The sequence below is a fragment of the Hordeum vulgare genome, chromosome 6H, assembly GCF_904849725.1.
Source record: "Hordeum vulgare subsp. vulgare chromosome 6H, MorexV3_pseudomolecules_assembly, whole genome shotgun sequence".
Lineage (NCBI taxonomy): Eukaryota > Viridiplantae > Streptophyta > Magnoliopsida > Poales > Poaceae > Hordeum > Hordeum vulgare.
The window spans coordinates 547,208,193-547,279,624 of NC_058523.1; the positions used below are offsets into that span (position 1 = coordinate 547,208,193).

At 45.7% G+C, this 71,432-nt stretch overlaps 3 protein-coding genes, 1 long non-coding RNA gene and 1 pseudogene across 9 annotated transcripts; 2 read left to right on the plus strand and 3 right to left on the minus strand.

Moving 5' to 3' along the window:
- The first annotated feature begins 16,314 nt into the window (after positions 1 to 16,314).
- On the plus strand, positions 16,315 to 17,625 carry LOC123404454 (phosphoenolpyruvate carboxylase kinase 2-like). The gene is made up of 2 exons (XM_045098387.1): positions 16,315 to 17,122; positions 17,252 to 17,625. The coding sequence occupies exons 1-2, from the start codon at positions 16,315 to 16,317 to the stop codon at positions 17,296 to 17,298; spliced, it is 855 nt and encodes a 284-aa protein (XP_044954322.1). The 3' UTR covers positions 17,299 to 17,625.
- An 8,618-nt stretch (positions 17,626 to 26,243) lies between these two features.
- On the plus strand, positions 26,244 to 37,794 carry LOC123404298. 5 transcript variants are annotated; one of them, XR_006611722.1, is made up of 13 exons: positions 26,244 to 26,480; positions 26,581 to 26,742; positions 26,851 to 26,917; positions 27,091 to 27,400; positions 27,492 to 27,559; positions 27,636 to 27,731; positions 27,854 to 27,924; positions 28,016 to 28,172; positions 28,704 to 28,844; positions 28,942 to 29,084; positions 31,944 to 32,146; positions 36,398 to 36,501; positions 37,106 to 37,794. It is a non-coding gene; the product is annotated as an uncharacterized LOC123404298 (long non-coding RNA). The 5 variants fall into 5 exon arrangements; XR_006611721.1 differs by lacking the exon at positions 31,944 to 32,146 and having other exon boundaries at positions 26,245 to 26,480; XR_006611723.1 differs by lacking the exons at positions 28,704 to 28,844; positions 28,942 to 29,084 and having other exon boundaries at positions 31,831 to 32,146.
- LOC123404296 (wall-associated receptor kinase 1-like) lies at positions 28,179 to 31,824 on the minus strand. Of its 2 annotated transcripts, XM_045098222.1 has the most exons (3): positions 30,157 to 31,824; positions 29,906 to 30,073; positions 28,179 to 29,806 (listed from the first exon to the last, which is right to left on the minus strand). In XM_045098222.1, the coding sequence occupies exons 1-3, from the start codon at positions 31,088 to 31,090 to the stop codon at positions 28,611 to 28,613; spliced, it is 2,298 nt and encodes a 765-aa protein (XP_044954157.1). In that variant the 5' UTR covers positions 31,091 to 31,824; the 3' UTR covers positions 28,179 to 28,610. The 2 variants fall into 2 exon arrangements, with proteins under 2 accessions (XP_044954157.1, XP_044954156.1); XM_045098221.1 differs by having other exon boundaries at positions 28,179 to 30,073.
- On the minus strand, positions 32,146 to 36,317 carry LOC123404297 (annotated as a pseudogene).
- Positions 37,795 to 42,751: 4,957 nt separating the features above from the next.
- LOC123405837 (laccase-19-like) lies at positions 42,752 to 45,075 on the minus strand. The gene is made up of 4 exons (XM_045099376.1): positions 44,965 to 45,075; positions 44,719 to 44,870; positions 44,218 to 44,585; positions 42,752 to 44,102 (listed from the first exon to the last, which is right to left on the minus strand). Exons 1-4 carry the CDS (start codon positions 45,073 to 45,075, stop codon positions 42,922 to 42,924), a joined length of 1,812 nt encoding a protein of 603 aa, XP_044955311.1. The 3' UTR covers positions 42,752 to 42,921.
- Between the last annotated feature and the right edge of the window lie 26,357 nt (positions 45,076 to 71,432).

The following is a 71,432-nucleotide window of genomic DNA, read 5'->3' on the forward strand; positions in this document are numbered from 1 at the left end:
ACCAAAGTTGTCGTTTTTTAAAGTTTGGGGATGTGATGCTTATGTCAAAAAGCTTCAGCCTGAAAAGCTGGAACCCAAAGCGGAAAAATGCGTCTTCATAGGTTACCCAAAAGAGACAGTTGGGTACACCTTCTATCTCAAATCCGAGGGCAAAGTGTTTGTTGCTAAAAACGGAGCTTTTCTCGAGAAGGAGTTTCTCTCGAGGGAATTGAGTGGGAGGAAGATAGAACTTGACGAGGTTGTCGAACCTTTCATCCCTCTGGATGGTGGCGCAGGGCAAGGGGAAACCTCTGTCGTTGCAACGCCGGTTGAGGAGGAAGTTAATGATGATGATCATGAAACTTCAGTTCAAGTTTCTGTTGAACCACGCAGGTCGACGAGATCACGCGCTGCTCCAGAGTGGTACGGTAATCCCGTCTTATCAATCATGTTGTTAGACAGCAATGAACCTGCAAATTATGAAGAAGCAATGGTGGGCCCAGATTCCAACAAATGGCTAGAAGCCATGAAATCCGAGATAGGATCCATGTATGAGAACAAAGTGTGGACTTTGGAGATACTACCTGAGGGCCGCAAGGCTATTCAGAACAAATGGATCTTTAAGAAGAAGACGGACGCTGACGGTAATGTGACCGTTTATAAAGCTCGACTTGTGGCAAAGGGTTTTTCACAAGTTCCAGGAGTTGACTACGATGAGACCTTCTCACCCGTAGCGATGCTTAAGTCCGTCAGAATCATGTTAGCAATAGCTGCATTTTTTCGATTATGAAATCTGGCAGATGGATGTCAAAACGGCGTTCCTTAACGGTTTCCTTAAGGAAGAGTTGTATATGATGCAACCCGAAGGTTTTGTCGATCCTAAAAATGCTGACAAGGTGTGCAAGCTCCAGCGATCCATTTATGGACTGGTGCAAGCATCTCGGAGTTGGAACAAGCGCTTTGATGAGGTGATCAAAGCATTTGGGTTTATACAAGTGGTTGGAGAATCTTGTATTTACAAGAAAGTGAGTGGGAGCTCTCTGGCATTTCTAATATTATATGTGGATGACATATTACTGATTGGGAACAACGTAGAGCTTTTGGAGAGCATAAAAGGTTACTTGAATAAAAGTTTCTCTATGAAGGACCTAGGAGAAGCTGCTTACATTCTAGGCATTAAGATCTATAGGGATAGATCAAAACGCCTGATAGGACTTTCACAAAGCACATACCTTGATAAAGTTTTGAAGAGGTTCAAAATGGAACAGTCCAAGAAAGGGTTCTTGCCAGTGTTACAAGGTACGAGATTGAGTAAGACTCAGTGCCCAGCAACTGATGAAGATAGAGAGCATATGCGCTCCGTCCCCTATGCTTCAGCCATATGCTCTATCATGTATGCAATGCTGTGCACTAGACCGGATGTTAGCCTGGCCATAAGTATGGCAGGTAGGTTCCAGAGTAATCCAGGAGTGGATCACTGGACGGCGGTCAAGAATATCCTGAAGTACCTGAAAAGGACTAAGGAGATGTTTCTCGTGTATGGAGGTGACGAAGAGCTCGCCGTAAAAGGTTACGTCGATGCAAGCTTTGACACAGATCCGGACGACTCTAAGTCGCAAACCGGATACGTATTTATTCTTAATGGGGGTGCAGTAAGCTGGTGCAGTTCCAAGCAAAGCGTCGTAGCAGATTCTACATGTGAAGCAGAGTACATGGCTGCCTCGGAGGCGGCTAAGGAGGGTGTCTGGATGAAGCAGTTCGTGACGGATCTTGGAGTGGTGCCAAGTGCACTGGATCCAATAACCTTGTTCTGTGACAACACTGGTGCCATTGCCTTAGCAAAGGAACCAAGGTTTCACAAGAAGACCACACACATCAAACGACGCTTCAACCTCATCCGCGACTACGTCGAGGAGGAGGACGTAAATATATGCAAAGTGCACACGGATCTGAATGTAGCAGACCCGCTGACTAAACCTCTTCCACGGCCAAAACATGATCGACACCAGAACTGTATGGGTGCTAGATTTATTACAATGTAATTCACATGGTGATGTGAGGGCTAGATTATTGACTCTAGTGCAAGTGGGAGACTGTTGGAATTATGCCCTAGAGGCAATAATAAATGTATAGTTATTATTATAATTCCTGTATCAAGATAATAGTTTATTATCCATGCTATAATTGTATTGAATGAAGACTCATTTACATGTGTGGATACATAGACAAAACACCGTCCCTAGCATGCCTCTAGTTGGCTAGCTAGTTGATCGATGATAGTCAGTGTCTTCTGATTATGAACAAGGTGTTGTTGCTTGATAACTGGATCACGTCATTGGGAGAATCACGTGATGGACTAGACCCAAACTAATAGACGTAGCATGTTGATCGTGTCATTTTGTTGCTACTGTTTTCTGCGTGTCAAGTATTTATTTTGTTGCTACTGTTTTTCGCCGGTGACACGGCCCCTCCGAGGGCTCCTCGAGCTCCCTCGCCTCCAAGCTGAATGGATAAGCCATGGTACCCGGTGGTGATTGCCAAGGGGGTATACATAAAAACAAAACTTTTTTTAACTTAAAAAGAACTGCAGGCTGAATATTGAAAAAACGAAGGACTTTTGTGTAAAATTACCCACGACGTACGGGCAGAAGTTATTCGTGCTTTATTATTAGATAGATAAAAAACCTAAACTATGAGACAACGCGTTGCCCTAGGCGTCCTCGTCATCGACGTCGGGGCCGATGAGGTCGATCAGCGTCGGCGTAGGGCCGGCCAAAGGGAACGCAGTGTTCGAGACGACATTGATGACGGGGGTGGGCTATGCCGCCGCTGCATGTGCCTCTGTCGTCTGTCCCATTGATGCGGGTTGTGCTGGTGACGGCGGCACTGCAGGACGGGCGCGCTCCTCCTACTCCCTCTCCAGCCGTTCCTCCTCGGCTTCCGCTCCAGCTCCATTTGTCGTGCGCCGCCGGCACGCTCTGTTGGAATTATGCCCTAGAGGCAATAATAAATGTATAGTTATTATTAAAATTCCTGTATCAAGATAATAGTTTATTATCCATGCTATAATTGTATTGAATGAAGACTCATTTACATGTGTGGATACATAGACAAAACACCGTCCCTAGCATGCGTCTAGTTGGCTAGCCAGTTGATCGATGATAGTCAGTGTCTTCTGATTATGAACAAGGTGTTGTTGCTTGATAACTGGATCACGTCATTGGGAGAATCACGTGATGGACTAGACCCAAACTAATAGACGTAGCATGTTGATCGTGTCATTTTGTTGCTACTGTTTTCTGCGTGTCAAGTATTTATTCCTATGACCATGAGATCATATAACTCACTGACACCGGAGGAATGCTTTGTGTGTATCAAACGTCGCAACGTAAGTGGGTGACTATAAAGATGCTCTACAGGTATCTCCGAAGGTGTTAGTTGAGTTAGTATGGATCAAGACTGGGATTTGTCACTCCGTGTGACGGAGAGGTATCTCGGGGCCCACTCGGTAATACAACATCACACACAAGCCTTGCAAGCAATGTAACTTAGTGTAAGTTGCGGGATCTTGTATTACGGAACGAGTAAAGAGACTTGCCGGTAAACGAGATTGAAATAGGTATACGGATACTGACGATCGAATCTCGGGCAAGTAACATACCGAAGGACAAAGGGAATGACATACGGGATTATACGAATCCTTGGCACTGAGGTTCAAACGATAAGATCTTCATAGAATATGTGGGATCCAATATGGGCATCCAGGTCCCGCTATTGGATATTGACCGAGGAGTCTCTCGGGTCATGTCTACATAGTTCTCGAACCCGCAGGGTCTGCACACTTAAGGTTCGACGTTGTTTTATGCGTATTTGAGTTATATGGTTGGTTACCGAATATTGTTCGGAGTCCCGGATGAGATCACGGACGTCACGAGGGTTTCCGGAATGGTCCGGAAACGAAGATTGATATATAGGATGACCTCATTTGATTACCGGAAGGTTTTCGGAGTTACCGGGAATGTACCGGGAATGACGAATGGGTTCCGGGAGTTCACCGGGGGGGGGGGGGGCAACCCACCCCGGGGAAGCCCATAGGATTTGGGGAGACACACCAGCCCTTAGTGGGCTGGTGGGACAGCCCCAAGGGAGCCTATGCGCCAAGATAAGAAAATCAAAGGAAAAGAAAAAAAAAGAGGGAGAAGTGGGAAGGGAGGGGGACTCCTCCCACCAAACCAAGTCCAACTCGGTTTGGGGGGGGGAGTCCTCCCCCCCTTGGCTCGGCCGACCCCTTGGGAGTCCCTTGGACCCCAAGGCAAGGTCCCCCTCCCTCCTCCTATATATATGGGGCTTTTAGGGCAGATTTGAGACGACTTTCTCACGGCTGCCCGACCACATACCTCCATAGTTTTTCCTCTAGATCGTGTTTCTGCGGAGCTCGGGCGGAGCCCTGCTGAGACAAGATCATCACCAACCTCCGGAGCGCCGTCACGCTGCCGGAGAACTCTTCTACCTCTCCGTCTCTCTTGCTGGATCAAGAAGGCCGAGATCATCGTCGAGCTGTACGTGTGCTGAACGCGGAGGTGCCGTCCGTTCGGTACTAGATCGTGGGACTGATCGCGGGATTGTTCGCGGGGCGGATCGAGGGACGTGAGGACGTTCCACTACATCAACCGCGTTCTTTAACGCTTCTGCTGTACGATCTACAAGGGTACGTAGATCACTCATCCCCTCTCGTAGATGGACATCACCATGATAGGTCTTCGTGCGCGTAGGAAATTTTTTGTTTCCCATGCGACGTTCCCCTACACGCTCCACCGCCACGCGTCGTGCCCTCCATTGCTAGAGGTAGGCGACCTCCTGCCGTGGTGTCGCGTCCAACCAGATGGGCGGCGCGCTGACCACACACAAAGGCAACCGATCCAGCGGTAGACCTCCGGCTGCGGCTTCAAGAGCTCGACCTTTGGCGGAGGGGGCACGACGCAGTCGCCAACGGCGGACAGTGCGTTGGCCTCCGTGAGCCGCGCCTCGTACGCCACGTCCTTCTCTTCAGCCTTGCGCTGCTCTTCCTTCTCGCACTCGCGGATTGATGCTGCCAGCACCGCCTCGTAGGCGGCCTCCGTCTCCTGATCCTCGTCGCGAACAATGGGCGGGGACGGTGGAGGGCTTGGTTGCACGTCGCGCACGCCGCGCCGGCGCTGCTCCTAGTGCTCGAGCGTGAATCAGACCTCCCGGTCGGGAAAGTCAGACACGTAGATAGGGTTGAGCCGTTGCTCCGGCGTCAGTTGCCGCCGCCGGCGACTCGCTGCATCCGCATGCGCCCGCGTCGACCGTGGCACGACCGGCATCGAGATCCTCTCCGGATTCAGATGCGAGTCGTGCGGGATAATCACGTCCAGGTAGGGCAGCGTGATGCGGTGCTCCCAGCGCCACTACGCTTGGTGCACCGGGACGCTGATCCCGAGGAAACCCAAAGCCAAGACGATTGGAACACCTTCATGGCCGCCCCTTTGTCCATGGTGGCACGGCCGACCCCTTCGTATATGCAAGGTCAAGATGGCATGGGCACCTTCCCCGCCGACCACGAGTTTCCGGAGGACTACGTCCTAGAAGAAGAAGATGAAGTGGACATCTACTAGGCGCCTTTATTCGAAGAGAAGCCTTCCAACCAAACCCAAGCAAGTAAGAAGCGACAAAGCAAGCAGACCAATGCATACACGAAGAATGAGGACAAACTCATTTGTGAGTGTTATGGTGACATTTCACAAGACCCCAAGATCCGTGCCGAGCCAAAGTCATCTATCTTTTGGCTTCGTGTCCATCATGAATTTCAAGAACACAAGAAGTTTACGTCCTACAAATAAAGAGCAAGCGCGGGTGGGTGTCCATCTCAAAGCATTAGAAGGTGGTTCAAGAAGAGTGCAACAAGTTTTACGCGAGCATCTGGACCAGGATTGACCTCGACATCAAAGATATGGTAAAACCAATGTAAAAAATAGCATGCTATGATAAAATAGCGTGACCCTTAAAATACGATATTAGCATGCTATTTCGCGTTATAGCGTGCTATTAACGAGATATTGTATGCGGATTCATTTTGCGAGGCATTGCCCAAAATGCGATAGCGCGTTATTTTTTACATTTGGTAAAACATGCGTCCATCTTAGTTTTTATTGTGCTTGCATGTTCATTTTGTCCATGTGCTTGCATGATATACGTTTGTAGGCATTTCAAGATTTGAAGGCTTTTAAGGCCCAACATGAGAAGTCCTTCACCTCGTCCATTGTTGGATGGTGATCAACTTGGACGAGAAGTTCAGGACGCAATATGCCGCCACCAAGACGCGTGGAGGGATTGAAGCCGTCGAAGAGGATGATGGGGAAAGACACCTCGATCGCGCGGGAAGACCAACACGAAGAAAGAGGACAAGCATGTTGATGCTGGCACAATTACCTTGCATGCCACTTTGGAAGGCATGGTGAGCAAGAAGAACACACGGGAGGAGAAGCGTCGGCAAGACAAAGAAGAGCAAATAAACGCTTTCTTGGAGATTCAAAGGAAAAGGACTGAGCTCGATGCAGAGAAGCAAGCGAAGAGGTTCGAGATTGAGGCGGAGAAGCAAGCGAAGATGCTCGAGATCGAGGCCACCAATGCGAAGACCAAGACAATAAAAATGGCACTCGTTAGCATGATAACGGGCTTGGAGACCATTAAGGTGGACTTGATTATGGTGTCCTCGAGGAAACGGACTTGGTTCGAGAAGATGCAGATCAACATGTCCAAGTTCGACGACGAGTGATCTATGTTGATGGAGAACGCCATACTTTTTTTGTATGTCGGCAAGTGTGCTTGCCGGCATGACCACGACCGAGATGGCGTGGTCGAACTTCCGACTCTTTTTGTGAGTTGTCAAGTATGCCAGTTGTTAACAAGTGTGTCAATATGAACTATGTGATGATATTTTCTGTGTGATGACATGTATGTCGGCCGCTGACATGACGTCGACATGAACTCTGGACGACTGCATGGCCGTCAGTACGGACTCTGGACGTTGATACGATCGTTAGTATTGATCTATGACTACGGAACTTTTTATTGTTATATGCGGACAATTTTTGGATCCGAGTGTTCGACTCGCGGCCGACCGAATCGCAAATAGGGGCGGACGAACGAACCTAAACGGATAAAAAGCAAAGGAGGCGTAACATGTTTGGATCGGTTTATTGGAATTGCTCTTACTAAACCATTGTGATGGAGTCCATCCGCCCACACGCCCGCCGGCAGAGACCGGCTCACTCGGCGGTCTCTTTGGAATTCATGCATGCACCCGGTCGACGTACGGACTCTCGTTGCCAGTACGTGTGGAAAACGTACGTACGCAAGTGCCTCTCCCACCGTACGTAGAAGAATTGGTAGCAGGCGTCCAGGTACGTACGTGCCAGCTGAACCGCTGAAGCGTGCCGCCCACCACAATCAACAGGCACACCGGCAACGTGCGGAAATGACGTGCCGTCGCCGGTCTGGTGCTCGACTGAGGCCCTGCTTGCTTTAGCGTTTCTTCTCGTGTTCGGCCCGGTTTCAGGTGCACGCCTCGACACGCCATTTTATTTTCAGACAGAAGTCAGTGTACCGGCAGGCATATTCTCTTGTGTCGGGAGCGCATCTGGATATCCTGGAATCTCCGTCTCTGGGCGCCGGCCTGGTCGAGAAACCGGTGAGAGCGACGGCAAATCGTAACCTAGTTTAACAACAGCGAAAGCTGTGATGGGCCGTGCAGAAATATAATACGAGTAAGAAGATAGACCTATCTTTCTTCTGTCTTAAAGAAAAGAAGATTTGTGAGTATGACACTTGGACTGGTCCGCCCTTGCTTTGGTGGCTTGACACTTGACACGACCGGCCAGGAGAAGAAAACACTATTTTTTGTTCCTATATTTTTCTTTAACACACCTTTTGTTCCTATCCTGCGGTGGAAAAATGGGTCCACCTGCACTCGTCGCAGGTTACACCCGCCGTGACTTGTTTTTCTGTTTGCTGCGTGCATATGATTGTGTCCTTCCTTAGCTCGGTGATGGACATGTCGCACCGAACGCGAATGTATGATTGCACTACTTTAGGCCGCTGCCCGAACAGGATATACATTAGCTTATGTGTACCGTCAAGAATTATTAACATTTTCCGGCGCTCGTAATGGAAGCAAACTCCAACGGGGCATCTGCGTCTGTATCTGTAACGTGCTGCCAAGATTAGCTAGCTGCTCCCGCATGCTCGATGAGGTGAGCAACCTGATTTTCGTTATTCTACTGGGGCCTTGGGGCGGACCTGGAGGGCGCCAAACTAGTGTACAACCTAAATCTTCTGTCCTTGGCTTTGTTGAGGATTTCTTTGCTACGTCCAACTACAATACAAGCGTTTGTGGTTGTTGTTGTGTTATGTATGTTTGTTAAGTTAATCATGGTGTTTTTAACAAGTACTTCCTCCGTTTTTAAATATATATTTTTTAAAAATTTTATTAAAAAACTATATACGAATAAGTATAGACATATTTTGAAGTGTAGATTTATTCAATTTATTTCGTATACAGTCATTAATTGAAATTTTTAGAAAGAGGAACGAAGGAAGTAGTCCGCATGTGATCAATATGAACGGTTTTTATCCGTTTTTTGTTAATTAACTGGATAATTCACTTGTTCTTAATTAATCCATCAGGTAAAACTTTCACCTCAGTTTTTTCTTAAAAATAAATTCATGGAATGGACTGGGTACATACGTTGGGAGTTCAGACCAGTTTACACAGCAACAAGATGCCGCGATGGGTTGTCACGGTCAAACGGTGATGTACCATCACACATGCGTGCTACGGTGCATGCTAGCCAAGTGATAGGCTTGCTACCGCCCGCGTGCCCGATGAGGTGAGCACCCTGCACCCAGAGTTAACTATACGATGGATGGTTAGGCTCGACGCTGGTTAGTAGTGTAATTTTATCCTGGAGCACACCCGGATTTAACTTCAGTGTTTTATAATTTGCATCGATGGACCGGACTGCATTGCACCAAGTCAGTAAGACTAGACCAACTAGTGCAAATTCCAGAGTTTTAAATCTATGTTGTCACGACCAAGGTTGCGAGCCATCTCGACCGGTCAGGACTGGGGTGGGGCAGCAGCCATTGGTCGTGAACGAAGGTGTGTACTCCCTCCGTTCGTAAATATAAGTCTTTTTAAAAATTTCACTAGAGGGCTACATAGGAAGCAAAATGAGTGAATCTATACTCTAAAGCATGTCTATATACATTCAGATGTAGTTTTTTAGTAAAAACACTAAAAAGACTTATATTTAGGAACGGAGGGAGTAGCTAGCTGAGCGCTCAGGAGCACGCCTGTCGTAATCTGAACCGAACATCCCGCGTTGTGGGGGCCGGGCACGCATGGTGCATGCATGCATGCCGTGCAGTGGCAAGGTTTTCTTTGGATTCCTCGTAAGAGCATCTTTAACAGGCGTTAAATAATTCGATTTAAACACCGGACAGCTCCAAAACACAGTAAACAGTACTTGCGTTAAAAACTTTTGATCACGCGTTGAAAAACGATATCGCGCGTAGTATATTTTGTACGCCGAATTGCACGTGCTTCATAGTTTACACTGCACGTTATTTAGACGCGCGTTTTTAAACATATGCTAAAGCAATGTAGCTTCCGACGCATTAAAGTTGTTGGACAGACGCAATAAAACTTTCTTAGGGCACGAAATTTTTGTGCGCTTGCTGAAGATGCTTTAAAGATTGTTGGTGATTTACTAAACCAATTGTGATGGAGCTGTCGTGCATGGCCGGAGAAAGGACGGTCATCGGGTCAGGCCAGCTCCAAGGTCAGAGTCAGACACCGGCCAACGCACGTACGCAAGTGGCTTTTGCACCGTAGAACGGTAGTAGTACGCGTCCAGATACGTGCTGCCAGCTGAAGCGACAACGTGCGGAAATGACGTGACGTCGCCGGCTAGGTGTTTCACTGACCAGCCCACACGGCCGGGACGGGGGCGTCGCTAGCTGCGCTGCACGCATGCATGCATGGTCGCCCGCCCAGTTGGAAGAGACCGTACGTGCGGCGTGGTCGCGGCCGGTTTCACGCCGGCGACGACGACTCCCGGCCGTGCCGTGGAATCCAGCATGCATGCATGCAAACACATGAGCCGAATGACCCGTGACAACAGCTCTATTAAATCAAGTGCTGGAGATCGCTAGCTAGAAGAGCGCATGGAAACTCCGGAGATGGAAGCGTTAGTTCACGTACGGCGTGTCATTTTCATGATTCACTAGATCATGGGTGGCAGGCGTTGCCGCTTCCATCTAATTTAACAATAAAATGGTTGGAATTTATGTAAATATATAGATGCAAGAAATGTTATAGTTAAATTTGTATATACCGGTAGATATTTGTTAGCGATGGAAGAGGTCAAGTTTGACTACTTTTTTATATATATCAAATTACAAGAGGCTGGTGTACCATCCAGCAAGAGATGTGTCTGAAAAATATGAACAAATATTGTTGTTAGTAGCCCGAAAACAATATTTGGTAATCAAATTCACAATCAGCACCTAAAATCGGCTACCAGAACGGAATTGTACCTTAGCTCAAAAGTAAGCATTCTATTATGCAAATAATGTTAGCTTAAGGAAAGATTTTGTACCTGCAGCCTTTTAACATTTCTTAGAAAATGATAAACGTGACTACTGTTCCAAACATACAGCACAAATCTCATATAGCAGCTAGCGGTGGCCAAACAGGAAAGGAGAGAGGTCCGAACATATTTGCGAGCAAAGTGGACAGGCTTGATCTGCGAGGATCACCAGCAGGAGAGGTTGGGGGCGACACGTAGGGTTCGCAACATCGGATCCTCACGCGCGTCATGTCATGTCGATCATGGCTGGATGCATCGCCTCCGGTCGATCCCCTCCTGCGCCGGAATCCCTCGCGAACCTGGTCTAATCCTCACCCGCACCTCAGCTGGATGGAGGCAGACTGAAATATCACTAAAACATCATAATGTAAGTTATAATGAATGATAACATAGGAACACACATTCGGCCGTTCACTGTAATTAAAAGGGGTCATCTGAGATGCCCCTGCTCAGAAGTTGTGCATCTAAATTGATCACTGGTAAAGGATTGATGAATGTTTTACAGGATATATCCGTAAGAGAGAAATGTCAAAGTACCTTCAGATGCGAGATATGAACAGAGGCGATTTCATAGCCTATCTTGCATTCCTGTAATGCCCGACTTAACATGCATAGCAAGTGTGGAAGAAACATTAAAGCCAATAGATAATATTCAAAGTGCGAACTGCCAAGTATGAATGATGCCCTCTATTACCATGATCTACGCTATTCATTAGTATGTTGCAGCTGCACAGTCCAGAATCAAGTCTGATTAGTGTCATCTATTATCTATGTATCATCCTTGTAAACTACCATTCCTTATCTTGAAGCTGGGTGCTCCCGCAGCATTGATAACTCTTGTACCAGTACCATGATTGTAAACCATCATTCCTTCTCTTGCAATTGCATGGATACCCAGTACTATAATCCAAACGGAATGATCTCACATATATTCCTAATATTCAAAGATGGAAAGATTTCCGTACATGTTTTTTAGAACGGTTTTCTTCTTATTTGTTGTTGTTAATATATTACTTCTAGGAATCGAATCATATTATCAGTAGCCAGTCACTCCAGCTCTGCTCAGCGAAAGCAAGGAATGAACATTATATGGCTGCACAGCATACGTACTGCAACTCATTCTGCATATAAGCATTACAAAGTGGCAATACTTATATTGTGAAGAAAAGTTTTCTCTTCACAAGGCTGGAGCAACAAACACCAAGGTCGTGATTGGGATCTAACCGACATTTAGTAAAATTCCCATCTTGTGTATTGTATCTCTGATAAAAACAACAATAGTTTTTCAAGCCCTCGCCAAGTTGAGATAAATAAAATAACCGGCCAACTGGGTAATATATACCTACACATGAAGACAGGAAGCATTTTTGGCAATCGACATAAATAATGATGTTGAAAGAGATTGGTGAGAACAAATATAACCTTCGACTGAACAATTCACGTAGAACAGTGTTAAATGCTTGAGAGAATTCTTCGCTATTAATTCATCCAGACAAAAAATTATACAATGTTATCAGGAGTTCAGGACACTAATTTTTATCTCAGGCCTTGAGAGAGCAGCAACATGAGTAAGCAACATTAATTAGATAAGGGTTATTGATAAGTCGAGAATATCATACCTTTCTGGGGCTTACCCACCATGAAGACTATCTTCCTGATCAGGTAGTGTTACGTCAAAAGCCCACTTCAGACGACCATGAGAGGGGCATAAACACCACCGCTCGAGGTCGAGGTCAGGGGAGCTGGTCGAGGTCAGGGGAGCCGAACGCATGCATGATGAGGTGGAAAGAATTGGCTACCAGCAAGCGTCTATTCCCAAACTGCTCTGAACCTGACTGTCTGGACCCAAAACCTTTGGCTATCAAGGTAGGGGAACTGCCAGCCTCAGCCTAGAATAGATGTATTCGATGGAGCCTTAGAGATGTAACTTCACGGAATGCACCTAAAGTGAACTACATACTACTTCCTCCGTCCCAAAATAACTGTCTCAACTTTATACTAGCTCTAGTACAAAGTTATACTAAGCTTAAGACATTTATTTTGGGACGGAGGGAGTACAAAACCATGAGAAAGTGGATACCTTTAGCCTACCCCAGCTATAACGCTGATTAATAAGCTACTCAGCCTTGTTAATGCTCATATGAGTTCCAAATAATTCCACTCGACGAGTCATGACATTTGAAGGAACATCTACGCGCATATTTGCTCCGCAAAGAAAAGTATGATCTCTACCTAGTACGCTAGTGGTTAAAAGTATGCAATTTTTTTGGTCCAATCGACATTTTGGGGTTCATTTGCAAGCTTTGGGCAAATTATTCAATAAATAATCTGTTGAATTAGGGACAGACTCACTGCTGTCCGCAATAGCTAGAAAATTTACTCCCTATGTTCACTTGTTGATTGTTAGTTTTGGAACTGAAAGTATCTGCAGAGTATGTGATGCTGCTGCTTCTCCTTTGCTAAATAATGTTAGACAGACATGATTTTGAAGGCAGAGCGAGGTCAGGCATTATTGTGCTACCGTGTGGTACTGGAAAGTCCTTGGTCAATGTATCTGCAGCATGTCATATTAAAAAGAGTTGTCTATGCTTGGCACAAACATTGTGTCTGTTGATCAATGGGCATTCCAGTTCAAGCTCACGTCAACTATAAGAGTTGAAACCTGTCCATATGTTCAGAAAGGTCATCAGCATTACCAAGTCTTGGATATAGAGTGGTGGGGTGTTGTAGAGATTAAACCTGCACGTTGCCGTCCGCAGGCGGTCGGTTGGCGTCCTCCCCGGCGTCGTTCGCATCCATGCCCGCGTCAAGCACCTCGAGCTTTCTCTTGTGGTCACCGTCGGCCTTTGCCGAGGGCGCCTCTTTTCTTCCTGCGCGTGGGCGGTGGCGGCAGGCTCGGATAAACCGTCTCCCTGCACGATAGTGACGCACGAGTGATCAGCCTCTCTATTCCTCTCCGATTTGACCATCTATGACACCAGATCGAATAAACAACTCGTAAAAAACAGGGATGCACAGGAGAAGGAGAGGTATACACATACCTGTTGATGATGGAAGAAGTGACTCTGGCCGCCCCCATCGCCATCATCCATGTTTTCCGTGCGAGATTTGGAGACTCGATCTAGAAGGGCAGAGAACCCACAAGCAGCAGTTAGTCTTACAAAAGCGCACATCAAGTTTCATCGCCATGATTTCGCCGCCGCATATCCCGAGACAGGTTGATCAATGAGGAATCATGACGGCAGAGCCGGTGCAGCAGGCCATCGAAGCAACTGGCATCACCCCATCACTGTCGCTCAAGGGCTTCGCCTCCCTCCCGCGTCGGATACCCTCGCGAGCGTCGCCTCTTCTTGTTCCCCAACCGCACCACGCCGCCGCATCCTGCCTGCATCGACTACCTCGTCTGGATCCCTAGAGCGAGTCGTTTTTTTATGACTGAAGCGAGTCAGCGACAGATCGCTCTGTAAATGGGCTTGTCGTACCAGCCGAAGCCCAATCAACCACAGCGTTTAGAAAAAATCACGAGAGTAGCGGCCCCTTAGGACAGGAGGACCCCATCGCGGAAACTTGCCATGTAACGGTGATCTCACGGCCAGGAACGATTTCAAAGCAAAATTTGACGGTCGATATCACTCAGTACGTGAGAAAGCTCGGTTTGGGTGCAGTTTTACTATCCTAAATAAATGCCGACCAAACGACAACGTACAAAATGACAAGATCGATAGTGTGTACAAGCGTACTTGATTCAAAACTAACTCACCTTTTGCACTAGCTTTAGGCCCCTCTTGGATGGTGGTTTCGCTGCCCAAACCACCTGTCTATGGAAAAAACGGATGGGTTTCGTACAGATGATTGGATTATCGTTTTGAGCTGTAAATCTTACACCGATTTTTTGATTTACGCCTGTAACAGGCATGTAACAGGCCGGTATCCGATACAGACCCGAACTGATCGTTTCTATTTCCCCAACCCTCTCGGTCACTCCGCAAAACCTAGGAAAGACGAGGCTGAGGGCTGCGCTGCGCCGCCGCAGCCAGAAAGGACGGGAGGTGTTGGCACCGGTGTTCGCGAGGGGCGACGTAGTCCGGCGATGGCGGCCACAACAGGTTAGGCGCCGTGGTACGACCTGGCCACGGGCGCGCCGTTCCTCTTCTCCCTCACCGACGCCGTCGAGAGTGACAACTTCGACTTCCGCCTCCGCGACGTGTGCGCGGCCACCTGCGCGGGAGGCTCGGCCGCCGCGCGCTCCGTGGACGGCCGCACGGCAATCGCCGCAACGTCCGGCGATGTGGCAACCATGGACAACCCCGCTGCGGCAGCCATCACACACGTCCTCCACAACAAGCAGGGGTCCCCCCTCATCGCCGGCGTCGACGATCTCCTGGTCGTCTCCATCGGCTCCGGGTCCTCCTTCGGGGGCACCGCCTCGGGCTCCGCCACCCTGTCCGCCGGCTAGTGCACGTCGATCCCCGTCCCCCGCCGAGATGGTCCGGCTCATCGCCGAGGGCGTCACCGACATGGTCGATCAGGACGTGGCCATGGCGTTCGGCCACACCTGCGGGTGCAACTACGTCCACATCCAGGTCAGCCAAACCACCAAGAATTCCATCTCACCCTTACCTCACCAACGTTGACTCGCTCCTCCTTCTTCTCACATGTTTTTGACATTTTACAAGCGGATTGCAACCCCCCCCCCCCTCCCCCCCGCCGCCAAACGCGGCTTTACACCCGAAATCAAATACAACTCGCTGACATGTATTCAATTGATGATCGGTAAGTTACAGATGTTGAAAAAATCCAGCAATCCAAGCGAATCCTTAATACAAACTTGAATCATTTTTAAATCATTTATTTTGAGACTGAGGGAGTACTCATCAAGGTATCTAGTAGGCGACGCGAAACCATAGTTTAACAACAGCGAAAGGTGTAATGGGCTTTGGATGCATGATTATCTTCTGGCAGTGAAAGTAGAGCCGTAGACGCTGGAAATGGATTCTGACTTTAGACACTTGGGCAGGTCTTCCTTTCTGCGGGTCCGCTTGCTTGGTGGCTTGACGCTTCGCAAGACCGGCCAGGAGCAGGAAACACTGTTTTTCTGATCCTATGATTGCATGCCGTGGAAAAAGGGCCCACATGAACTCGTCGGAGTTTATACTGGCCGAACAAAAAACATAACTCTTATGTAAGAGCATTTACGCCCACAAACCCGCCTTAAACTTTTATACGGATGGCCTGATCACAAATGGTCACGAAAATTCTATGCAGACGGACGATACAAACGGGTCTCAAACGTCTCACATCATCTTTTATATCATGTCTAAATATATAATGAATATAAAATGACTAGGTGCATTCACTGTGTCAGACCCGACAGCGTGACGGAGTATTATGGAACCGAGGGAGTATGAGAGTATCAATTTATTTCCTTGTTAATCAACCGATTAACTACAAACTAACAACGCCTTCCCAAAATTAGCAGCATGATTTTTGTTACTCCAGGCAGCCAAAAGAGGCAGCGCCCAGAATATTCTCTTTCGCCTTTATAAGCACCATCGCCGCCCGCTTGACGGAGACCAGCACCGCACACCCAACAGCCAAGCCCCGACAACAGAGCCCAGAGCACACCAACAACAGCGAAGCCCCCAACAATAGAGGCCAGACCATGGTTCACGGCGGCGAGGAGGCGCTGATGCGGCAGTACGCCATCGGCGACGAGATCGGGCGCGGCCGCTTCGGCACGGTGCGCCGCTGCATCTCCAACGCCACGGGGGAGGCGCTGGCCCTGAAGACGACGCCCAAGGCGCCGCTGCGTGACCCGCTCGACCTGGCGCTCGCGGAGCAGGAGCCCAAGCTGCACCTCCTCGCCTCCTCCCCGCCATGCAGCCCGCACCTGGTCGCGCTCCACGCCGCCTTCGACGACGCGGACGCCGTGCACCTCGTCGTCGACCTCTGCGCCGGCGGGGACCTCTTTACCCTCCTCTCCGCCCGCGGAGGCCGTCTGCCAGAGCGCGAGGCGGCTGGGCTAGCAGCGCAGCTGGCGTCCGCGCTCGCGGCCTGCCACCGCCGCGGGGTCGCGCACCGCGACGTCAAGCCCGATAACCTGCTCTTCGACGCCGCCACGGGCGCGCTCAAGCTCGCCGACTTCGGCTCCGCGGAGTGGTTCGGGGACGGGCGCCGCATGTCGGGCCTCGTCGGCACGCCATACTACGTGGCGCCCGAGGTGGTGGCCGGGAGGGAGTACGGCGAGAAGGTGGACGTGTGGAGCGCCGGGGTGGTGCTCTACGTGATGCTCTCCGGCACCGTGCCCTTCTACGGCGCCACCGTCCCGGAGATCTTTGAGGCCGTGCTCCGCGGCAACCTGCGCTTCCCGCCGCGCGCCTTCGCCGGCGTCTCGCCGGAGGCCAAGGACCTGATGCGCCGCATGCTCTGCAAGGACGTCTCCCGCAGGCTCTCCGCCGAACAAGTCCTGAGTAAGCACCAACACCCGTCCAACCGACCGACCGACCTCCATCTCCGATCCCCTGAACCGAAAACTGCTAGCCCATTCCTCGGACTTCTTCGCTGACGTTTCTGCATCGATCGGGTGATGATTTCCGCAGGGCATCCGTGGATCGCGAGCTGCGGGAGTGATGCGGTGGCGGGCTGAAGAAATCGATCGACCGAAATGGTGCAACTCATCATGCTCTAGATAGAAGGTTTTCTGCACAGACGTATGAGGCGGGCCTCACTTTCTGCCTGGTTAATCTCCGGCAAATCGGCGACGGACAGAAGCAGCGGTGGTGCCAGAGTTGAGTCCAGTCAGTAGAACTAGCGGCCTCTGGTAGCGATCTTCGGTGCTTGCACAAAACTCTTACTAGTTCGTCACCAGATGAACACCAACTAACATGTTAATTCTGTTGAAATTTGGATGTGGGCCTTAGGCCCATTAGAGAATTTCAAAAAATCTACAAGGGCCCATGTAGGTGGTGGCATGGCAAGGTGAAGGGAGTTTAGTCCCACCCCGTTAGTGGAGGAGAGTTTGGACCCCTTTATAAGGGTCTCTCTTCCACATGTTATTGGAGAGTGAGAAGAGAAGGTGCCTTCGCGCACTCCTCCTCCGCCGCCCGCCTCGCCACGCCTCGCCGCGGGAATGAGCCGTCTCTCCACCCTCCGGTTCCTGTACCGGGAGATACTGTCAGTCACAACTTGCAAACTCTGTATGTGTTTTTTTTTGAAATGTCGGCAATGGATTGCCGAATTAATTGATCAGGGGAGAAAGTAAGACATACACAGCTATTCCGAAGGTGGCAGCAAGCCCCCACCCAAATAAAAAGAAGAAGAAAAACAAGGGAAGAAAAATAGAAAAAGGTGTGGAGACACCTCCATCTCAGCCCGGGTCAAAGGGGATTCCTGCACCTGCCATATTCCAGTGATGAATTTCATCAACTACCTTCTTTAGGAAAACATTAATCTGCTGACTATCGAGGCTAAAGATGCGACGGTTCCTCTCCAGCCATATTTCCCAGAAAACCAAATGCATCACTGTTAGGACTTTCTTCCTATTGTCTGCCTGAGCTAGCCTGAATCTCATATTCATCCAGGTTTTGAGGTCGGATGCGTCGTTCCATGTTGCCAATTCCAGAGAAGGCAGTTTAGACATTGTGGCAATGGCATCCCAAACCGATCTGGACCATGGGCAGTCCACCAGAAGATGATAGGTGGTTTCCAGATTCCTCATACACAATGGGAAGAAGTAATTATTCGGCCACTCCCGCCGTAGCAAGACATCAGCAGTAAGTATTTTGCTCAAGATAGCAGTCCAGACGAAGAACCTGCATTTACCAGTGGACCAGGCGCCCCAGATGAGGTGCTGGCAATCAAACTTGATTGCCCCCTCAAATTGTAGTATGTATGCAGACCTGGCTGAGTAGCTTCCTTTCTGCGAGAATCGCCATACAATACTGTCATGTTGGTCAGGCTGCAACTACACATCATCCAACCGAGCAGCCAGGTTTGTGAGCTCGTCTGTCATTTGTTCTGTTAGTCCATTTCGAAGGTCCATAAGCCATGTGTCATGCGCTAGCGCCTCTTTGACCGATCTGTTTTTGCGCATTGATATGCTGTATAGGGCTGGCGCAAGGAGCTTCGGGCATTGCCCCTGCAGCCAAGCATCATTCCAAAAACTGGCTTTAGCGCCATCTCCCAAGGTAATTTTGGTTGCCATGGAGAAGAGCTCCTTTTCCTTGATACTGCATGGCAGCGGCCCTTGCGCCCATGGCCTCTGGTCGTCTTTCCAAGCGAGCCACAGCCATCTAAGCTTTAACGCAATTCCAAACTTATCAAAATCAAGAACTCCAAGTCCACCAAGGCTTTTTGGCCTGCAAACAATGCTCCAAGCCACCCTGCATTGACCTCCATTGCACGCACTCTGTCCATTCCACAGCCATGCACGACAGAGTTTTGTAATTTGTTGTAGTACCCCCGCCGGAATGCAATGCACAGTCATCAGATAGACCGCAAGGGCTGCTAGATTGCACTTCAGTAGCACTAGTCTTCCGCTTTTTGCCATTAATCACCCTTTCCAACCAGACAATCTGCTCCCAAATTTGAGAACTAAGGGCACTAGGTCCACCTTAGTTAGGCATCTTAGGGATAGAGGCATTCCCAGATATGTTGTTGGAAACTGCTTGACCGGAATTCCTAGAGGAGCAAGAATTTCTGACAGACTAAAGTTTGCACATCGGATTGGCAAGGCCATACTCTTGGAAGCGTTCATGCAGAGCCCGGAGATAGATGCAAAACTGTCTAGCAGTAGCTTTACCATGCGCGCATCTCGCTCAATCGGGTTGATGAACATCACAACATCATCCGCGTAGAAGGAGCAACGCATGAGGTTCCTTCTCCCTGGTAGCCTCGAGAGGACTTTCTCTTCCGTAGCCAGGCTCATCATGCGTTGAAGAGGGTCCATAGCAAGTATAAACAGAAAAGGAGAAATTGGGTCTCCTTGCCTCAGGCCTTTCCTGTGAATTATGTGCTCGAACTGTTGGCCATTAACGAGCACTCGTGAAGAGGAGGAGCTCAAAAGCATTGCGATCCAGTCGCGCCAACGCTGGCTGAAACCACGCGCACGAAGCATGTCCAGAATGTACTCCCAAGAGAGAGAGAGTCGAAGGCCTTCGCAATATCAAGCTTCAACAGAATAGACGGCTTCTTTGACTTATGCAAATATCTAGCTGTGTTCTGCACATAGACATAGTTCTCCTGTATGCTGCGGTTCTTGATGAAAGCACTCTGGCAGTGATCTATCAAATCAGCAGGTTTTGGGGTCAAGCGCCGCGCTAGAAGTTTAGTGAAAATCTTGATAATGCTGTGCACAAGAGATATTGGACGGAAATCCAATAGGCTGTCCGCGCCCTGCCTTTTTGGGATGAGCACAATGAGCGCTCTATTAACTTGGGCCATCCCCCTATTGTCAAGCCGATGTAATTGATTAATAGCTGCTAGCATATCTTGTTTGACAGTCTCCCAACATCTTTTGTAGAAACCCCCAGGGAACCCGTCCGGCCCCGGCGCCTTGTCCGCAGGCATTTCATCAATTGCTAGTTTGATCTCCTGAAGAGTGAATTCACCATCGATGTCGGACAGATCGACCCAATTTAGGTCTAGCTCGTTCCAGTTTAAAACTGCTGTTGTGTTGGTAGACTGGCCGAAAATGCTGACAAAATATTTTCTGGCTAGCTCTGTCATTTTCGAATTGTTAGAAACCATCCCATCTGGGCCATGCAGGACATGGATCATGCTGCGGTTGTGCCTAGCGTTTTCTTTCCTTTGAAAAAATCTTGGACAAGGGTAGGGTATGTGTGAATCTCGTGGTTTGATTTGTTTGTCCCGAACTTTCTGCAGCCTGTTATGCTAGCAGTACCAATCGGGTTTTGCAGTCACATGATGGATGGTAGTGAAGTTTATTTTAAACCTTAAACTCATATAGCTCGTCGGAATCGAACCCCGACCTCCGAATCCTTGAAATCGATACCTTAACTTTTCTGATCCCGATCAATATCAACCCTAGACCTGTTTGGTGCACGGGGAAAAAGATCCATCCCGGCCTGCTCGGGCTCTATCCCAATCCCTTTCCATATCTCTCCTGAAATAATCCATGGTGGTCCGCTCCATACAGGAGACGATGTGGCCGACACCAGCATTTTGAAAGCAAACTAGCAACACAAACACTAGGTTGTTCAAGTTCAAGGGCGTCGTTCCCTCGTTGGTGACAGTGTCGGTGCTCTCCACGGAACTTTTGGGACTCACAATATAGACACCAACAGACATGTAACTATATATTATTGTTTCTCACATATGTTACTATGGCAATGAACTTTTGCTTGAGCCGCCGCTAGAGTATGTTTCAACAAACATTAAAGTATGCTTCAAACAATGTTGTGTTGCTTATCTTAGTAAATTGTACTGACATTTTGATTCTTTTAAATATTTTTATTTTTTGACCTATGTTGGTGTGTACTTTTGCTTGTTAGTTTCTCATACAATCAGGATGATGTTGCTATGAATATGAGTGGTGGCTAAATTGTTGATGATGGACTCGACAAGACATAAAAGTGAAACATTCTATCGTAATATTATTTTTGTTGTTTTTGTCTAAAGAATTATAAATTATTGTTCACATCGGCTGAATTTTGTTTTGATGCTTCGTGCTTCTCTTTGTGCTCCGAGTGAACGTGATCAAACTTGTGTACTCTTCTGTATTTCACACGGTCTCACCGAATGCATCGGGTGCCCCGTGATAAATTTTCTAACATCCATTCGGTCTGTCCGAAGTAACTCTACAACTTCTATCTCTGACCTTGTTTTGGCTCTACAGGTCGTATACGACCTCGGATTAAGACGATTTTTATATCAAAATCAACCGTTTCGAAGAGACAAAGATTTTCTATGTTGATAACTTTTTCATTTGAGGCCATCTTAATCACGTTTTGTGCCCCTGACATTCTTCGGCCTCCTGGAGGCCGATGGACCCTCTTCGACCAACCGCAGACCGACAGGTGGCTCTTCGGCCTCCCACAGGCTGACAGGTCCTCCGTCGGTCCACCAGAAACTGACGGGGTGCTAGTTTTGACATTTTTAAAAAAACACGTGTGTTTTTTGAATTTATTATAAAATACATAGTAGTTTTGAAAAGAAATCTCACGAGAGACCTCTCAACCTAGCACTAGTTCTTACTTCTTACCGACTCAACTCCAAAGCATATACACTGCCTCTGTCCATCACCATTTTGCAGAAAACCACAAAGATTGGGCCCTGATCCACAGACAATACCTATCCGCGGTACGTAGGATGGAGCACATCCAGTATGAATCTTGGTCGAGCAGTTTTAGCCTGCCACTGTAACACCACCTGTGGAAAGCACCACCCGGTTCACAAATGTGAGCGGACACCTCGAGGGACGACGGCGAGCATTTTCGTTTCAGGGTATCAAATTGATCGGTTCGTCAGGGTTGGCGGTTGAAGGAGGGATCAATCCGATCTCTTCAGCAATACCCAACTTCCTCTTTGGGTAATCATGCTACGTATTGGGTTTCGTAACCTGAAAGTATAGTAAATTTAGCTTCCACATCAACAAAATGATTTTGGACGCGTGTGCTCTAAACAAAACCCAGAAAGAATGAAGGCACATGATGAGGCCGGTCCTAAGATTTCAGGGCCCTGGGCGAAAACAAAAGCAGGGGCCCTTTATGCATCATGCATGTTTTGATATTTTTAAACACGGGTTTCTCTTAACTTTTACCGATGGAGTGGAAAACCAGCATATCAGGTTAGTTTTATGATTTAATTGGTCATGAGTATATTAATTATATCTTACTTTAAATTTAGCCAAGGAAGTTGCATATACAGTTTGCCACACACACAAAAATTGAACGGCTAAAATTAATTTGGCCACCTAAATAAATTAAATCCACCATGCATCCTCTAATTAATACTTTTCAGAATTTCAGCTATTAGTATATAATTAATCCATGAATCCTAGTAGTCATTCTATCCCATTGTCTTTCATCAAAAACCAACACAGCCAGATTCATTAGTCAGAAAGCCGGACTACTACAACCTACTCTTCTTCGCTAATTCACTAGCTACTCCTAATTGTGCCCCTAAGGGCATCTACAGTGGCAGTTGCTTGTGCATGCCCTAATGAAGATAAAACAAAGATTGAAAAAGTAAAAAGTCATCTAAGCACCTTGACTTGCAACGGCAGATGCTAATTGTATGGGCTAAGTAAACATCCCGGACGCTTACTGCAGGAAGGAAAAGCCTCTGGCGCTCGATGCGCACTTTTGCGTCTGACGCCTCACCAGGAGTCAACAAAGCAACCGCTAATTTTGCGGGGATTTTGACCCTAACGCAATTCTTTAAGCGCTGCATTAGACATGCCCTAACTAGCAACGTATCTAACAGAACCTAGATAGTTCTTGGGTGATGAATCAAGGAGATGCTTACCTGTTCAGTTGCTCAAAACTGGGGTATTGTTACTCCTGTTCGACGAACATGAAATCACCCGAGTCACGCGGTGTTGCGCCGATAGGTCTCCGCGGGAGGACGTTGTGGCGGTGGGAGTCATTCGTGATATGTGTTTGAGGGATTGATTTGCGGCTAGGTCGATCGCTGATATTGTTGTATGTGGGTCTACATGTGGGAAACGGAAAGTCCACTAATTCAGAAAATCGCTGATTTACTTTCCCACTACTGCACCTTCACGGTTACACCTAGATTAGCGCAGGATCATTTTTATGGGCCTAATACACAAAGCACACATACGTGGGGGCCCCTACGTTTCGGGGGCCCGGGGCGGCCGCCCCCCCTGCCCCCCCTCAGGGCCGGGCGTCATCTAACAACTTGGCAAGGAAAAAGAATCCACTCGCAATATTTCTAACGGTGTCCTTGATCAACTTATGAACATCATGGCCTTCGCCTTCCTGTGCCTACAAGCAAACGGAAATTGCTGTGGTGCGAAGAAACATTACCAGTTAGGCTTTGATCTCAACAATGCGATCCAAGTGAGGCTTATACTGGACAACCAACATATGAAAGATTTAGCTGCACGTTTATAATTTTTTTTGTGTGGGTGGGGGGGGGGGGGGGGGGGGGGGCAGAGAGCAGAACCAAAAAGCGCTAGACTGTTGAAGTAACAACAGATGTGCTAAGAAAGGCAACCTACACGAGCTTTCGCACCAGCATCCAAGGTGATTCTCCGGTATATTTGGTTCAAACTCAGCCCTGCATGCAAAAGATGAACACGATATTGCTTTTGCTGTGGACCTGCCTCAACACATCCTTGAAATCCACCTAAGCGGTGTTCAGAAAGACCAATGTCTTTGTCATTAAGCATGTAATGGCATCTACAGTCAGACCCTCAAATGATCTCTCGTACACCCGCACACACGTCCGGCCAGTAAGAAAAGAAAAAAAATGACCCAACCGAAACCCTCATATTATCCCTATATTCATCTCATATCCATCTTAAATATGGAAATGATATAACGGCTCACGGGCGCGTCAGGACGCGTCCGGTCAGTCTGCCACATAGGACGTGACCCCGTCCCGGATCACCTTTTTCTTTTCTTTATTCATTCATATGAAGAAAAAAAATGAGAAGTGTGCTGCGTAAATGGACAAGTAGGAAACATACCCGATCACTGACCGAGCACGTCCATGAACATTTAGAAAAGTCATATTTGCAATATCCAACTGTAACAATCCTTTTTACCATGTGGCAGCTGGTTGCTGAGCAAAATGTTTGATTCTTGCCTGAATACGCTCAACTAAGGATTGGAGTTGTGTTTCGTCGCGTTATTCGTTCGAGCCACACTCTATGTGCGAATTCCTGAAAAAATCATTAAAATCAGAGTTACGGTTTAAAAGATATGGATACTTTTGTTTTAGATAAAATGTGGATTGATTAACTGAAAAGTTAGGGTTATTTTTGTTAAAACGAAAAAACGTTTTGGTTGACTTAAATACGGAGGGCGGATTGATTACCTGAAACATCAAGAGGTTTTCTAAAAAATGCAAAAAAAAAGGGTTCGGCTGCTACTACCAGATGGGCTGCGGGTTAGTTATGGAAAAAGACAGGGACTTTTATGCAAAATAGACACGACGGACGACAGAAGCAGTGCGTGCTTTATTATTACTAGTAAATATGTCCGTGCGTTGCAACGGGAGACAAAATATTACACCCTAACCAAATAAGTATGGCTCAATACCTCGATGTATGAGCGTCCTTTATTTTGTTAATTTTAACATAGTGGCTCATCATGTTGACACTTCTTTATTTTTTTCACACTCTTTAATGATGTCCGGCGTGTCCATGTAATCACAATGCATTTGACGTGGAAAATCTCAAGGCTATGAGTCAGCCACTGCACACCACACTTGTTATTGTGTAGCACAATGGGTTTTTTAAAACTTTAACAACTAATCTCGTCGATCACAAACTACTCCCAACCCCTAGACATATAAACACTTCTTAAAAACTAAGTAAAACCTTAACCTAAAAGACTTAACCGTTCAAATTTTAAAGCTATTTAGATCAATCTTATGAAGAACTACTGAAATAGACCACATGACAGTATGAAAATTATAATCATTATTAGCACAATTTGAAACAATATAAAAATCAATATTAAACCACTGGTACATAAACCTCATATCAATCGCGAAATGAACCACTTTTTGCCTTGTTTTTATTTTTATTATCTTACGTTTCTATCTTTTCTTTTCGGTTTCACATTTTCTCTTAGTTTTTCTATTTACTTTTTTACTTATTTATTTTTATTTTTTCTAAAATATTTCAAAATTTTGAATATTTTCTGAATACTGAGCATTATCTGATCCACAATTCATTTTTGAAATAATGGACATTATTAGAAAGCGTAAACATTTTTTAAATTCATGAGTTTTTTTACAAGGTCAAAATTTTCTGAATAACAAACATTGTATGATTTCATGAACATTTATTTAGAACTCGGAACTTTTAAAAATTGGATTTTTGAGGAATTACGAAATAATTTAAAGATAGGAAAAACAAAATATTTAAATGGGAAAAGAAAAGACATAAAAATAAAGATAAAAACATGGGCCGGTCCATGAACCCGTAATGGGGAGGAGGATGTGCATGCTAGCTGCAATAAATAAAAAAAGGGAGACTCAATAAATGCCGCAGGAACTATGGATCAAACCCGGGTCTGCTCTGTAGGAGCTTGGGGCTTCAGCCACGACGCTACACACGCGTTAGGAACAATTTCGTGTCCAGCCTTATAAGAACGAGACCGCATGGTGATTTTGACAGAAAAGAAAATCTGAATCGTTTTCTTGACTTATGGATGACATAGTGGGTAATTTAGGACAACTATATGTACAAAAACTATGACGTACAACAGAAACAATAGTTGCTTTATTATTAGGATTAGGATTAGGAAAAGATTAGAGAGAGATAAACATGGTCCTTCTGCGATTTTTTTTTTTGAGGAACCTTCTGCGAGTTTCAGTCCATGATAAAATAGCAGTTTCCAATGGCCTTGCCGCTAAACATTAAAGCAGAACACTCTCGGCCCTCTCTGTTGCTCAGCCCAGAAGCCTGCCGAGAGCGGGCCGAGCTGCACGCGTCCCCCGGCCCGACGACTTCCTCCTCCTCCTCTCCGTCTCCGGTCCGGCGGTTCTCCCCTCGCTCCCAAGTTGCCCGGCGGGTCGTCGGAGGGTTCGACGCCCAGAGCCTCAGAGGCGGCGCCGCCTCCCCTTCTCTCCCGCGCGACCCGCGCCTCTCGCCCGGTGCTCCTACTCGAGGTACCCCGATGGACAACTCCCAACTGGCTATAGCTGTCGGTGCTCGCGTGCGTGTCGCCGTGGCTTCTGACTTGGTCTGATCGTACAATCCGTGTGCCAGGGGTGGCGAAGGCTGGTGAACCCCTGCGGCCATCTCTGTTTCGTTCGGTTCGATTTCCCGTGCTTGTGTAATGCGTGGGGTTAATAGATTTGCTGGGTTAATTTGTCTACCCCGGATCTGGGGAGTTCCAGGCTCGACGAGGTCCGAGAAAACATCGACCAGGTGCGGACTAGCAGTTTCACAATGTCAAATGTAGCGTATATCTGAACGCTGTCCTGTTTCATTCAACCTGACACGGGGTTTCTGAATTTCGTGCGGCTGCTATTTCAGGGGACAGACTTGGCTGATGAGCAACAGATGGATGCCATTTGGGAGCACTTCAGCGAGGCTCAGCGGAGTAACTAACTGACCCTCCCTCGTTTTACTCAAATTTAATGACTGAATGTGTAGTAGTTTGTGCTATGACATGCCAAGAATTCTCAGTTGCCATAACGCATCCGCATTGCTTTTTTTTTTTTCCTTCGGTAATGATGAGCTGTGGTGTCTGGTTTGGTGCGTCGTATCTTGCAGATATCCTCTACCTTCACAAACATTGGCTTGTGGCCATGGAAGAGCTGAAATATTTGCTAGATGGAAATAAATCACTTCTTCAGGAAATGGAGGTACTTGAGATGGAAAGGCAAGGTGCAGCGAAAACATTTCTTGCTACCAGAAATTAGTAGGAACCAGAATGTATATCCTAGAAAGGGAATCCGAATGTGAAATTCCATGGTCTTTAGCAGTTCAATGCTGCTTTGTATTGCTATCTTTAGATGGGAAAGTAAAACACATCTATAAAATTGTAAGCCATGAGTACAGATATTCCAAGTGATGGATCCAGGTAAAACCCACAAACTATTTACTCGGGAAGTTCTCTCCCTCTGATATTTTTGTCTTGAACACATGTCTAAACGTGCGCCATTTTATATTAGAAAAAATACCAAGGCGTGAAGAGTACAAAAGAACTAGGCTACAACAGAAACTCATACTATGGATCAACGTAAGTTTTTACATCAGTTGATGGACAATTATGCGTTGTAACTTGCAGCTCAGAGCTTTAGTTTACTCTTAACCAGGCATCTGCCCGTCATCACTACCACAATACAGCTATGTCCGAGTACATCATCTCTACGTATGGAACCATGTCTCTTTCTCAAGGTCTCGATGGCATTGTAAGTTCACAATCTCCAGGGCACTAGCTATTTTTTGCAGAACAGGGCACTAGCTCTCATGTCACTGTGCTGTAAGTTGCTGATTTATGTGTGACTAATTATCTCCGCACAAATCAACTAAGGGACGTTTTGAACCATCAGCATACACCAAGTTTGCAATTACTCAGTCGGAAAGCAAAATCTCTCTCTCTGAGTAAGCTATATTCTGAACTTCTTTGCTCTAATCATAGCCAACACAGGCCAGTATATGACATACCTAACATAATTTGCTCTCCATTGTGCAGAAGAATGACCCCGGTTAGATTTGCAGATCATGGATGCACTGACAAACAGTTTATCAGGGGACACGAAGTGCTATGACATACATTGGGAAACTTATTCCTTTATAAGGAAGCTCTGACATCAGGAAGTTCATGAGACACCACCCCTCCAAATGAGAAGGTACAACTTCTTAAAAATAGAACATGCAGTTTTTGCACATGAACCATCAAGTAGGTTTACCTTGAATGCTGCCTGCAAATAAAGTTCAGTAGTTTCATTATCTTCAGTAGTTGCCCAGTCAATAAATAGATAAAAGATGAGTTGCAAATCCCTTTTATAAGTTTTGTAAATTTTCCATCCTAATAAATTATTGCGAGTTCTCTTCACATCCTATTGCTTTCAACAACTTTTAATAAAATTGAAAAGCATTAAGCAACTAATGGGCATATTTGCATAGAATGATGTAGATCAGTTCTACAGTTTCACTGAATTGTACAACCCGTGTGAGGTTTAGATCACCTTTCTGCAACCATCATATGTGCATGTGCTTGCTTTCTTATATAAAAGAAAAATCATATCTGAAAGATATGGAGAAAAGATGGAACTGCATATTTTGATCTATGAGCTATAGCTGTATATACTGCTTGCTTCAAAATCAAGGACACAATCCCGTGTGAACTTGTAATTCACATTTGTTGGTTCAATATCAAGCAAGCTCTGTTCCTCCTCTGGAGTGGCATCTGTTTGAGCCCACGGGTGGTGGTGGTATCTCCTCAGCATCTCCAATCTCTCTGCAACCTCCTTCATCGTTGGCCGCTCCTCCCCACTCATGTTCAAGCATCTCATAACAAGGTGCGTAATCTCTTCAAGCGCTTCGATTGTCATCTCGTCCCTCACTTGGCTGTCCAGAAGGTCTTGGTGCTGACCTACCTTCACTGCCATCATGAAGCATAAAACAAGGCTTCTATCTTCCTCCGGCCCGTCGAAGTACAGTGCCTTCTTCCTTGTCAGAAGCTCCAATAAGACGACACCGAAGCTGTACACATCACTCTTATCAGTCAGCCGGCATGTCATTAGGTATTCTGGGTCAAGGTAACCGCAAGTTCCCTGCACCAACGTTGCCATCTTGGCCTCATCAGTTGGTGCCAATTTTGATGCTCCGAAATCTGAAACTTTTGCTGTAAGCTTATGATCCAACAGAATGTTTGCCGTCTTGACGTCTCCATGGAGAATCGGCGGCGAGGCTGAAGAGTGCATGTATGCCAGTGCCTCGGCTGACTCTACTGCTATTCGAAGGCAGGTGGCGAAGCCTGTATCGGCGTCAAGGCCCCTCCGACCATGGATGTAGTGGTAGAGTGTACCGTTTGAGACAAACTCGTAGACCAGCATGGGCACTTCTACTTCGAGGCAGCATCCGAGCAGCTTGACGACATTCCTGTGGTTGATCTGGGAGAGGATGAACATCTCCCTCGCAAATTCCTTGGTTGGGACCTCTTCCGTCATCTTTGACTTCTTGATCGCCACCACTGTCTTGTCCTCAAGGTCACCCTTGTAGACAATGCCATGCCCACCGCGGCCGAGAATACGATCGGCCGCGAAGTTGTTGGTCGCTTTCTGTAGCTCTTCCTTGGAGAAGATCTTGAAACCACCAGTGCCTGTGTTGGTGCCATTGTAGTTACTTATCTGCTGCTGCAGGAAGAGGCCTCCATTTAGCTCGAAGAACATTTGCTTTGTTCTGATAAGCTTCCTCTTCTGGAGCCCCAAGTAGAGCCAGAAGCACATGAACGCTGGCAAGAACACTCCGACGCTGACTCCTGAATACGACATAGCATTATCATTAGCTTTTGGAAACACAATTGCAGGAGCAACAGTGAAATTGCAAGAGCAATCCATTTGCTGTATTATCCGTTTACCTGTAACTACTTTCAGGGCTAACGTGAAATTGTCCTTTGGTCGGCAACCTTCCTTTGTTGTGACATCTCCACTAGTCCCTGGCGGGCATTGGCAAGTGTAGCTTCCCAGAGTATTTGTGCAGACACCGTAGCATGATTGCTCTTCTTTGCGTTGGCACTCGTTGATGTCTTCCATTTGGCAAAACAATTCATCAGATGAAGTGGCAGAAGGAGCAGGAAACTGAACGGTAAAACAGGACAAGAGTGTATACCTCTGCATCCGTCTTGCAGATAGGGGTTGCCCTCATACCCCTTGGAGCAGTTGCAGCGGTACCCAATGCCATTCTTGGAGTCGACACAATCGCTGAGCGTGCTCTGGCATGCATAGTCGGTTGTGTTGCGCCTGGCGGCGCTGCAGTTGCCGACGTTTCGGACCGCCCAATCGAGGATGACGGGCACAGAGAAGTCGCCGGTCCGGTTGAGGTACTCTCCGTCACCAGCCAATGTTGTGCTTAACCACTTGGTCTCCACCAGGAACACATACCGGCAGGTTGTGCTGTTGCTATAGAAGACTATGCCTCTGTCTCTCTGCTCCTTCGTGAAGTCGAGCACGTATGGCTCGTAGTAGTCAACAGCGGGGGGTATCGTGCTCTGGCAGCAGGCCACACCTGTGCAGGACCCCGGCGCAGTGAACTGTTGTGGCCCGCACACGGCCATGCACCCACTGACGTAGTAGCCGTCGGCATCGACAAAGTAGCCGAGGTTGGAGCAGCCAAGCGCGACGAGGCGGTTCCTGGCCTGGGAGAAGAGGTAGTGGCTGTCGATGAGTGGTACGGACGTGGCGCCGCTCCTGCCGATGATGTGCCCCTTGCTGTCATAGCATCGGCGTGTTGCTCTGAGGCTGGCCCTGGCCTCGCTAGCAACGATGGACAGGCTGGTGATGCGGATCCCATAGCCAGCCACGGTAAGCCGCGGTGTCGAGCGGGAGTCATTGCACTCGAGCTGGAAGCCACCTCGGCCGTCGTTGCGGAAGCAACCAGCGCCGATGCCAAAGGGGTATGGGATGGTGATGTTGCCGCACTTGTTGCGGCAGTCGGGCCGCACAACCTGCGGCGGTGGCTGCTGCTGCTGCTGCTCCTGAGCTGACACTCGAGTCACTGGCAGTAGTAACAGCAGCACGAGCTGCATGACTAGTGTGGACGCCATTCTGGCTCCTCTGGTCTCTACTCAGAGACTGCCGAGGAAGTGGGAAGGTGTCAGTTGCCAAAGAATCATGGAAGTCCATATAGGCGCATGAATGCTGAAGAATCTGCCCCCAGCTAGGACTGGGTCAATTACCCAGCACTAGTTAATGCTATTCTCGTTATGCTTTATCTGGAGTGCTGACTGTGACGACAGGGACCTGAGCTTCGCCATTTAGCTAATGACAGAACTTGTTTAACCAGGCAGCTCTTGGCAGAGCCATACATGTCGCCACATGTCAGTACAAAGAGTTTTCTGATGGTTATTCTGGATTTTTGGCATGTATGCCTACCTGAAAAGCGAACTTTAAGCCTGTTAATGCTAGTGGAGCTTAAAGGGGTTAACTGAATTGCCGGCAATCATTGGCTCTTTCATTGTCCGTGTGATTTAGTTGACCAAGCTTACTATGGCCACCTGATCCAATCCAACACGTGAGACATCACTGGGTACAAAAACTAGCATCGCCGTTTAGTTTGTTGTGAGAATATTTTCTGTTGGAACTTCTTTTGAGAATCTTCCTTGTTCAGTATCTTCGACGCACAGAATAATTTTCGGTATGCTGCCTGTAAAGAGAACCACAAGTGTAAATAATGTCGTACAATCATTTAACCTTTTTTTTAACTGCAATCATTTAAATTTTTGGTAAGAAGAATATCTGTTCCATAAACCTCATGTTTATTTTTACTGATCTGGAGTCTGGACAGGAATAATGAACACGAACCCCTACCTGTCAGCAAGCAGAACTATTCTGCCCCTAGTCTCTGATCCCGTAGAGGAGCTACTCTTCTTTACACTCACCACCTCTATTCACTGGCAGTGGCGAACCTTTCTGCCTGCCAACCGGAGGCGAAGCAGTCTAGCTTTTAATGGAGCGTTGGTGGCCAAGCTCCCTTCTCTGGTAGATCAAAGCTGCACGGATCAACTGGTGGGGGCTATCTTAATCTATAGGCATTCTCTGGTTGCTATTCGAGCAAATCGTGCATCGTGCACACAGGCTCGATAATGGTTGCAGATTCGTAGGTATGATATGCTATAGGCTTGAAACCAATGGTGCTGGATTTCCTTGTTCTGTTTGTTACTTTGTTATGTGTATCTTGCAGTGTATTGAATAATCAGGACGGAATTTAACAAATGCAAAATTGCTGTTCTTTTATTGTTTAAAATGTCCTTTAATGAAGATAAAAAATATTAACCAATTAATGAGCATATTATTTTAAATTTAATTAATGGCCATAGTTACATGCTTGGAGTATTGATTTGGAACATTTCTAGCATTTCACTGAGTTGTAAAACCTGCGAGGTTAGATTTTTTGTCCAAAAGGACCACATGCTCAATGGAATTGCTAAAAAAGACCACCTCCGGTTGAAATTGACAGAAAAGACCCCCAGATCGTGGCGGCAGGTGCACCAGCCAACACGTGGCACCTGGCGCCATGGTTGGAGCCGGCAGCACTGTTCACAGAACTGTTCAAGCGAGGAACGGTTTACCAGGATGAACAGTATTCTTGAAAAAATTTAAAAAAATTGCAGAAAAATTCAAAAGAAACTGAAATTTTTTGGCAGCAAAGATGATCAAGTGTTCTAGCTGGGTGCAAAATTTCATTTTTTTTGTGTTTTTTTTGCTATTTTCCAAAAATTCTGTTCATTTTGGGTGAACAGCAATGTCGCCGCGTCAGAGTGAACAGTGCTGCCGCCTCTGAGCGTGGCAGCAGGTGCCACGTGTCGGCTGGCGTGCCTGCTGCCACGGCCAAAGGGGTCTTTTTTGTCAATTTCATCTAGAGGGGGTCTTTTCTAGCAATTCGATTGTGCATGTGGTCTTTTTGACAAAAACTCAGTGGCAGTGTTCAGTTTTCGGCCACCATCATTTTTTTTTGCATTTGTTTTCTTACATCCAAAAGAATTAATATATAAGGGGGAGTGCAAAAAAAAAAAATGATAGGAGTACAAAATATTTTGATTTACGACCTAAAGCTGAATGTACTGCTTCCTTCAAAAATCAAGGATGTAATCCTGCGTGAACTTGTAATTCACATTCTGTTGTTTCATAACAAGCAAGCTCTGTTCCTCTGGATCCGCATCCGCTTGAGCCCACGGATGGTGCTGGTATCTCCTCAGCATCTCCAGCCTCTCCGCAACCTCCTTCATCGTCGGGCGTTCCTCCCCACTCATGTTCAAGCATCTCTTCACTAGGTGTGTGATCTCTTCGAGCACTTCGATTCTCATCTCATCCCTCACTTGTCTGTCCAGAAGCTCTTGGTGCTGACCTGCCTTCACTGCCGTCATAAAGCATAGAACGAGGCTTCTATCTTTTGCCGACCCGTCCAAGTACAACGCCTTCTTCCTTGTTAGAAGCTCCAACAGGATGACGCCAAAGCTGTATACATCACTCTTGTCAGTCAGCAAGCATGTTATTAGGTATTCTGGATCAAGGTAACCACAAGTTCCTTGCACCAGCGTTGCAATCGTGGCCTCATCAGTTGGTACCAATTTTGATGCTCCAAAATCAGAAACTTTTGCTGTGAGCTTGTCATCCAACAAAATGTTTGCTGTCTTGACGTCTCCATGGATGATTGGCGGCGAGGCCGAAGAGTGCATGTACGCCAGTGCCTCGGCTGACTCTACTGCCACCCTAAGACAGGTTCCAAAAGCTGTGTCGATACCCTTGCTACCATGGATATAGTCGTAGAGGGTGCCATTTGAGACAAACTCGTAGACCAACATGGGCACTTCTGCTTCGAGACAGCATCCGAGCAGCTTGACGACATTCCTGTGGTTGATCTGGGAGAGGATGAACATCTCCCTCGCGAATTCTTTGGTCTGGGCCTCTTCCATCATTTTTGACTTCTTGATCGCCACCACTGTCTTGTCCTCAAGGACACCCTTGTAGACAATGCCATGTCCTCCATGGCCGAGAACACGGTCGGCTGCAAAGTTTTTGGTCGCTTTCTCCAGCTCTTCCTGGGAAAAGATCTTGAACCCACCAGAGCCTTTGCTGTTGCCATTGTAGTTATGTATTTGCTGCTGCAGGAAGAGGCCTCCATTTAGCTCGAAGAACTTCTGCTTTGTTCTGATAAGCTTCCTCTTCTGGAGCCCCAAGTAGAGCCAGAAGCACATGAAAAATGGCAAGAACACTCCAAGGCTGACTCCTGAGTACGATGAGGCATTGCCATTAGTTTTCCAGCAGCAACGAAAGGAGCAAAAAATTGCAGGATTATCTGTTTACCTGTAACTACTTTCACGGCTAAAGTGAAACTGTCTTTTGGCCGGCAACCATTCTTCACGGTGGCATCTCCACTAGTCCCAGGAGGGCATTGGCAAGTGTAGCTTCCGGGCGTATTTGTGCAGACCCCGTAGCATGCATGTTTTCCTCTCCGCTCGCACTCATTGATGTCTTCAGTTAAATGGCAGAAGGACAGCAGACATTTGTCAGAGCACGACACAGAATTGACAGAAGGACGGTAGACGTTTCACAAAAAAGGTTAAACTGGACAATATTTGAGTAATGTTCCAGTTGTATCAAGATCAATATCAGTGAATACCTTTGCATCCATCGTCCAGATAGGGGTTGCCCTCATATCCCTTGGAGCAGACGCACCGGTACCCAGCGCCATTTTCGGAGTTGACACACTGGCTAAGCGTGCTCTGGCATGCATATGTGGTTGCATTCTGCCTAGCGACTCTGCAGTTTTCCATGTTCCGGACAGCCCAGTCGAGCACGACAGGCACGGCGAAGTCGTCGGTCTTGCTGTGGTTCTTGCCGTTGTAGTTGGTTTGTAACCACGTCGCCTCCACCAAGAACACATACCGGCAGGTCACGCTGTTTACATAGAAGATCAGGTCTCCCTTGCTCTTTGGAATATCCAGCAAGTACGGCTGATAGTAGTCGACAGCGGGGGGTATCATGCTCTGGCAGCAGCCGATGCCTGTGCAAGACCCCGATGCAGTGAATTTCCTTGGACGGCACACGGCCATGCAGCCACTGACATAGTAGCCATCAACGTCGTTGAAATAGCCAAGGTTGGGGCAGCCGAGCACGACGAGGCGGTTCTTGGTGGCCGAGAAGAGGAGGTTGGTCCCGACGAGTGGTACAGCTACCGGGCCACCTTGGCTGATGATGCCCCCCTTGCTGTTGTAGCAGTGGCGTGTCGCGTTGAGAGAGGCCTGGGCCTCGCCGGTGCTAATGGATAAGCCAGTGATCTGGATGCCGTAGTCAGCTACGGCGAGCCGTGGGACTGGTAGAGAGTCGTCACACAAAAGCTGGAAGCCACCTCGGCCATCGTCGCGGAAGCAACCCACGCCGATGCCAAAGGGGTAGGGGACGGTGATGTTGCCGCACTTGTCACGGCAGCCCGGCTGCACAACATGTTGCGTCGGCGGCTGCTGCTGCTGCTCCTGAGCTGAGACTCGAGTCACTGGCAGTAGCAACAGCAGCACTACCAGTGTGATCGCCATTCTTGCTCTGCTGGTCTGTTCAGAGACTGTTGAGGAAGTGGGAAGTGTTAGCTACTGAAGAATTATGCTAGTCCATATATGGACGCGGATGCTGAAGATTCAGTCTCCAGCTGGGACTGGATCAACTATACCCATCATTAGTGAATGATGTTTTCGTCAGGTGTTATCCAGAGTGCACACGGATGCTGAAGGCCTGAAGATTCTGTCACTAGCTTGGACCGGGTCCGGTCAATTATACCCATGGTTAGTAAATGGTGTTCTCGTTATGTGTTATCCATAGTGCGGACGTCGAAGACAGCTTTGCCATTTAGCCAATGTCTGAACTTGTTTAACTAGCTCGCTCTTGGCAGAGCTATACATGTCGCCACATGTCAGTACAAAGAGTTTCTGATGGTTATTCTGAAATTTGGCATGTGTACGTACCTGAAACTGAAAGGAGATGTTTTGTCTTGTAGACAACTAGTGGAGTAGTGGTTGATTGAACTGCCGGCGATCATTGGCTCTTTCATTATCCATATAATGTAATCGACAGAGTTTACTACGGCCATTTGATGACCTCATCCAATCCAGCGCGCGAGACATCACTTGAGACGAACCTGTGCGCACCTACAAAACTTTCATCGCCGTTTAGTTCTTTTTGTGAGGATATTTTCTGTTGGAACCTTCTTGTTGTGATAATCTTCCTGGTTCAGTATCTACAAGTCTATGCTGCCTGTAAAGAGCCACATGTCTAAATAATGTACTCACTTAACCTTTTACTTTTGGTCAGTACATTCGTTGCATCCATACAACTCATGTTTCTTCTTACTGACCTGACAGGAATACTGAACATGGGCCCCTACCCGTCAGTGAGCAGAAATATTTCTGTCCCTATGAATGTCTTATCCTGTCAAGGGTGCACACAGGCTCAACGATGGTCGCAGGTATAAAATGCTATAGGCTTGTGAACTGGTGCTGGGTTTCCTTGGTCTGTATCTTGTGGTGTATCACTGTCGTATTATGAATTTAATTACTACCTCTGCACACTTATATAAGACGTTTTAGATCACTAAATTAGTGATCTAGAAGGTCTTATAAAAGTTTACGGAGGGAGTAGGTTGCAATTTAACAAGTGCGAACTTTCAGTATCACTCGCTTCGGGCACAATTTAAGCAGCATGGGGGGTTCTTGTTGAAGTCCAGTTTGATGTTTTATGAAATCGTTTATGCCATGACCAATCGTCGTTCTTTCCCTCATCGACAGATCACCACGCAAACACTTTCTCAAGAAACCGAACTAGATCAAGCATATGCTCACTGTTTTATTCCATGCATTACTACGTACAGCTGATGCTGCAACCTTACAGTTACTGAAGGAAGGCGGCATCATACTTAGTAGTAACTTAAACATAGCAGATCGATGCCGTTTTGTTTATTGAACAATATATAAAGCATCCTTGAGCACTCTCACACCTTTGTTGACAGACCAAGTGATGGTCACTGCCATGGCAGGCATGCATGCTCACCCTGTGACGTGATCTCTTCTCAGGCAGCGTTCGGAGGAAGGGGCGGGATCTTGAAACCCGGCACAGGCGCGACGAACTTGCCTTCCTCCCTGCTGGCGTCCGGGCGGCTTTCCTCGCCTGATACAATGGGAGTAAAAGAACAACAACATGAGGACACGCTATTCTACACAAGTAAATTATGAACGCAATGGTGCAGTCAGAGTCTCGTACCTTGTTGCACCCAGGAAATGGTGCGGCGGCGGGCGGCAGAAGCAGCAGTGTCTGATGGCTGCATGCCACTAGGTGGCCCTCCCTTCATGCCTTGCATCCAGCCGAGCCTCCGGCGGGTGTGCCGTCGGAGCGGCACGGCCTGGCCATGGGCGAGATCGCCGGCCACAAGGACGAGCAGAACCAGAGCCATGAGCGCTGTTTTGGATGCCATTCTTGTTGCCGCCTCTGCTCCTCTTTTGCTAGCTGCTTGGCGATCTACCCCAAACACCAGTAGACAGTAGTCTGCACTGCATGCACAAGATACATATGTAGCACAAGTGTGGATGAGTGGGTCGATGCATGACTTGTAGGGTAGGCGTTTGATGAGACGGTGAACGCGTAGCAAATGCATGTAGGAATCGGTATCTTGTAGCCCCGCAAAGGGAGGTTTCCGTTACATCGTGCACGTTTGTCAGCCCCAACAGACGCAAACAAATTCGGACCATGCAGCTGCTTCTACACCCTTCTTCTTCTCGATCTAGCGATCTGGCAGGAGTTGCATTTCTGCTGCTACGACTTTGAAAAAGAATTCGAACCGTTTAATCTTAGGAAAAAGGAAATTCAAATGACATGAAAAAAAAATGATCAACAAACAAAAAGACCGACCGTGTACGTACGTCTACACGGAGCGGATCGTATAGACTCGGCTCGCAATTGCGATGCGTGTATGCCTCGGCATCTATACGGAGCTAATTGCAAACCTAAGCGCTCATGCTGGGCGGCCCACCAGCCGAAAGTTGCAAACCTACGGGTCGTGGCCCGCGGCCCGCTACGTTGGTGGTGAAGTTGTTGTCGAGGAGGATATTGGCGGTCTTGAAATCTCCATGGAGGATCGGTGGCGAGGCCGACGAGTTCAATATATGCCAACGTATTCCTGAAATTGGTCTGGAAATTTCAATTTCATATTTCAGTCTCCCAATATGTATACCTGTTGCATTTTAATTACATATTTCGATCTCACATTTATTGAAATGGATGCGGTACAAATCTTGTCTGGAAATTGAAACGGACGTGGTCATGAAACTTCATACTTCATATTTCATATTTCAATGTCACATTATATATACTAGTTGCATTTCAATTTCATATTTCGATCTTACATTAATTGTAATGGATGTGGTACTAAAACTGGTCTGGAAATTAAAATGGATGCGGTCCGAAAATTTCATATTTCAGTCAGATATTATGTATTATAGTTGCATTTCAGTTTCATATTTTCGAAATCAAATTAATTGAAATGGATGTGGTATAGAAATTGATCTTCAAATTGAAATAAATGTGGTCTCAAAAATTTCAATTTCATAGTTCATTGTCACATTATATATACTAGTTGCATTCATATTTCACATTTCAATCTCGTATTAATTGTGAACATATGTTTTTTTAGTTTAGTGAAACATTTTTTTTGAACCAGGCTTTCTTCCCTTTCCATTACTTTCATAACGGAAATACAATGTTTATGAGAGCAGGACCAGAAAGAGAGGGAAAGGGAAAAAAAGCGAGCTCAGAGCAATATCAGGAAACCTGCCGTTCAAGCCTGTCGTCAGGAACATGAACTGCGGGGCGAAAACTTGATATCACCCTAAACTACACAACAAGGATCACAAGTATCAGTACCACTGCCAGACACCCTACAACAGCTACCACCAGACCAGGCTCACCAAAAGAGCACAAAAACAAATTGAAAAAGTTTACGCCAAATAGAACATAAAGCCTCGAGCACCACCATGGACAACAGGCCACCATCACCGCAAATCAGCAAAAGTGAACCGAACATCTCCCTATTTGCATTCATCATTCATCCCAGATTTCTTCATCCTCAGCCTGCTCGCTTGCTTCTGCCCTCGGCGGTTCACACAGCCGCAACATTTGAGTTGCGCTCTTCTTTAGCAGCTGAGCTCCCTTCTTGACATTCTCTGCTATCGCCGGTTTCTGCATACCTGCCCAGTAATCAATAAATGCACTCGTTGTGAAGGCAATTTCAAAAGGAGTTTTGATCAATTTCTTCTCAAAGGTAGCCCGTTTCCGAGCCAACCAAATGGACCAACAAACTGCAGCTAAGCCAACAGTATATATTTCGCATAGGCCTGGCAAAAAAGCATATAGCCAAGAAAAGACCTGCCAGATTGTTTTCGGAATATAACTACTAGAAATGTGTTTAATATTGGGACATGGAGTATCTGCTCCCGAGCTCATTTGAGCTCGGGTGAACAGTAAAATCGGAAAAACATCAAAAAATGTTCAAAAAATTCTGAAATTTTTTTGGGACCAACTTTGACAAAAGTTCTAAGTGCATGAAATGTTTTGGCATGAACTAACATTTCTACAAGGCGTGGCAAAATAAACAAAATGGATGCTCTGAAAATGCGCATTTTCAGAGCGTCTATTTTGTTTATTTTCCACGCGTTGTAGAAATGTTAGTTCATGCCAAATTTTTGCATGCACTTAGAACTTTTGTAAAAGTTGGTATCAAAAAAATTTCAGAATTTTTTGAACATTTTTCGATTTTTTTTTCGATTTTACTGTTCATCCGATCTGAAATGAGCTCGGAAGCAGAAAGGCACTTTCGTTAATATTGGTCTTATTTTAAAGTTCCTGATGTGAACTATTCATATATATAAAAATATCACCAATCAGATTCATGGTTCAAAATATACCACTCTCCAAAAAAATCGCCATGTATGTACTATTTGATGGGAGAGACCAATAGGTGTGAGAGAAAAAAAACCCTACTATTCAAATGCAAGGAGAGGTAACGTTGGAGGCAAAAGATGGCAAGACACGTGAGAAGATGTCGGACGAGGTGATGTGCTAGAATGAATGATACAAAAAGAGCATAGCAATACTATAGTCAATACTCCTAAATATAAGTCTTTTAAAATATTTAATTAAGAGACTACATACGAAACAAAATAAATAAATTTACATTTTAAAATATGTTTATATACATTTATATGTAATTCCTAATGAAATCTATAGAAGAAATTATATTTAGAAACAGAGGGAGTACATCATTGCATGGTTATGAATCTCCAACATATCGAGGGCTCCTACATGCACGGGACCATGTTGCTGCTTGGCGTGGATAACAATGTTTTTTATATATCAATTGGTGGTGTGCATTCTCGCGAGATGTCCGGTGTAATTGGTTATCTTCTTGATATAAATATACTATAAGCAATGTCAATGCTAAAATACAATACTCTGCTAAAGGGCGGGAAAGAATCGTCTACTACATTATTTCGTGCCAAAAAAGAATTCCAATCGTATATTATTAGATAGTACTCCATCCATTCCAATAGTATATTATTAGATAGTATTTTATCTAGCGAAAGTGCTAGCGACAGTAATGGCAGGAGGTGAGGAGGTCGAATCATCACGACAACAACAGATCTCTTTTAATAATAGAGATACATCATTGCATGGTTAGGAATCTCCAACATATTAAGGGCTCCTACATGCACGGGACCTGGGGAGAATCCCTTTTCTCATGATCCACGTTGCCGCTTGTGGTGGATAACAATTGTTTTTTTATATCAGTTGGTGGTGTGCATTCTCGCGAGATGTCCGTGCGTTGCTACGGAAAAAAAGAATATGACACATTTTTAATTTATAAAAATGGTCTATGATGTGAGTATTTGTAGCTACGGCCTAAACAAAGATGATCTTAGCCTACAAAAACACAGTTTATGATTTCATAGATCTTCTATTTAAACACAGTTTCAATGTAGATTTAACACATACAAAGAAACGGGCAAGTGATCTTCAATTTCGTCTTCATTTCTGATTTTGATGTGACATTCATCAATACTCCGAATCCATACCGATATGAAAGAGCATTATAGATTAAGATTTCATCTTAAATAGTAATTTTTTAATGCTTAACAGGTAAAACAACAACATATTCAGATTCTACATATTTTTCTAGTCAAAATTCATATATAATATGTTAAATTTGGTTATGAGTATTTAAAAAAACATTTGATATGTATTGCAAGTTTAATGTTAAAAATATAAGGGGGGATTTTCTATAAAATAGCATGAAGGACTAAGAATACATATTTTTTTATTAGTGGTATAGATAGATACTAGCAAAAGGCCAGTGCGTTGCAACGGATTTTTCATAATTTCCAATGGGGATGACCCTATTTTACTGCATCACTGAGATATACTATCGCTCTTAATTTCATGAAATCATGAGCAATTTAGAAATCATAACATTTTCTAAAAATCATGAATATATTTTTTTATCATTTATAGGTGATATTGACAGTGGGTTAAGGTGATAATTAAGCGATAATTTTGCGAGATGGCCTTTGTGAAAAAATAACATGTTAAAGGTTTGAAAGATATGAATAATTTCGTGAAATCATGAACAATTTAGAAATCATAACATTTTCTAAAAATCATGAACATATTTAAAAGTCATGAATATTTTTTATCATATATAGGTGATATTGACAATGGGTTAAGGTGATAATTAAGCGACAATTTTGCAGATGGCCTTTGTGAAAAATAACATGTTAAAGGTTTGAAAGATATGAATATTTTTAAAAATGTTTTAATCTATAAAATATTTGAGGTTTGAGAAACGACAATTTTGCAGATGGCCTTTGTGAAAAAAATAACATGTTAAAGGTTTGAAAGATATGAATATTTTTAAAAATGTTTTACTCTATAAAATATTTGAGGTTTGAAAGATATGGATATTTTTAAAAATGTTTTACTCTATAAAATATTTGAGGTTTGAAAGATATGAATGATTTCGTGAAATCATGAACAATTTAGAAATCATAACATTTTCTAAAAATCATGAACATATTTAAAATCATGAATATTTTTTATCATATATAGGTGATATTGACAATGGGTTAAGGTGATAATTAAGCGACAATTTTGCAGATGGCCTTTGTGAAAAATAACATGTTAAAGGTTTGAAAGATATGAATATTTTTAAAAATGTTCTAATCTATAAAATATTTGAGGTTTGAGAAACGACAATTTTGCAGATGGCCTTTGTGAAAAAAATAACATGTTAAAGGTTTGAAAGATATGAATATTTTTAAAAATGTTTTACTCTATAAAATATTTGAGGTTTGAAAGATATGAATATTTTAAAAAATGTTTTACTCTATAAAATATTTGAGGCTTGAGAAAAGGGGGAAATACCTGGGGTCGAACCCAGGTCTCCTATACGGGATACATACGGCGTAGCCAACATGCTGGCTAGTGCCATTGTGTAGTGTAATGGCATAAAGTTTGATGAACCAGAAGCTAGCGGTAGCGATTTAAGAAAAAAATCAAATCGTTTTCCATTTATTAATGGCATTGGTGGGTAATTTTCATCAACTTTCAAGACAATGTTAATAACGGACGACAGAAGCACTAATTGCTTTATTAGTAAGGTATAAAGATAGATATAGATAAGCAATTAAATACTAAAATACAATACTCCGCTAAAAGGCGGGAAAGAATCATCTACTACATTATTTCATGCCAATTTTTTTTTCAATAGATAGTACTACATAATAAAAATGTGACGCTATTTGGTAGTCCAGTGCATGATATGTGATATGATAGGGATCGCATCTTATGTGGTGCACTTTGGCAGATCGGAGGGTGGGGGTGGGAGGGTGGTCTCGAGCGTGGGCCCGTTGTCCACCTCGAAGACAGCGGCCATGCCCATGGCCATGTGGAACTCGAAATGGCAGTGCAGGAACCATGCCCCGGGGTTGTCGGCGACGAAGCGGATGGCTGCCCAGCCAAGCCTGGGCACCTGCACGGTGTTCTTCATGGGCGGGTCCACGAGGTTGTAGCTCCTGACGTCCCTGGCGGCGTCGTGGTTGCCGTGGCCCTGCGCCAGCACGAAGAAGTCGTGGCCGTGGAGGTGCATGGGGTTGGAGTCGCTCTGCATGGTGGCGGTGCTCTGGAACACCACCTCCACGGTGGCGTTGTACGCGAACCGGCGCGTCATGGTGGCCTTGCGCGTGGGCTCGAGCTCCTCCATCCTGCCGCCGGGCACGACCGGTATCAGCGCCGTGTCGGTGAAGTTGAAGGCCCTCGGCGGCCTGCTGGGCAGCTCCTGCACCGGCACTCCGCCGTTCATGCCGTTCAGCTTGCCGCCGCGGTGGTATCGCGCCTGGAGCACCGCGGTGGTCTCCGGGAGGTGGAAGGAGACGTTGTTGATGTAGGCCACCTCGAAGGACTCGGAGCTTCCTCCTCTCTTGCAGGACGTTTTGTTGTGCGTGCACATGGAGCCCTTGCCCAGCGTGAGGAAGAGACGCTCGTCCACGCGCTCCCGGACCTGAGGTAGCAGCGGGTTGCTACCAGGCTGCAGGCCGGTGAGGTTGCCATGGAAGTAGAAGGTCGTGATCGTGTCGTGCTGGTCAGGCATCGCAGGCATGAGAGGCGGTTCATCTCTGCTGCAGTTTTGCGCATCACTACTAGAGATGTTCTTGTACTGCACCACCCCTCTGGTGACGAACACCGGGATCTGCGGGTCAGGCACCGGCGGCTGGTTGGCCAGCGCAGCCATGTAGTACCGGCAGGGTGGGGCGTCGGCCAGCATGAGCACGTCGATGGTCTCGCCAGCCGCGACCGCGATGACGTCCGTGGTGAAGGGCCTCGCGTAGTTGGCATCGGCGCCGACCACCGTGAGCTTGTGCCCGGCGACCTTGAAGTAATACTCCGAGAAGAGCGCCGCGTTCACCAGCCGCAGCATGTACGTCTTGCCGGGTTCCACGTCGAGCACGAAGTTGTCTTCCGCCACCCCTATGAAAATAATCGAGCACGCACAAGGTCATGAGTAACTCATGCAGTACGTTTTGCAAGTCTTGACACGACAATCATCGATCAGAGAGGAAGAACAATTAAAGAGTTTGATTACCGGAGCAGTTGTAGAGGTCCCCGAGCTTTCCGTTGATGGCGGCGGCGGCGGGGTTATCGTCGAAGGAGCCCCCGATGGAGAAGTTGTTGTCCACCTTGACGAGGTCCCTCTGCCACCACTCGCCGATGATGACCGGGACCTCCACGTCGGGCTTGGGAAACGGGTAGGAGGAGCCGGACCTGGGGCGGATGAGGATGATGCCGTGTAGGGTGGCCCGGAGGGCGGAGACGTGGGAGTGCCACCACAGGGTGCCCTCCTGCCCGCTCACCTCGAACCGGTAGGTGAAGGTCGTGTTGGGCTGGATCGGGCACTGCGTTATCATCCCGGCCCCGTCCGCCCAGCACGTCAGCCGCTGCTTCACGCCATGCCTGCCATTGCATATATATATCCACGCCTTAGCTAGAGGACCAACCCAAGCTCATCAAGCAAGCAAGCAAGCAAGAAGAAGAATGTTGTTCTTCGTGCATCATGCATGCATGTACATGGTACGCACGTACGTACCAGTGGATTGTTATTCCGTAGGGTGACTGGTTGACGAGGTGGACGACGACGGTGTCCCCTTCCGTGGCCTCTACCGCCGGGCCGGGGAACTGCCCGTTCACCACCGTCACCAGCGTGTCGTTGCACAGATGCCGCATACGCACCTGGCTTACCTGGACCCAATAGTTGATTGAGCAATGAGCATTATGGATAAGTTATAACGTGGAAGCTAGGAAGATTGAAATGGTAATTCAATAACACACTCACAACGAACGTGTGCTCGACAACAGCCGCATCGCCGCCAGCAGCCGCAGAGAGGACAACGGCGAAGAAGAAGACGACGAGGCCTGCTGCCATGGGGAGCTTGATCTTAAACATGTTGCCTGCTTTCTGCCGCTTGTTCCACCACCTTCTCTAGCTATCAAGAGTAGTAGTTGTTGCTTAATGCTTATTGCAGTAACCCTACCACAAGGTTATATATATACTACACCTGGCGCTGGCAGGTAGATTCTAGATGATTTTTTTTTACAGGCCCGGTCCAAATCTTAATCAAACAGTTAATATAGTCAGCTAGCTAGCTCTGACTTGGCTGCCCACCAAATTAACTTGATTGCTAGCCAGGATTTTCAGTTCTCAACTCGCGTAATTCTGATGCAATAAACTCTGCGGATTCTCAGTGGCTAATTTAATTACTCAACGATGTCTACGTTATGCACACGCAGGCAGAGACTATATGTTGACGAAGGAGCAGCAGCAGCCAGCAAAAACCAAACCAGCAGCAGCCAGCCAATTACCTTGAAGGTCTCTTAGTTTAGATTTTTTACTACATGCGTTTACCACGACATCTACAACCACCAAGTCTTGTTTTGCTACGGCTCCATTTCTTTGATTTGGTACATTTTCAACTTTTTGGTCATGGGAAATACGGGTCGATTTAAGAACGTCATATTTTATGCACACAAAAGCATATAGGGGCATGACTGTATCGTCTTGTTTTGGTCATAATTCCCATTGAGTTCAACGTGTGCTCTATTTAATTATTACTTTTCCCAGCTAGGAATGCAAACTAATATGTCAGCATGATGTGGTAGCTGACTAGGCGGTAATTCAGGCCTAAATTGAGCCGTGTCGTGCAACTAGCTGGGATTGTATTTGGTGAATTTTGAAGGATTTCGACACAATTTTATGTGGTCGTACTATGCCTCCCATTACACTCTCCAAGAGCGGTGGTCTGGGCGCTTGCTGGCGATAGCCACGTCCCAGTTTTTTCTGTGCCGAGGCAAAAAAAAACGAGAGAAAGGGAAAGAATCTGCCATCCCTAAATAATACAGTACCTATCCTGGATAAAAAAAGTTCCCTTCCTTCCCCACGAAGAAAGGAAATCTCGCAGTCGTCTCTCTCCCCTCGCACTTCCTCCGTAGCTCGCCCCGCGCCGCCGCCCTCCCCATAGCCGCTGCCACCACCACCACCAGCGCCCTCCCCCATAGCTCGCGCCCCACCCTCCCCTCCCCTCCTCCCTGAAGCTCTCCCCATCATGGACGACCTCCTCGTCCCAGGTGGAGGAACTGATACGAACCCAATGCAGCCATGAGGCTTAGATCTGGCATGCCCCACGGCACTGCTTCCGCCATCGACGGGAGGACAACCAGACGGAGCATGTGGTCACCGCCGCACGTTCTTCCTCCTCCGCAACCGGTCCTCTGCCCCTTCCCTCTTCTCCCTACGGGAAAGCCAATGACCCACCTTGTGCTTAACTCATGGAGGGGCAGTCGGCAGGTATGAGAAGATCCATCATAGACAACCTGAGGTGAGATGGGAAAAAGATGCAAAGTCGGATGTGGATCGAGGTGAGATGGGAAAAGGATTCCTGCTTGTTCATGCCGTCTCTAACAAAAATCTAAACTGATTACTTATTCTGTGTGTACATCCTTCTCACTTACAAGGACACCTACTTGTATAGCTTCTTTATACATTACCAAATGCAAAACATGAAACCATTTGAATCTAATCTTAAAAATGGGTGATGCTCAAAACAACAGGATATTAGAGAATTTATATTCTTGTTAAATCTAACACAGATTCTTGCTAATTTGGAACCTATTTATTCATTCACATCTAACATGTGCCACCATGATTTTTATGTCATTTATACCAAAACTCAACAGGTCGTGTACAGGGAGTGCTACATTGCTCAAACATAGTGCGCCAAATTAGAGCAGGTCGTACGATTTGGCTGTTACTGCAGTAGGGTGTGTGCGGCTGGTGAGATTGCATGTACTTTCCAGGCTGAAATGACCAGGCTCTCTCCTCCTTTTACTGCTGCCTCGTCAGTTCATGGGGATACGACTCTCTCCTCCTTTTACTGCTGCCTTGTCAGTTCCGGGGGACGCAACTCTCTCCTCCTTTTACTGCTCCCTCGTCAGTTCACGAGGACGCGGCCCTCTCCTCCTTTTACTGCTGCCTCGTCAGTTCGCTCGTGCAGGGTGACAGCAAGACGGCTCGTCAATGTTCACAGACGGTATTGCGGTTCTCCTTTATATACGCAAACTGCCTCCCCCTTTGTTGTTCTTCTGCCATTATCCCTGATGCTCCTTGCCTCTTCTCATGGAGGTGATTAGTCTTAAGCTCCTTCTCTCTATTCTTTACTGCGTGCAGATCCTTCATCTTTTGCTTCATTCTCATATATGTTTCCTGTCTTGCAGATCATGGGGAAGTGAGCGGCTGGATCATCCCTGTTTGCTAACCCTGTGCGTGGTCATCGTCTTTGTTCCATCGAAACTCGTCTTCGTCCGCCATTGAGGTGTTATTCTTCTCACCTTATTCCGCTGTAATACCATTGTTTTTTCTATTTGATTTGGCTACATTTTTGTGTTCATCCATTCCTGCTCACCACCTGTTTGTGTTTATGCGTCGCCAGAATCTTTTTCTGTTCAGCATGTGTTACCTACATCCTTTCAGTAGTATATCAATCAACAATTCCTTTAAACGAAGATGTGGGTCTTAGTTACTTGCTTAGGTCTAATTTAACCTTGAAGGTGGTTTTAGTTTGTTGCCTGTGCTTATTACCAGGAAACGAAGTTCTGAGTCTGCTTCTATCAAATTTTGCTGAACTATTTGCTCAAACAATACATAAATACACCTTCTATTAAGACTGTTTTCAGTCCTTCCTGTACTAGTTCTTTTTCTTGAAGGGTAAATTAGTTAAGTTTTGAAGTTAACTGTCATCGTGTAAGCCAATTGGTGTCCGGTGGCAGAGCATTCTTGAGGCGGTTCATTATGTCGTATGAATCTTCCTTTGTAGATGTTGCATATAGGCGATGAAACTTCAGCACCACTTGTTTGTGTTTATGCGTCGCCAGAATATTTGTCTGTTCACCATGTGTTACCTACATTTAAGGCTACTGCTTTCTTCATCAGGCATCCTGCTGGTTCATTTGTTCTACCTGCTCGTCGGTGATTGGGTTTTCCGGTTACCTCGTGTTTCTGATCCAGGTACGCCTATGCACAATTCCATCAGAGTTTATTTTCATGCTTTTTTACATGATGATCCTGATGCTGTTCATATTGTTACTGGATCCGACAATTAAATATCTTTAGTATTATTAGTAGGTGCACACGATATGAGCTCAAATGATCATGCGCACGATATGAGCTCAACTGATCCTGCAGCGGATCGTGCTGCTGCACATGAACGTTCTCTCGCTCGGCGGCGCAGCAGGGTCTCAGCACGAATCGCGTTGTTTCAGGGTTCGTGTTTGTTTCATGTGCTACTCTGCTTTTGTTATTCAGTCGTTTGCACTTCAAACATGTCTGAAGAACGCCAACGCATTTCCTTTTGCTTCATTTAGATGCGTTCAGTGCCGACCGTTCTTCCTCAACTGGTCCTGATAACACCGCATTTACAGGTGCGTGTGTTGCGCTTAGACATATCCTTCTTTCGTCGGCCTTTCATAAGGGTCGCTATTCATGTTGCGTGTCCCGTAGGTGAGGGCTATTTCCCAGTCGTTTCGGCTGCTTACACTGCCCTTAGGCGCCAGCAGCGAATGAAAAAGAGAAGGATGCGTAGATGGGTTTGTGCAGGTGTGTTGCCATTTTGTTGGCTTTGTAAAACCTTGAACAGAATTAAATGCGTTCGTCTAATTTTTTTATTCGTTTCAAGGATATCTGTACTCGACTACATCAGTAACACGCTCCCTATTCTGTATGCAGTACACATAATTCTTAAAAGGTACACGAACGCTTACAGCCTGGAACATGGTAAATATTGTGTATGCGCCTCTAACAAATCGTCTCTACAGCCACCCATAGGAAGAGATCATATCATGGTGCGCCTGAGTATCGATGCCAATTCTGTGGTGTCGTGTTTTGGTACCGTGAGAGGTGCAAAAAAGAATCAAACATAAGTGAGTGTCGTGTCCTATACAGCTTGTGCTGCAAGGGTGGTAAGATCAAATTTCCACCATTTAGAGAACCACCAGCTTTCCTGTCAGAGCTACTTAGATTTAATGGTGACTCGCGGTCCAAACACTTCTTGGATAGAATCAGACAATATAATTCTCTCTTTGCCTTTACTTCCATGGGAGCCGATATCGACAGACACATAAATGGGGGTGGTGGTCCATATGTGTTTAAAATTCATGGTCAGGTTTATCACCGTATTGGATCACTTTTGCCAAATAGAGGTGCTACTCCAAAATTTGCTGAACTATACATTCATGACACACCTAATGAGGTTAGCAACAGAATTAATGCCGTGTTGTCGCAAGATGGTGAACAAGAGAGTGGTATTGATAGAGCAATAACTGATGGTCTAATGAAAATGCTTGATGGATTTAACCCTCTTGTGAAAACATTTAGATTAGCTAGAGACCGTCTTGCAAATCAGGGTGATGAAAGAATCGGTATAAGAATAGTTGGCGCAGAAAAAAAAAGACTCTGTTCAGTTTAGCCTACCCACCTGTGATGAGTTTGCCGGGTTAATTGTTGGTGATTTTAGTAGCGAAAATTATCGACGTGATATTATTGTTGATAGTCTTGAAAAGGGTTTGCACCATGTCTCTGCGCTACATCCTGCATTCATGTCGCTCCAATATCCTTTATTGTTTCCTTATGGTCGTAGAGGTTTTCAGCTGGGTATACCACACAGGGAAATAGACATAACATGATCAATAGATATCACAAATGACTCCCAAGTTTGTGAGGGTAGAACTCATGTATCGATGGCAGAGTATTACTGCTACTTTTGTCATTACAAAAAAGATCAGTTCAACCCTTTTCTTTGTTGTGGGAGATTATCGGCCCAGTCTCAGGTTGATAGCTTTGCGTGTGTGGAAGAAAGTAGATTAACATACATAGCTGATCATCAAGATGATTTTAGATGTGACCATTTCCAAGGGAGGGAAGTTTCATCTCCGCGCCCCGCCCCTCTGCATCGATGCCGCTCACCCGCTGCCCCGCCGCCCCTTCGCGCCCGCCCCGGCCAGCCGTCCGCCGCCCCTCCGTGCCCCGCCCCGGCCGCCCGCCCCGCCCCGCCCCGGACGCCGCCCGCCCGCGTCCCCGCCCCGCTCGACGCCGGCCCCCGACGCCGTCCCCGCCCCGCTCAAGCTATTGATTCTAGAAGTAAAGCACGCACCCACTGCTAAATATCCCAACCTGCCCATCCGTCAACACACTTGACCAAATTACACTAGGGTTTCTTCCTTTGCCATCATGTGCGGCTGCAACCAATGCAAGATGTACAAGAACCACCTCGCACAGTGTATTTCGAAGCACTTTTGTTCAGCAGCTTTGACTTATATATATTTGCTAATATCTTTTACTTATACAAACACGTTCACAAGTATAACAACTAGATAAGTACGCACATGTACGCTCAAGAGGCGCGCCAAAGGCGCGCCCCTGCCACTAGTTCAATTAACATGTCGTCCTAACAAGTGGGTCTAGCTTCAGTATGACAAAATAATAAATGTGGTAAAGATTGTCACAGTTTTTTTTTTGAATACAGTATAAATGCAAGCGCTCATATACACGCGTATATACTCATCCCTATGAACGCACACATGCACACCCTACCCCTATGAGCACCTCCGAGAGACTGAGCCGGCATATCATCTTATCGTCGGAAATCCCGAAATAAATTCAAGAATAAGTGCGAACACGTGTGGACATTTCTATTGTTCGCCCACACAAAATCCATGTGGGCTGCCTTCTGTGTACGCCACACACGATGTATGGATGGATGTTTAATATGCCACACATGTGATGAATATCAGGACACGGAGGAATTAAGCTGGAATTAGGGTTTAGAATGAAGAAATCATAAGGTATTTTTTGAAAAAGCGGAGAGACAAAGAAGTACTCCCTCCGTCCCAAAATTCTTGTCTTAAATTTGTTAGATATAAATGTATCTAGTCACGTTTTAGTATCTAGATATATCTATTTTTAGACAAACACAAGACAAGAATTTTAGGACGGAGGGAGTATGTTCTACCTTCCAAGAGGGTAAATGGGGTATGTGTTAGAAAAATCGTTTGCTAGGAGTCCGTATGCAAAGGTAAGTTAAGAAGGTTGAGCTAAGCAACCTTAAAACTGGAGCTTAATGGGAGGCACTCATCATTTCACCTTTGTGGCTTAATGAAACGGATCAAGGAGATCATGTTTTGTAGGAGAAAACTACCTTAGAAAATATTATGTAGGGTTCAAGAAGAAAGAAAAGGACATGCTTTGGAGGCAACCAAGGAGAAGACGGTCTGCAGTACGAGCATCGTCGCTTGTACCACTGGGCGTACTAGTAGGTCAAGAACAACTCTCGACATCTAGAAGTGAAGACGAGTTGTAGTAAGAGGGTGGTTGTACCGCCTTTGGTATCATAATGCCCCCGAAGAGCCAAACTTGTCTAGAAGACAAGATGATGTGCAGTACGAGCATCCCACTCGTACTCTCGCTCATACAGAGAGCAGCATCCAAACTCAGAAGTTGTCCAGAGAAGAAGATGTTGGTATGACAAGTGTCATACTCGCGCGACATCAAAAACCTCCATTGCCCCCACAAGAGAATACAAGGTCTGATATACAAGCATCCCCGTCAATGAGTGAATTTTATGCATATTTTTTAGAGAATATTTTAATGTCAAAATCACTCATTTCATGTCCATCTAACACCCATTTTACCAAGTCCGTTCCACAAATTTTAGTTTTGTTTAGTTTCTCGTTATTTCATGGTCTTTGTAGCTACATGCGGGTTAAACTGAAGAAGTCCCATGTACCATACGCATTTTGAAGGTTGAAAATGACATTTTTGCAAACTAAAAATGAAGAACCAACGTCACTAGTGGTTCAGTGTCGTTCAGATGATTCCAACGAGTCCAAGAATTCGATATCTGCATTCGTATGAAGAAATGGCGATCAATATACAAGAGCGTATGACGACGCTTGGTACGACAGGGAAACTCGTACATTAGGTCTTACCACTTTCACACACCTCCAAAAATTAGCCATAACTACTCCGATTTGCACTAATTTCATCCCGATTTGTTCATGCACGAGCTTTGGCAGAGAGGCGATGCTTTGGGAGAGGTTTCGTCTCTCTAGAACCCTTGGACGAAGGAGGAGTCACACTAATGAAGAAAAACCTAGGAAGCCTCCTATATATTCATATCCAATCTTAGACATCATCATTCATCATCAACAAGTCCCATCTCTCCACCGCGTGCCACCATACTTCTATTACCGCAACTCCACCATAGAGGGAGGGTCAAGACAAGGAAGAAGAAGGGAGGAGGATCCTCCGGCATCCGGCACCGGCCCTCTGGCCGGTGCCATCTCCACCAACACCGCTATGCCTCGATGCCATCTCCATCAACACCACCGCGCCTCTCTTCTTTTCAAAACCACGTTGTCTTGTAACTTTACCTCTACCCTCAATGTTCTTCATCTCCATGCTTTAGTAATTATTAGTTCACAAGGAACAAGGATGAACTCTAGTTGTATTTGTGGTGAGCGCCTACACAAAATAGAAAATTCATTTTTGTATGTTTAAGTTAATAGCCTTCATGAATGTTGTGTGAAGAGGCTCAACTAACATTTTTTTCCAAGTTTGGCCATGGAGCATATTACTATCCTTGTATTGGTTAGGATGTTGAGGTTATTCAATGTGGCAGTAAAAGTCGCAATTCCTCTTTTGCAATTGATAGGGAATTAGAAAAAACCCTTAGTGTAGTTGCGTCAATGGGGAAACGTTTAATCACCATAGAGAGAACTGACATGCGGAAAGAACAATGGTGGCATGCATCGTATGAAGTCTACTTCGAGTAGGACGTATATTGTACCTGACTTCGCCCACATCAAACATATATATAGAGTGGCTTAATTATCTAAACCTAGAATTATGCTTATGCATATGTTACATAGATCATACTAGTAATGAGGATTCGAACCCTCCTGAGAACGCCTGATTACTCAAGTGTCACCTTTTCCTAGAAGGATTGGGTGCGCTTTGATGCATCGTTGGTGTTGTTGGGTTTCTTAAAAACAATCACTTTGTTTCAAAATATAAGGTGTATTATTTAAAAAAAGTTAAACATTTTAAATGTGATAAAATTTATAGAGAAATATATTGAAATCCATAATATCAAATCAGTACTTTTAGTCAAAGTTAAAGAAAATTGACTTTCCAAAAAACTAATACCCCTTATATTTTGGAACTGATGAAATATTTAGTTTGGCGGTGGGGGGAGATGATAGAGTATGTTTTATTTTTATTTATAATCCGTTTATTTGTTAGGCCTTTCGTGGTGTTGTTCTCTGTTATCCGCTGACCAACCTATATTTATGCGGGGAAATTTTTGTGTCGATGGCATGGTGGCGCTTCTTTTTTCTAGGTGATTGGAGGGTGCGCATGATTGATGTTTCATATGTCGGTTGTTGTTGATTAATTTGAAAAATCGTTGGCATGGTCAAAATCATAAACCAAATTCAAAATTAAATACCTCAATTGAATAAAAGAGTTTAAAAATTAGTAAACATAGTGAATTAAAATTTAAATGGAGAGCTTGAGAAATTGTTGACCCGGTCAAAATCGGATGGCCCAATTCTGAACTGAATACCTCAAATAATTATGGGGCCTTAAAATTTGAAAGCATAGTTTATAGTATAATAAAATTTAATGAGATTTGAGAAACTGTTGACAAGGTCAAAATTGGGTGACCAAATTCTTATTGGAGTCCTCAATTGAATGTTATCTCTTTAAACCTAAGGAGCTTAGTGTTATAGAGGATTTTATCCACCTTTTAATTTCCATTTCGGTCTGCTCTTAGTTATTTAAATAAAACTACTTTTATTATTGTTAGTAAGAAATTGAGGAAATAGACTAATTTTAGATAATGCTCTAGGTGTGAACCAAGCTGCGTGAATAATGAAATGGCTGCAGGGTTGTTATTTGCATGTACAATCGCTCCGTATGGGATCCACATACTATACTTATCATGAATTGCAATAGCCATGTACACTTATAGGCCTTCACCTGTTCGTACCGACCCTCGTACCAGATACCCCGAAAGTCTTAGATCAAGATTGACACGCAAGACGGTGCATGGTAAGAGCACCCCCCACGTATGATTTTTTTGCCAACCCTATGCATCTCTTTGTCTCAAACTTCAACCCCAAATTCTTCCGAACCTCAGATTAGAGTCTTCTCCTTGGTAAGTTTCTCACCAGATCCAAGGTTTATTTCTCCAATATGTGGTTATTTTTCTCGCAATGTAAACCTATATGAGTTCGGTATTTTAGCACTTCCCGACTGAATTGAGCGTTAGTGTTCATAATTCTGATGCGATGCGGGAAGACATTACCTACCTACTTACATTTGTTGAAATTTCATTGTTTTTTCTGGACAGGATGAACTAGATTATCGAAGGAGGTAATATGAAAAACATCATGGAGAGAACTTCATTCTCCCACGCCCGTAGCTCATCCAAGCGCCATAGCAGTGTTATTGGATGTGGTGGGGTTATTGCCGAGATAGATCTTACATCACGATCCTTCATCGGTCGGCCAATTCAGCCTCCCTCCATGATGGGCCTGATAATATGACAAACATAGAATTATGATGCCACGAACCGTTTTATGAAATGGTGCACAAAATTTTAACCTTTGTCGGTTTTAATAAGCATAAGAACAAAAGTGTGAATTATAAATAAAACTTTAAAAGATTTTTGAAGAAGAACCATATTTAGGTGAAAATTTTAAAAGCATGTGTACCCTTATTTAAACCTATGTTAACTTCTTAAAACATATTGAATCTTTTTGAAAATATTTTGATTTTTTTATTAAGAAAGCGAACATCTTCTATAATACCTGAATATTTTGCAAAATAGATTGAACATTTTTTATATTTTCAGGAACATTAAAAACAAAAGAATAAATGAATGAAAATCGAGAGAAAACATTAGAGAAAAAAAGGTAAAAAGAAAAACCAAAGACCAAATTAAGAACCTTCTAGAAACTTCCTAAATCCGGAAAAACCAAGTCAGAACGTCAAAGAATAAATGTCAAGAAATGCCGTCTGCCTGGCGCGCCCGTCATTTGGTCGGCTCTTGGCGCACGGTCGATTGACGATGTGCGGCCAGGTCGTTTCTCAAAAAAAAAAAAAAAAAAAGGGTGCGGCGCGGTCGAACCAGCCTGCGCCCGTCGTGTGTGTTCGTCGAGCATGTGATGGATCGCAGTGGGTGCCGTGCCTACCTACAAGAAGATACAGATTCCTCCTTTCACTTGCTACACATTCATCCGTGTCTGTCATCACTTTTAAAGGCCTACCATCTAACAGTACCAGTCTCCTCCAGGCTCTAGCTCATGGACCGACGATTGTCCCATATATACATGCATGTAGTCTTCAGCCATGCATGTGCTAGCCATAGGAAGAATGGCAACCAAAGCAGCCTTCCTGGCTGCGTTCCTGCTCGTCCTTGTGGCCGGCGATCTCGCCCATGGCCACACCGTGCCGCCGCTCAGGCGCGGCACGCGGAGCCACGACTGGATGCAAGGCAAGAAGGGAGGGCCGCCTAGTGGCATACAGCCATCAGATGCCGCCGCCGCCCACCTCCGCGCCATTTCTTCGATGCAGAAAGGTAGAGGGCTCTGCATCATTGCGTTGATAATTTTCGGGTGGTACTCCAAAATGGGTCACATAAAGAGAAGCAAGCAGAGGAAACCAAACAGAACCTTCCCATCATTTTTGGTAAACCAGTTTACCTATATATTGTCCTCGTTCCCTTATACACATGTCTTTGGATCTGCATTCATGTTGATTTCTGTTACATGCTTGTCAGGCGTGGAGGAAGGCAAGTTCGTCGCGCCTGTGCCGGGATTCGAGCTCCCGCCGCTTCCTCCGAACGCTGCATGAGAAGAGATCACATCACAGGGCGAGCATGCATGCCATGGCATTGACCGTCACTAGCTAGGTCTGTCAGTAAAGGTGTGGGAGTGTTCAAGGATGCTTTCAATAATGTTCATTTAGTAAGACAGCATCGATCTGCTATATTTAATTAACTTGCTACTAAGTATGATGCCGTCTATGTTCGGTAACTGTAAGGTTGCAGTATCAACTGTAATAATGGGAGAAAAGAGCGAGTATATCCAGAATGAAATAGCTCAGTGCTTTCCGGTGTGATGAACTGTTGATAAGGGAAACCATAAGCAGTTTCAGAAAACATCAAACGGGACTTCAACAGGATCGACGTGGGCTTTGGTCAACAAACATTGCCCCACACTGCTTAGGGCTAAAACAACATCCCCATTCGCACCTTCAGGACGTCGTTTTTTGTCGGTTGACCCCATTTTTTGGACCGACGATCCCAGACCCCAACGTGCTAACGAAAGGAAAAATGACGTGTGTGGCACCATTGTTAGGCGAGAAACGTCTTTCCCCCGTCAGATTCGCCCTCATGCGTTACAGGACACCTGGCCGCCATGCCGATGCCGGCGCCGCAAACTTGCCCATAGCCGATGCACACGTTTTGATCCCAACTCAGCCGTCAACCCCGGCCGACCGACCCTCTTTTCTCCCCTGAAGCAAAAATGATTGTCATCGTCCCTCGAGTTCGCTGACGTTTTTGAATGAGCCGTCGCCTTCCGCGGGGGCATCCACCCAGGGGTGATGCGGTGGCTGGCTGAAAGCCATTGACCAACATGCTGCAAACTGCTCCATCCATCTGTAAATAGATCTCCACAGACAACGACTCAATTTTCGCATTGTTGACTTCTCGCAAACTTGCGATCGGCGGAAGCAGTGGTGGTGTCGGATTTCGGTCACTAGAACTAGTGCCGGCCCGAGAGGCCTACTGTGAAGATGTATTCGTGCATGTAATGAAAGATCGATGGTTTTGGTATCTGGCAAACGGATGTAGATATCGGCCTTTCCTTTTAGGATATGCTTGCAATCTTATCATGAAGTGGTTCTCACGGTTTCATTTGAGAGGTTCTCCTAGTTTCAACCATGTACAGTTTTCAGTACAACAACGCAAGATCAAAGACGTTCGTGCACCATTGAGATTAATTCATATTCTTTTTTTTTTTGGCAATATTTAAACGAAATTTCGGGATAAGCTTATATAGCAGTTTGAAGTCCCAACTTTCTCAACTGTACTTCGTTGCACACTGGTTTTACACCTTGATGACAGAAACAGAGTCACACTGCAAACACGACAACTTCACACAAATTTATTCTTATTATTAGTACTAGCCACTTGATCGTCGGTCTCAAGCTCGGCTGCGCTTCATGGTCTACTGAGCGGAAGGCGGGGCAGGAAGCGGGCGGTCGTGTGCCGGCAGGCTGTTGACCGTGAAGGCCTACTCTTCTTCCACGCCTGATCTCCCTCCAGTTCCATCGTATCCCCCAGCTGGTATGACACCCAACAGTCAGAACCAGGGACAGGTTACAAGTCATGACTCATGACATGACAGGAGAATGAAATGGACTACAAATGGCAAGCAAACGGAGCAGTAAAGCACCGACAACACGATGTCGCGTGCATAGCACGTACTGAAATCACGAGAGATTGGTTGCAGCTATGGATTACCAATGGTGGAGGAGTGGCCATGGGTAGCGGTGTAAGTCGGTGGCCGTAGTCCGGCAGCAGATCCTCCTCCTCCCCTGATGCCGCCGATGTACGCCTGGGCATGGCCGCCGATCACAAGCTGGCCGCAAACGAGCATCAGAAGAATCAGAGCTGGGAATGCCTTGGACGCCATCTCTTTTGGTCTCTCACTTTGGTTGGCTGCTCTGCACTTCTCTTCTCTGTCTATGTGGTGTGGTGTTCTATAGATTAGTAAAGATCAACATCACCGAAACAAACGCAAGCCACCACCACACACACCAAAGACAGGATACATGGGCGTTAAGCGCAACAACACCATCCCTAACACTACCATCACCAAGAGATGAAGCCGTGGACTCCAAAGCGCCAACTTCAAGACCATGAGGGGGACGAGGTCAGTCCTGCTGCATCATGCGCGAGACGAGCTCGGTCCTGCTGCACGGGGCGCGAGACGAGCGATGGACCGCAATTGGGAGAGGGCCAGCCCTTTGAGGAAGTAGCGCCCGAGCGACGCGGAAATGGGGCAAAGGTCAAAACGATCTCAACACAGACGAGCCGACGCCGGAGAAGTCGGCCGCCGCCGCAAGCAGATTCGTTGAGCTATTACGAAGATGACACAACACTGGAAGGCATCATGCCGAACCTCCCCGCGCCACCGCCCATGACCAGAGCAACGACCATGCCCGGCCGTTGCCCTACCCGCGTCGCCGGACGAGCTCCAAGCACCAGAGCCGCTGGGCGCGCACCACCGCTGCCACGCGCCATCGGCCGACCCCTAACGCCAGATCCAGCAGGCGGTCATCCGCGCGCTACCTCCCGAGACGAGAGCGTCGCAGCCGCTCACTGTGCGCGGGACCCAGGACGCCAGCCACCCCGCCGCCCCGCGAGCCCGTCGATGCGCCCCGCGGCCGCTCAGCTCCACCACCTGAGAGATCAGCCACACGCCGGTGCCCCACAAGCAGAGAGGGAAGAAGGGCCCCGCTGCCGATGCGCCCACCGGGATATTCCCGATAGCGCTCGCCGGCGGCGGCAAAGAGGAGGGGAGGGAGGCGGGGTCGAAGTGGAGGGGCGGCTAGGGTTCCCCCGACGTGCACTAGCGCGCCGCGGAAGGGGAGGAAAGGAGAGGACAAGATTCCGGAAAGAGCAATCTTACATAGTTAGGAGTACTTGGTACCGATGTTATTTTAGTGACCGAATGCAATTATCGGGCACAATACACCGCTACTGTTTCTAGATGGTTTTTGTGCATTCAGTTCTTTACATCATTTTTAAGTTTTTTTTACGGGACATGTCTTGTGATTTTACCGTATGCTGTTGGGAGGATGCATGTGTTGATTAGGTTAGATTAGATCAAACCATAACCATACTGTAAACTTAATTTGTTTGGCTCAATTTTACTCTACACAATATTTTTAGTCCGTACATAAAAATATCTTAATCAAAATGGGCCTTATTGTTTTGCAATTTGGCCTGCTACACCTTGTTGTACTGTCATAACAGAGCTGTCATTCTTTTCTTTTCAACAACTATCATACCCAGTATTTCCCAGGAGGGCCGTTTTAGCTCTTGGGAGCATATGCTCCCTGCTGAATAGTAAATTCAAAAGAAATATTAAATAAATTTTAAAAAATCAAATCTTTTGTGTGGGTGTTCATCTGATCTAACAAGGGTGTTTAACAACTTTTATGCAAAACGAGATAGCTGTACTTCGTTAGTGAAAAAACAAAATAATGTAACATTTATAGGTAGCATTTTGGCGTTTGGTTTGTTTCTCTCGCACAGCTTAAAATGCATAAGTTTTTTCACTAAAAATTTACAGCTAGCATTTGAATGTGGCAAAGAACATATTTATTTATTTTGTTATTTTTACATTTGTAAAAACATTTGTGATGGCCAGGAACATATGCTTCCAAGAGCAGAATTGGATTTCCCATATTTCCCTATTTTATGAAGGCTAGTGGGAGCTTCCGAAACACCTAGCGATACGGTGAAAACAACTTCTTGTTAGGTCAATGGTTTCAGTAGTCGTTAATTTACCACATTGGTAATAAGAAATGACTAAGATTGAACTAGATTTATCTTGATAACTTATCTGCCTGCACACAAAATGTAAAGATTTACGATGTTTACATGATATAAGATTGATTCTTAGCTAAAATGGATCAGCGCAGACAAACGCTAACTAACGCATGCCATGTTGATCATATTGTTGTATCTAATACTAGTTCATTTACATTATGTGCTGCTGTACTGTATTTCTGTCTCTAATTAAAGATCGATCGTTGTGGTATCTGGCCAAAGGGAGGAACTCGGATGTACTATATCCTTTCTTTCTGCGATACTTGCAGTCTTTACCTAACTCAACGAGTCTGTTTCGTTCGAGAGGTCATCGTGTTAGGTTGATCTCTCACCGCGTGGGCCCAACGGCCCACCGGGCCTTGATCTATGCGCCCTGATCGGGGGCGCTCAACCCATTATGGTTGGTGGGCCCCTGTGACCCGCGCTATATAAAGGACGGTAGGGTGCCGGGGCACGAACTACGAGATTCGCCGCCGTCACACCCTTACCGACATACCTATCCGATCTAGGTTAAGCGCGGTGCTCACGGGAAGCTCCACCCATGCCTAACCCTCCTTCTCCATCACCGCCGTCGCCACCACACCGATGGAGAACGGTGCGGGCTCATCCGGCTTCGGACAAGGTAATTACATGTGATCTACCGTGACTCATCTACCCTAGTCGATCTGTAGGATCTATCAATGGTATCAGAGCCACTAGGTTAAGATGTGTTTCGGTGAAAGAAACCAAAGAGAAAAATTTCCCTCCCCACATGAACCATAGATGGGCAAGCACAGAAGATGGCCTTTGGGCCTCGTCGGGAAAGAAGTGTCGCCGCAAGGCCGCGCCTGTTCCTCTCGATCCCCACACGCATCGGCAAGCCGAGGTGTGGGGAAGAAGAACCTACCTCCTCGGAGGCAAAGTTCGGATCAAGATCCAACACGAAAACGAAAAGAAGGAAATCGGATCGAACCCGAAAAAGAAAAGCAAAAGCAAGGGGGAAACATGCAAAGCAAAGCATCAACCCTTCGGGGAAAAAGGGCATCATTCAAACATGCAAAGCAAAGCATCAGCCCTTCGAGGCAAAGGGCATCACCACCGCGCCCTTAACGTTGGTGCGTTCACCATTAAGGTGCTCGCACACGCCGGCAAAGGCACAGAGGCAGAGCAAACAAGACATGTCGACACTAACACGAAAATGGAAAACGAACCACGACATTCCGCTCGACGGCGGCGCACCCAACGCGAGGAGTGTGCGCAGCCGGCGAGAGGAACGTCGTGGCTCCGGGGAAGGAAGAGAGGCGGCAAGAAGCCAGATCTCGACGGGGCATGGTGGCCTCCGCGCAAGAAGTGGCCGGCAGGCGCCACTAGAGGCGGCAAGAAGCCAAATCTCGGGGGGGGGGGCATGGTAGCCTCCGCGCAAGAAGTGGCCGGCAGGCACCACCACTCCCTCTGCGAGAGGTCCGACAGGGCACCAGAGACCTCCTCGGCGGGGCATACATGCCACCGCGTGAGGGAAAGGTCCGGCCATCGCTCGATCAACCCCGACGAGAGGAGGATTCCGAGCTCTCTCGAGAGAGCCAGGAGGAGAGAACGAGAGGGAGAGCGGCGGGCTGGGGGAAAGTGGCTTAGGGTTTCCCTCCCCAGCCGGCTCCTCCCCTTTTTGTCCAACCGACGACCACGGGCAACCGTCGGATTGAATCCGACGGCCTTGGTCGATCCCCCATGAAACCCTAGGCTCGGCTCGTGCCAGCGGGAGTTGTGGGCTGGTGGCCACAGGCCGGCCCACCCGGCGGGAGGAGCCCCAGGCCACGGGCCGAAGGGAGGCGCGCGCGCCAGGCACACCTGGTGGCGGGCCGAGGCCACAGGCCGGCCCAAGTCTGTCGCTTTTTGATTTAAAGCATTTTTTTCTGCCTCTGTCTTTTAGGAAGATTTAAAAGGACCTTTCTAGGAATTTTTTCCTATTAGAAAATGTAAAAGAGAATGTTCAAATTTTCTGTTAACTTCGACAGAATTGTTATATTATTTTTTTTGCAAAGAAAAATAAAAGGATTTCTGAGAATAAAATAGTTTTCTCAGAAAAGGAAAAGTTCATGAATTTTAAAAGCATTAATAAAGTTCATGAATTTTATTTTAAATGTCAGAATTATTTTTTTAAAAGTTAAGAGGCATATGAAATTTTATTTCACGTTTTCCGCTGCTAAACGAAATATGGAATATGGTCATGTTATTATTCTGACCAACGTTGTTTAGTAACATGATCATGTTGCATATTGCAAAATGATGCATTTATATCTATCATTTGCCCAATGATAATGTAGATTAATTCGCATAGGCAATTGTATGATTATTTTAACCAACGTTATTTAATGCATATAATTGTCGTACTGACTTCACTTATGTGGTGATTTCACGAGGTTTTCATCTCATGAGCTGCCTCAAGGATGTTCCTACGCTCAGAGGAGATAATTACTCTGAGTGGAGGAAGAAGGTTGATATGGCTTTGTGCATTGCGGAGGTGGACTGGGTTCTGGAGGAACCACAGCCAGTTGCACCCGCAGATCCAGTCAGAGATGCTGACGAGGATGTTGAAAGCTGGGAGAAAAAGCAATGGGATTGTGGCAAAGAGGAGATGTCCTACTCCATTCGTAATAGGTTATGGATAAATGCCAACAAGAAATGTTTGACGTTTATTAAGAACACTATTGAGACCACCATCGTGGGCTCAATAGCATAGTGCCCTACGGCAATGGAGATGCTCAACAAGATAAAGAGTCAGTTTACTGGCTCTTCTAAGACCTATGCTACCCAGTTGATCAAACAACTGGTGACAGAGAGCTATAATGGAGGTGGGCATGACATAAGGGAGCACATCCTCAGGATGAGAAACACCGCAGCCAAGCTTAAGCCCATGGACGCGGACCTGGAGATTAAGCCAGCTCTCCTCGTCCCCCTGGTCATGGCTTCATTGCCTAAGGAGTTCGAGACCTTTGTAGTTAACTACAACATGCATCCCGAGACTTGGGATATTGAAAAGGTCATCGCAATGTGCTCACAAGAGGAGGAGAGGATTAAGGCTTCACATGGTGGCTCCCTTAACTATGTGAAGGAAAAGAAAAAGGTTTTCCCACCTAATCAGAATTCTCCCTCCAAGCTCCCAGGCAAGGCTCCCGTCTATTATCAGCCAAAGCCAATAACAGTAGACAAGGACACTTGTATGTACTGCAAGAAAACCGGGCACTACAAGAAGGACTGTGCTGCCTGGCTAAAGGTCTTCATGGCAAAGAGAGGTAACTTTATTGTTTCCTTAGTAAATGAATCTTTGTATGTAAAGTTTTCAAAATCTACTTGGTGGATTGACTCAGGTGCAACTGTTCATGTTGCAAACTCTTTACATGGGTTCGGTACGACGAGGACCATGTGCCAAAACGAAAGAAGTATTGAAGTCGCGAATGGTGTCCAAACAGAAGTTGAAGCTGTAGGTGACGTCTCCTTGGAGCTAACCGAAGGATTCACGTTTCTGCTTAGTGATGTTCTTTTTGTGTCTTCATGTAATAGGAACTTAATAAGTGTGTCGTGCTTAGACAAAGACAATTATCAATGTGTTTTTGGACATGGTAAATGTACCGTGTGGTATAATAATGATTATGTAGGCAATGCCTTTCTTCATGATAAGCTTTATTTGTTACCAATTCGTGATAAAATGAATCATGCAAAAAATGTGAATGTGCCAAGTTCTTCGTCGAACAACGAGCAAAAGAAAAGAAAGAGAACTCACGACTCCTCGAGACTATGGCACTGTCGATTGGGCCATATTTCCAAGGGGAGAATAGAAAGATTAATCAAAAGCGAAATTCTTCCAAAGTTGGAGTTCGCTGACTTAGAACAATGCGTAGATTGCATTAAAGGAAAATCTGTAAAACAGATAAAGAAAGGTGCAAACCGAAGCATAGGAACACTGGAAATAATCCACAATGATATTTGTGGACCGTTTCCGGTGAAAAGTGTGGATGGTTATGATTCATTCATAACATTCACAGACGATTACTCCCGCTTCGGTTACATTTATCCAATCAAAGAAAGAAACGAGGCATTGGATAAATTCAAGATATTCAAAGCTGAAGTTGAAAATCAGCTTGACAAAAAGATTAAGATTGTGAGGTCCGACCGTGGGGGGAGTACTACGGTCGACACACACCATATGGCCAAGTCCATGGACCTTTTGCAAAGTTCTTGCAGGAGACTGGCATTGTCGCTCAGTATTCAATGTCGGGCGAGCCTCAGCAAAATGGAGTGGCTGAAAGGCGCAACCGTACCCTCATGGATATGGTGCGCAACATGATGAGCTACTCCGACATGCCATTGGGATTGTGGATGGAGGCGCTTAAAACCGCTATTCACATTCTCAACAGAGTACCAAGCAAGTCGGTGCCCAAAACACCGCACGAGCTGTGGTCAGGAAGAGTGCCATCCCTCCAACACTTCAGAGTGTGGGGATGTCCAGCTGAGGACAAAATGTTTAATCCAAACATTGGAAAGTTAGATCCAAAGACAGTGAGTTGCCATTTCATTGGCTACCCTGATAGATCAAAAGGTTTTCGTTTCTACTGTCCGGACAAATTCACAAAGTTTGTAGAAACGAGACATGCTGTCTTCTTAGAGGACGAAATGATGAGGGGGAGCATGGTAGCTCGAAAAATTGATCTTGAGGAGAAAAGGGTGCATGCACCCATTCCGATGATTCAAGAGCCATTTTTCTCGCTACCAGTTGTGACTCCAACGATGACAACTATGGGAGTAGACCCGAAACCTGTCCTTCAGGAGCCGACTGAACCTGTTGTTGATCATGCAAGGGAATTGCAGCAAGGAAAAGTAGAAAGTGTGCCAGACAATGAGGCACTTAGAAGGTCTAATAGAACAAGAAGACCTGCTATTTCTACTGATTATAAAGTCTATAACACGGAAATGGTTCATATGGATGGTGATCCTACCACATACGAAGAAGCCATTAAAAGCCCTCACTCATCAAAATGGCTAGAGGCAATGGAAGATGAGATGAAATCGATGAGTTCCAATAATGTTTGGGACTTAGGGATCATTCCTAAAGGAGCAAAGACAGTAGGTTGCAAATGGGTCTACAAAACAAAGTATGACTCTAATGGGAATGTTGATAAGTATAAAGCCCGACTTGTGGAAAAGGATTCACGCAAAGAGAAGGAATAGATTACAATGAGACCTTTTCTCCAGTCTCTTGTAAGGATTTCTTCAGAATCATAATGGCACTAGTTGCTCATTTTGATTTAGAGCTGCATCAAATGGATGTAAAGACGGCATTTCTAAACGGAGATTTAGAAGAAGATGCCTACATGAAACAACCCAAGGGTTTTATCATGGAAGGCAAGGAAAACATGGGATGCCGCCTAAAGAAATCCATTTATGGGATAAGGCAAGCCTCTAGACAGTGGTACATAAAGTTTAATGATACTACTAAAAGGTTTGGATTTCAAGAAGAGGATAATTGCATTTATGCAAAGTTTAAACATGGGAAATATATTTTCCTAATCTTGTATGTGGATGATATCTTGCTTGCAAGAAATGTTATTAGTCTACTACAAGAGACAAATAATTTTTTATCCTCGAACTTTGACATGAAAGACCTTGGTGATGCATCATATGTTTTGGGCATTGAAATTCACGGAGACAGGAAAAATGGAGTCTTAGGACTTTCACAGAAAGCATATTTAGAGAAAGTTCTCCAAAAGTATAATATGCACAAGTGTAAAGCCACGCCTGCTCCAATAGTCAAGGGCGATAGTTTTGGGAATCACCAATGTCCCAAGAATAAGTACGAGCTCGGTGAAACGAAAACAATACCGTATACTTCGGCTGTTGGAAGTTTACAGTATGCACAAGTGTGCACACGCCCTGACTTGGCATTTATCACCGGGGTACTCGGTAGATATCAAGCAAATCCAGGCCAAGAGCACTGGAAGATGGCAAAGAAAGCTCTGCGTTATGTGCAAGGCACAAAAGAAATCATGCTAACATATAGGAGATCTGAGTCCCTAGAGATAAAAGGGTACTCAGACGCAGATTTTGCGGGAGATAGAGATGATAGAAAATCCACGTCTGAGTACGTGTTCACTCTCGTAGGGGGGAGCTATTTCTTGGAAAAGCTCCAAACAGACCATAGTTGCATCGTCCACGATGCAAGCAGAGTTTATAGCATGTTTTGAAGCCACCGGGCAGGTGATATGGTTAAAGAAATTCATACCCGATTTGAAAGTGGTGGATTGTATTCACAAGCCACTAAAGATATACTGTGACAACCAGCCCGCAGTATTCTATGCTCACAAAAACAAGTCTAGTAATGCTTCCAAGACGATAGATATAAAGTATTACGTTGTGAAAGATAAAATCCAGGATCAAACTATAAGTCTCGAGCATATAAGTACAAGGTATATGCTTGTGGATCCGCTAACGAAAGGCTTACCACCCAGTGTGTTCAAGGAACACTTAGCCGGCATGGGTTTGATGAAAAGCCCATGATTCCTGGATTATAAGAGGCCCAAAAGTAAATGAATTTGTTTCAAAATAAAAGTGTATTGTAGCTGTATGATTCTATTGGCAATTAAGCTGTGACGATGAGACATGCTCTACATGCTTATATGTGATGGAACAAATGATAAGTATAAAGTCAAAAGTAAAAGTCGAGATCAAGGGGGAGAATGTTAGGTTGATCTCTAACCGCGTGGGCCCAACGGCCCATCGGGCCTTGATCTATGCGCCCTGATCGGGCGCGCCCAACCCATTATGGTTGGTGGGCCCCTGTGACCCGCGCTATATAAAGGACGATGGGGTACCGGGACACGAACTACGAGATTCGCCGCCGTCACACCCCTACCGGCATACCTATCCGATCTAGGTTAAGTGCGGTGCTCACGGAAAGCTCCACCCACGCCTAACCCTCCTTCTCCATCACCGTTGTCGCCACCACACCGATGGAGAACGGTGCGGGCTCATCCGGCTCCGGACAAGGTAATTACATGTGATCTACCGTGACTCATCTACCCTAGTCGGTCCATAGGATCTATCACATCGTAGTTACAACTACTTATGGATTTAATTACAACAGTGCAAGATCGACCCCTGCTCATGCGTGGAGCTGAACTTATGTTGCTCTTGTCAGTTTTGTTAGCATGAGACTTTTAGGTGTCGTCGGGTTTTCGCCCCACACTAGGTGTCTCGTAGGCGAGTTTCTGCGGTGGGTTTCCCAGCGATTCGTTGAACTCGTTCTCCTCTTTTCCACCCCCTTATCTCTGGTTTGGAAAAACTTTGTATTTCCGTTCAGAGAGTAATGAAAAGGGGTTATGCCCGGTTTTTAAAAAAAGAATAATGCTTATATGTGTTCGTGCAAGATTGAGATACATTCATTTTCTGTTTATGGTAAGATGCAAACGCAATTTCGGGGCAAACTTATATGTGTTCCCTTGAGACTAGTGTGAAGCCCCAACTTTCTCAACAGCACTGTTATTGGTAGTTTGGTGTACTCTGCTTTTACACCCTGATGACAGAAACAGAGTCACCCAGCAAACTGGACAACTTCCTTCACACAGATTTATTCTCATTTTTGATAGAACACTGGTCTCAAGCCCGGCTGCACTGCCTGGACGGACTAGTGACCGGACGGCGGGACAGGAAGCGGGCGGTCGTGCGCCGGCAGGCTGTTGACCATGAAGGCCTTCTCTTCTTCCACGGCTGAAGGCCTTCGAGCTCCACGGTATTCTCCTACCATGTTCCCAACCCAAACAAACAACAGTCAGAACCAGGGACAGGTTACGAGCCATGCCATGACATGACAGGAAAATGAAATGGTTCATCAATGGCAAGCAAGCAAGCGGAGAAATCATGAGAGATTAGGTACAGCTATAGACGATTACCAATGGTGGAGGAGTGGCCGTGGGTAGCCGTGTAAGTCGGTGGCCGCAGTCCGGCAGCAGATCCTCCTCCCCTGATGCCGCCGCCGCCGCCGCCGATGTACGTCTGGGCATGGCCGTCGACCACAAGCTGGCCGCATACGAGCATCAGAAGAACCAGAGCTGGGAATGCCTTGGACGCCATCTCTCTTGGTCTCTCACTTTGGTTGGCTGCTCTTCTCTTCTCTTCTCTTCTCTTCTCTGTCTCTGTGGTGCTGTGTTAGACACAGCTTGGGGTGTATATATAGCAAAGTGCACGACCGTGCACGATCTAACAAGGAGGTGTTTGATAGCCGACCAGGAGTAGTCTCGAGGGGCCGTGAATGTGTAGCAAAAGAACGGAGGAATCAGTATCTTGTAGCTATGCTGGCAAGGCACACCACCTAATCTACTCGGACAGATTACAAGTTCATATACTTAGCTTCATCAATTTGTCAACCCGGTTGATTTGACGCTACGTTTGAGGGAGAAGGAGAGGGGAAGGACACCTGGAATATATTAATGTTAATTAATTTAAATGTTAAAAACTATTTCTCAAGTATATGAAAATTTATAAAAAAAATATACAATGTGTATGAAAAAATGGCCATGTATTTACAAAAATGGTAATCAAGTATTTAAATAAATGTTAATCAAGTATTTGAAAAAAATGTGTATAGGAAAAACTTTTTTTCCCATATATAGGAAAAATATGTACAAAATACAATGTGTATGAGAAAAAAGGTTGATCGTGTATTTAAAACTATTAAGCGTGTGTAAAACAAAGTTGTTCCTGATGTATGCAAAAAATGTAGAAGTTGTATGTACAAAACTATTCATGAAAACATATTTTAGAGAATGCTAATCATGTATGTGAAAAAAGTTCATCGGGTATTTGAAAAACATTAACTATTTGTATTCAAAATTACTGATGTCTGCAAAAAATGTACAATATGTAGGAAATAGAAAATAGGCATCAAAACATATATTTGCAAAAACAAATCATATAATTTAGGGAAAATGTACCAGATATATGCAAAAATTGTAGACTTGTGTTGAAAAATAAAGGATGAATAAAGCTAAGAAACGAACAAAGGAAAACCCAATAAAAATCATAAAAGGAAAACAAGAAAAGTAAACTGGGGAAATCAGAGTAAAAGGGGAAACGAAACAGAAGAGAAAACAAGAAAAATGGAGAAACCCAAGAATGAAAGAAATACTGAAGAAAAATAAAAAATAAAAATAACCTCTGAGAAACAAAGAAAACCTGAAGAAAAAAATAAACAAAAGAAAAATGAAGAAAAACAAAAGAAAACTGGATGGAACGAGCTAATCAATCACGAGCGAGCAAACATTATGAGTTGACCCGGTACTGTAGCATGCAGGAGAATCCTTCTGGCGAGATCTCGTTTCATCTCGCTACAAGTGAAATATAGTTCTCACGATGCAGACGAACTCCACTCGGCCCCCTCAGGGGCTGAAACATGTATGAAACCTATTGCGATCCATTAAATTTATAATTGAGCCGTCGCGCTCAAATGGTCCATATACGCTAGTTTTTACCTTTCCTCGAGTGAGCCGGTCGAGAATGGGGAGTGAGTCGGTCGACTGCGTTAAATGAAGGCCGACGAAATTAAGTCAAAGCCACCCTGATCTGGTTCAAAACCAGCTTGGGGCCTAATTGGTCCAGTTTTAGAAAGTTGAGGGGTAATTGATCCGGTTTTAGACTTCAGGGGGAAATCGGTCCATCGGGCGGGATTTGAGAGGGAAAATGGAAAATCCTATCTGTCGCATTCTACGACAGATAGTCGACCTTTCGCATAGGAGGTACGAGAGAGCGACAGGGCTTGGGCCGGCCCGTTAACATTTTTCCTAATCCCGGTTTTGGACCCTTCTAGAGGTTTCCATCCGGTTTTTCCGGTTTTGTAAACTTTCTAGAAGATTCCCTGAACCGGTTTTTCTTTTTTATTTATTCTTTTTTGTTTCTTTTTTTCCATTTCTGTTTCAAATATATTCTGGATTTTTAAAAAATGTTTTGGAATTTGAAAAATAGTTCGGAATATGAAAAAACGTTACGGAATTTGATAAAATGTTCCGGAATTTGAAAAAATTATCCGGATTTGAAAAAGTGTTCTGTAATTTCAAAAAATGTTCTGGAATATGAAAAAATGTTCCAGAATTTGAAAAAATGATCTTGTTTTGTAATTTTGTTAAAACTATAAAAAAAATTTGGAATTGCAATTTTTTTCATATTTTGTAAAAAATTAAACAATCAAAAAAATATTTTGAATTTAGAAATTTGTTCACATATTTAAAAAATGTTAATATTTCCAATTTTGTTCACAAATTCACAAAATGTTCACATGTTTTATTTTTGTTCACAAATTCTAAAATATTTTGGAATTTCCATATATGACCTTGTTTTCCAAATTTGTTCACATATTCTGAAAATGCTACAGCTTTTTATTATTTTTTCACAAATTTATAAAATGTTCCATATTTTCGAAATTAGTTTGGAAATTAAAAAAACTATCAAGTTTTGTAAAAATAGTTTAATTTTGAAAAACCTCACTTTTTCATATATTCTTTTATTTTTCACGGTTGCTGATTGTTCACACTAGCGCTGCCATTGTTTCAAAGTAGGTTGCCTAGCGTAGTAGCTAGTGCATCGCGGGCATCTATTGCACGTCGAGGGTTCGATTCCCAGGTATTGCACAGTCATTTTTTGCGATTTTTCATTCCGTCAAGCTGAGCAAATAGGTCGGCCGAGGTTACTCGCGTCCTATGCGAAGCTCCACCTCTTTGCCGTAGTTAGCGGCAAATAGGAGGTCCAAGAGAAAACGATACTTTTCTCTCATGATAATATCGCGAGAACCATAGCTCCTTATAACAAGATGGAAGGTGTTCTCGCGTTAGGAGCAGTACATGCGGGCCGGCCTGTGCCATTAGCCCAGGACTCGCTCACAGTAGGTTCTTTAGTTGCAGGTATTCATTCGGGTTTTTCTCATTTTCTTTAGTTCTATATTCGTTTTTTTGTTTTTTTTTGGGAAACGTCGCATGTGAAATAAAAAAATTCCTACGCTCATCAAGATCAATCTATGGAGACTAACATCTACGAGACGGGGAGTGCATCTACATACCCTTGTAGATCACTAAACGGAAGCGTATATAACGCGGTTGATGTTGTCGAACATCTTCGCGATCCAAATCGCAATCCGTCCCGCGATCTCATCACGATCCGTCCCGATCTAGTGCCGAATGGACGGCACCTCCGTGTCCAGCACACGTACAACATGATAACGTCTACGCCTCCTTGATCCAGTAAGCGAGGGCGGAGTGGTAGATGAGTTCCCCGTTAGCGTGACGGCGTGACAGTGGTGGTGATGTAGCTGTCCCGGCAAGGCTTCGCCAAGCACTACCAGAATATCTACAGGAGGAGACGATCTACAAGGAGAGGGAGGGGTTGCACCATGGCTTGTGGTGCTGCAGCCCTCCCTCCCCTCTCATGAGGAGGGAAGCACCCTAGGGTTTCCCTTAAGGGTGGGGCGGTGGCCAAGGGGGTGCCTTGGCCCCCAAGGCAAGTGGGGCGCCTCCCCTCTTGGCCCAACCCTTGCCCTAGCCGCATGGGCCTT

Excerpts from the sequence above, each read along its gene's own strand:
- LOC123404454 (XM_045098387.1), top strand. The coding sequence starts at position 16,315 with ATGGTTCACGGCGGCGAGGAGGCGCTGATGCGGCAGTACGCCATCGGC. Across the intron at positions 17,123-17,251 it reads CTCCGCCGAACAAGTCCTGA|GGCATCCGTGGATCGCGAGC; the intron begins GTAAGCACCAAC and ends TGATTTCCGCAG.
- LOC123404296 (XM_045098221.1), bottom strand. The coding sequence starts at position 31,090 with ATGGCGTCCACACTAGTCATGCAGCTCGTGCTGCTGTTACTACTGCCA. Across the intron at positions 30,074-30,156 it reads TCTGCAAGACGGATGCAGAG|ACATCAACGAGTGCCAACGC; the intron begins GTATACACTCTT and ends GCCAAATGGAAG.
- LOC123405837 (XM_045099376.1), bottom strand. The coding sequence starts at position 45,075 with ATGTTTAAGATCAAGCTCCCCATGGCAGCAGGCCTCGTCGTCTTCTTC. Across the intron at positions 44,871-44,964 it reads TTGTCGAGCACACGTTCGTT|GTAAGCCAGGTGCGTATGCG; the intron begins GTGAGTGTGTTA and ends TATTGGGTCCAG. Across the intron at positions 44,103-44,217 it reads GGACCTCTACAACTGCTCCG|GGGTGGCGGAAGACAACTTC; the intron begins GTAATCAAACTC and ends TTATTTTCATAG.